Source organism: Vigna unguiculata, chromosome 7, assembly GCF_004118075.2.
Source record: "Vigna unguiculata cultivar IT97K-499-35 chromosome 7, ASM411807v1, whole genome shotgun sequence".
NCBI classification, from domain to species: domain Eukaryota; kingdom Viridiplantae; phylum Streptophyta; class Magnoliopsida; order Fabales; family Fabaceae; genus Vigna; species Vigna unguiculata.
The window spans coordinates 31,458,238-31,508,944 of record NC_040285.1 but is presented as its reverse complement, the minus strand read 5'-3'; the positions used below and the strand labels follow the sequence as shown (position 1 = coordinate 31,508,944).

The window sequence follows — 50,707 nt, the reverse complement described above, 5'->3', positions numbered from 1 at the left end:
TAATAATGTTTAATAGTATACTACAAGAAATGGATAATGATACATTTATTTTGTTTTTTATTCCTTTCTTACTTTTTATGTTTAGCTATTTACTTAATCAAAACACTAATTGATACCAACATAATCACATCTAGATACATTTTCTTACTTAATTTTGAAATTTAATTGAAAGTATTTTAAAATATAATATAAGGTTAATTGTACACACACATTTTTCAATTTTAAATAAAATTAATATAAATAAATACGTCTTTTTAGAAAACAAATTTAATAAGTTACACCAAAATATAAATTTAAAAACTTAATTTCTTTTAAAATCACTTCAATTTCATAGATTCAGTAAAAAATAAAAATATATAAAATCAAATTATAAATAATATTTTTAACTATTAATATTTTTTTCGTTAACAACTTTATTTTAATTATTTAACTTTTTAAAATATTTAAATAAAATTCACGAATAATAATAATTATATATATATATATATATATATATATATATATATATATATATATATTCATGAATATTCATTTAGTATTATTACAAATTTTATTTATAAATATATGCAATTAATTGTATATACTCGTAATATTAGTTAGGAATATTTTGTCATCTCTAGCTAAGCTTATTTTAAATATAAGACCACTTTTCAAGAGTTTATATGTGTTATACTAAATCAATAGGTTAGTGACGGATCCACATGCATATCTATGGGAGCAACTGCCTCATAATGTAATTTCATTTTACATCGATAAATTTCATTTCTATCCTGTAAAAAAAGTAATATTATTAAATGAGATATTTTTTAATGAATGTAATTTTTTTATAAGAAACCCATGAAAAAAAATATTTTAATTTGAAAAGGATAATTATTTAAAATAAAAATGAAAAACAAATATGTATATATAGATAAAGAATAAATGAGTACGTGTTAAATTTACTTTCATAATTTGTATGAATTCACAACAAAGAATTATACAAAAACTTTTATGATATAAAGATGTGTACAGCTTAATTAGAATTTGTAAAATCATAGGTATTCTAGTTATTTTTATCTTGATTTTACGTATTTGTGAAAAATTATAAATTTTGATATAAAAATATTATAAATGATTTATTTGTACACATGAAAAAGGTTTTGGTAGCAATGCAGAAAATGTGCTTATCTACTGTGTGCATGAAAAAATAAGTTCCCTTCTTTGACTGATAGATACTTACCTCTTTTGTCCAAAAATAATGAATGATTCTACAATTGTGTTTAGTAAATATAAGTCCTCTTCCCTATTATTAATTTGATTTACTTCTTTAATTCCTTTCCCTTTATCTATTTATTCATTTCTAGTTTCTTAAGATTTGTTTAACTTTCCATTCTCAATGCCGACAGATTTATGATAAATCAAAATAATAAATTGACTTAAAAGAGGAAAAAAATTTATGGGAGAAGTTTACAACAAGTTACACTGTTCACAGTGAGATATTTAAGTTTACAACATTTATTTAAGTTTTTCTTTTCACCATATTAAAACTGCTATTTTAATTACAAATCGGTTTCAAAAAACTTGTAACAATCATTTCATTTTTTTTTTTAAGAGACTAATATTTCTTATAAGTAGAAAACAATAAATTATATCACAAAATCACTTTTCTAAAAACTTATTACACATTTGATAGTGAATTATTTCTGACAAGTGAATTTTAAATTTACATTAAATCAATTTTAAAATAATAAATAATGTAATCTACAGAGAATAAATGACCCAGGACTCGAATTAATTATGATGCTATATATAATAAATAAATAAATAAAACATCCAATCATGGATATCTTTAGTAAAGAAAATAACAGTTTTTCTTGTTTTCAAGAGGTCTTCAAATAATAATTTTGATTTGTATGGATTATTATGAGTCCAATTTTTTTTTTTTACACAATAACTATTAGAATTTGATCAATTTTTTTATGCACGTTCTTATTTATTAAGGTTTGTGCTAAATCCTTAAAAAAATAAATGTTGAAATGAGTTTATTTCAGGAAAAAGAAATGTATAAGTAAAATCGTTTCGATTAAAAGAAAGATAGTGAAAAATGAAAAGAAAATTTATTAAAATTTGTAAATTATTTGACTAACTTAGTAAAATTATTGAGTAAATATATTTTTAAAATTAATGTTAATATTAATACATTATACATATTTTATTGTATTTTATTCAATTTTAATTAACTAATGATATTTATTTAATTAATTACAAGATAGTTTTAAGATATATAATATTATAAAAAAAATTAAATATGTTTTTTTCCTTATTTTTGCCTAAAGATTAAAATTATTTTTTCTTTGAAATATCCATGCAATTTAATCTGTAATTCTAGATATACCAAAATATAGTTTTTTAACTAGATTTTATTTATTAAATTTATTTGCCGTTTCTTATTTCATGATCATATTTTTTGTTTCAATTTTAACTAAAAAACCTGCTGCAAAGGTAAAAAAAATTAACATTGACTAAAAAAAATTAAATTTACACATGTAAAAGTTAAATTGTTTTCTCATTTTTAGCAATTTGATACATGATTCTCGCACTATTAACACATAATTCACTGTCAAGTTTCCTTCGTCATAACAAACACAAGTTTTGCACTAAGGAAGGATAACGTACGTTTATTGTAATTTAAAATAAATCATTTAGAAGCTTCACGTTGCATTCAACTTTTGACATCTGTCTCTCTTCAAATAATTCACTATCAGAAACTAAAGTAATTAAATTAATGTTTATTTTTCGATCAATTTATCCTCTTATATTTAAGTTATTCCTCATTTAATGAGGCGAATAGACATAAATAAGTGGAAAATGAGATCGAATTTGATTATTTGGTATATAATAAGATTGCTAGTTTAAACTTTTGTAGTCTCCAATCGAAAAACTATATAATGTAAGATTAAGGATATAATAAATATTATAAATCAGTCAACCTATTCCACTTTTATTTAATATTTTTTTAAATTTATCAAATAAATAAATATTCAATTTTATAATTACTTTTTTCTATTTTTTTTTTCTATAAACCAAATGAAAGAGATAGCATAATAGAATCCAGAGCACTTGCTTCGATTATCAGCTATGGTTGTGTTGTAAGATCCTTGTTTTGTTTTAAACATCCTCTTGGATGTTCATGATGTGTCGTACATAATTGATTTTATAAAGGATAGCAATGAAAGCACTTATTTATATTTATGAGAAAACAGAGGAAGGGAGGAAGAAACCTTTTGACACACATCCATTCCAAATTCAGATGCAGGGGAATAATAAATGATTACTTCTTACATTCGTTTTGTTATATTACAACTTTTCTTAAACATTATAAACTAGTTTGTTGTTTCTAAGCCTACAATTTGACTGACGGATAGCAACAAATATATAAGTTGGCCAAATCTGTTCTGTCTCTACCAATGCTTATGTTTCCTTCAAATCAATTTCATTGTGATTCATATCGAAATTGAGAGGGATCAAATGGAAAATTAGGGTAAATAAATTAATGAAAAGAATAAGAAAGAGATGATCACACATTATCAATAATATCAAGAAATGTTTAACATAAGAGTGAAAATCATCTTTTAAAGTGTAATTAAGAAGACTCGGGAAACAAAATTTAGAAAAACGTTACATGAAGATCAAAGGTTGTTTTACTTAACAAAAAGTTGTTTTACTCTCAAATGTAATCGATTTAATATATTATAAGTATTAAATTAATGTGAAATTTAAAGTATTTTAAATATCTATCATTATTCCTTACTATTATTTTATCATTTTAAGGAAAATTTATCCCGTCATCCGCTAACGACGTATATCATATAAAAGATCATGGTGGATGGATGTCAAAACACCATTAATGGAAAAAAAAAAGGTAAGCTGGTGAAGATTTTCAATAATTTGTCACAAACATTAGTTACATAAGTTCTGGCTACCAAAATAATTGATCTCTAAATTAGTCTTTATTTAAAAATTGGTTTCTAAATTGGTCTTTAAACATTTTTTTTATCATAAAATTAGTCACTATATACAAAAATAACATGTTGAGTTATTTCTTTCCATTATTTTAAAAAAATAATGGATCATTAAACCATATGGTACTATGTATTTTTGTACATATTTAATCGTTATTTTTGTACAAATATCTACAAAAATGATGTATAAAATCATCACTAAACATATTTAAGTTAGTTTAAAATACATAAAATTGATAGCATACATGCTATCAATCGTCTATGCTATGTACAAAAATCAAACTAACTTAAATACGAGAGTTTCAAATGATCCCACGTGTGACTTTATTTCAATAAAGAAGCCACCTTGCTCCTTAAAGATTTTGTTCATTGATACTAAAGTATTAATTGATTATACTTTTTATTTATTTGCAATCCATGATTTCGGTTTGCTTTTACATAGAAACATGAAAATTTCCAATTAGTTTATAAAAAATGAAACTTAAAACTATCTAATTTGATGTTATTTCTTTTTGTGTATAGCAGGAACTATCACTTGTACATACACATGTAAATATAATTTTTTTATCATGAACCTATTATTCTAATATTCGATAGACAAAATAATTTATATGTTGAATGATCATAAATAATTTTATATGTAAATGAAGATGAGAGCGATAATAAGTACAAAAATAGACAAAAAGTTTTCGAGTGAAATAAAATTATGCAAGAAAAATGTTATAGAGATTCCCATTTAAAACTTTTTGAATTAGAGTTATTCTTTTAATTAGTGGAAGAAACACATGTTTATAATAACTATCTGTCCAATTTTCTATAATAATAAAAACAATTATTTTCCTTTTTAAATTAATTGATAATTATCAAAATAAAAATAATTAATGTAAAAAAGTCATAGTATAATAAACTATTAACAAAAAAAATACATTTATTATTAATTATTACATTATATATATATATATATATATATATATATATATATATATATATATATATATATATATATATATATATATAAGGAAATATAATCAAAAAAGAGTGTAACATTCTAATTTAGTCGGTTTATACCATTAATTGAACTATTAGAATTTAAGCATTAAGAAATAGACCATCACATAAATATATAATATATAATATGTATTTCTAGTCTTCTATTATGATATAGTTTTCAAAATATACAAAGTTTTTTAACCAAACATAATTTTCCCAAATCAACTGATGAAATACACCAATTCAACAATTAATATACAGTAAATCAAGCAATCAATTATAATAGTAAAATCAAACATGAAAAAGTTATTATTAGCTCCTCTTACCTTAGTTATATTATTTTTTTACTCAATTGTTTCTTTGAACTGTATTTTTTATCAAATGACCTATTTAGACAAAAGAAATCCTGATTAGAAATTTAAACATATCACTCTGATCACATAACAACAAAGATTCAATTTGAGCACATTCAAACCACATGCATTGCAATAGAGTACACATGTAGTATCAAATAACTACCTCAAAAAGGATAAAAAAAATAAATTTACTATGTTTTTTAATATGATCGACTAAATGTATACAAAAATTTTCACTAAGAACAATCATATGTCATATGGCTTTTGATCTTAAAAAGAATGAAGATTAGTTTTTATAAATTTAGAAACAAAATAAAGTTAATTGTTTTTTATAAAATTAACCTCGATTAAAAGAAAATTTATTTATAATTTAACTATTTTATTATTAAAATATTACAGTATTATTTTTTTAATAACTTCTCAAAATTTTTATTTGAATATTGGTTACAAAATAATTGGTTTCATAATTATATAATTTGATTTGTAATGAATGTTAGTTCAACAAAGTAACAAAAATAAATGGAAAGAAACATCTAGTATTAGCAAGTGGGATATATTTCTGTCTGGAATCGATCTATACATATTCACATTTGATTCTTATTTTAAGTTTAAGTTGTTATCATTTGTCAATCATATACAATATAAATTGATTATCAGTAGCATAATATAAAGTATAGAAATAAATAAACTTGTATACCATTTAATTTTTATATTTATTTTTCAAATATACTTAAATTTGTGTTTGATCTAACAAACCATTTTCCGACAATTTCAATTTTATACTAATCTTTTTGACTACTTATCTCTTCCAACTTATCATTTCCATTTTTATATCAAATTTCAGTAACAACATATTTTTATAATTAAGTATATTTGACCACGTTTTGATCACTTTTATGATTTGAAATTGAGTATGTTTGATCACTTTTTGACCACTTTGGAATTTTTATACACTAATAAATAACATGTTTCAATAAAATTTGTTTATAAAACTCATGGTATCAATCTTGTATTTGAGATGTGGTTAAACAACTAACAGTCTGTTATGAACATGATTCTGTCAGAAAGGCTGAACATAATGTTTCATAGACCAGCACCAAGAATAAGAAGAAGAATGGTTGGTCTCTGCACGTCAGGGAGCGTGCATTCTGCAGTCTTCAAAATAAAAAATTGTTATTATTGAGAATCATTTTTTTGTCACGGACCACTATGAATTTTTTTTTTAAATGTTATCCGTAGCGTAACAATTAATCTTTTTAATTATTAGTTTCTATATTTATGTTAAATGTTTAACTATTTTTTAGTATATTTTATATAATTATATTCTAATTTTTAAAATTAGATAATGGTGGTCTTTCCGTTACATTAACCTTAACTTTGTGATGACCTAACAAGCTAAAACATGTGGCACATATATGGAACTTCTATACTTCTACATAGAACTATAGGTATAACTAGAATTTCTTGTAAACTATTATCAGGTATGACAAGAGAAAAGAGATTTAACTATTTTATTTTATTTTTAAAATAAAAAATATAATAACAACAATAATAGATATAATAATAATAATAACAATAATGAATATAATAGTAATAAAATAAAAATAATTAAATCTTTGTTATATCTATATGTGATGTAAAAGAAAAATAACAATTTTAGGTAGTGTTTGGATCATGGAGTAGATGTGAGGGGATGAAGAGAGTAAGAGATTTGAAGGGATGAGTACGTATAATAAAAGTTTGTGAATAATGTAATATGTGAGCTAAATTAAAAAAATTATTTTAATCGATAAAAATGTATTATTACCAATTTACTCTCGTGTAGAAATGTGAATAAATTTAAACTAAATAGTAATTAAAAGTCATATTAACATAGAATTGAATTTCTTAATTGTAATGAAAAAATATTTAAAATGGAAATAAAATTAATAAAAAAATTGGAATAAATTTCAAATTATTTTCCAAACTAATTTATTTTATGTTATTATTTAAATTAGTGTCAACATTCATTATTGTTATTATTGATACTAGTGAATAACAACTAACAATTGTGTATTTGTATTTTTTAATTTTTATAAAGATTTGAGTTAAGAATATATAAATAATTTTTAAAATAATTATTAAATGTTAATTAAAAAATAAAATATATACATAAAAGAGGTTTTTAAAATAATTATTAAAGATAAATGAGATTTTTAAAATAATAAGAATTTTTTAGAATAACGGTTAAAAAATAAACTATTTATAAAATAATTAATTTTTAAAATAATAATTAAGGATAAAAGTGAAAATATAAAATGTAGACTCAAAAGAGGATATCTCTTTTTATATATTGTTATAAATTAATTAAAAATAAAAATAAAATTATAATTTGTTATTGTTAATATTAATTCTGTAACTAAAAACCATTAGTTTAGTCCGGTAACTAAAAATCATTGGTTGATTTATTAAAGAAACATGTATACATGAATGATATTTTAGTAATTCACTGAAATGAACAGTACATTCTCTCAAATGATTACCTGCATATCCTATCAAAACCATTAAAGCAAACAACCAACCTATATGCAAATCTATCTTCACACTAATGCAGTGTTTGTGTTTGTTCCTTTGTGTGGATACCACTCATTGCGTGTATTTGCATTGCACCTACGAATTTGTGGCATCCCCAAATCCAAACAAAAGTTTAAAGAATTTTGGTTGTAGCTATACGTGTATATATCACGTGTCATTCACCATTAACTCATTACAATTTAAACTTCCTTAAGACTAAAATAAGGAAGGACCAGCATTATTCGATTTAAAAAAATATATATATAATTAAATAAAACAATTAAATATTTTATCTAAACAAAAATTAATGTAATAATTAAACTTATTATTTTTCTAGAATTATCCTATCAATATAACTAAACATAAAAGTTATTACTATGTAAAATTTTTTTTTTTAAAAGAATAACTTGATTTTTTTCTCCCATCACAAACCTCTCTTCCATGTTTTATATTCAATTGTATGCAGTGGTAAACACACGTCAAGTTGAATCGAATTAATTGAATCGAATTAGATCTAATATCCCCGATCCAGTATAATCTGAATTTAGTATTTTAAAATTTTTATTCAATCATTTAACTTATTTAATTAATTGGATTCATATACTAAATTTATGTTTTTAATAAAAATAAATTATTTTTCTTTTAAATAATAATAACATAAATGTAATGTATCTTTAACTAAAATAAAAGACATGTGTAATTTAAATATGATTTTATATGCTTATTACTAAATTTTAACAATATAATATTATATTAAAAATAAATTTAAAATTTAAAATATATTTATAAATTTATAAATATTAAAAAATATAAATTTAGATTGAATCAAATATTAATAAATTCCTAATTTTAACAATAAAAATATTATATTAAAAAATATAAATTTAGATCGAATCAAAGATCAATAAAATTCTAATTTGGAATCCGACCATGATTATCTATTTTACTTACTCTTATTTATTCGATATTATTCACTTATAAACTCCGAACCCGAGAGTGTGCTTATTCAATATTGATTCTTCTTCTTCAGGCAGTTATGATGAATGTATTAGACCAAGCTTTTTTGTGGGCAGTTTTTTCTTTCTTTGAAAAATATGTAATAAATTTTAACGGTTACCACTTTTTCAATTTTTTTTCACTTTTTCTTTAACTTCTTATCATGGTGGGTGCATCCTGAACAAGAGAGACAATAAAGTGGTTAGAAATGATGTTAATTTTTTATGTTGGAATCAATGCCCTACAATAGAAGCCTATCCACCTTCTTTCACATCTTTTCTTCTTCTCAGTGTTTGTTCAATCACGTTACATTTTTTTGACTATTCATCCACATACAGGTACTTCTGTATTTTGTTGTTATTGGGTTGCGTTGTCCTTTGTTTCTTTCAACGGAGAAGAACCCTCAATTAACCTCATTTAGTTTAGAGTTACACAAGTTAGAATTAAAGAAAAGCAAGAAATGCAATAGTGTAGTAACAATAACTGTCCACACCGCATACAAAAAACATAGATGCTGCTATGCTCATGCACCAGTCTCTTTTAATTTACTCTGTTTGCTATAAATTAATATACACATGTATGTGTTTTTGATTTTTATGTTAAATATAAAGACATTAATTATAAGCTGTAACCATGCCCATAGATTGTGGAAAAATTAGGTTTTGGATATTGAGAAATCACAGACTATAATATTGAAATCAAAGATATTTATTTGCTTCTTCCTGAATGCATTCCCATCAGTGTTCTGCTTAACCCTCACTGAATACTTCTGTTTAGTAATAAATAGTATTAACAGTTCATGAATATCTCCTACAGCTCTTTGATTCTTGAATATGGGCAACGTCATTGACTCGTTTGCTTCGGGCTTAGGACAGGCTGTTGGCAAACTATTTAGTTCTCCCATTGAATTTCTTTCTGGAAAATCTTGCAGGTAAAACCATGCAGGGTTATTCTACTCTCACTACCATTCATGTATGTATTTCTTCACTACCACTTCATGCTTCATATATCTGTCTCTGGATATGTTTCAGCTCAGTGTGTGGACCAACATGGGATTTCATGTGCTATGTCGAAAATTTTTGCATTGCCAATATCCTGAAATTAGCCATGGTATTTATGCTATCGTACATTGGTGAGTTCAACTGTTTGGTTGTAGTGCTTGACACGAACCTGGCACTATTTAATTTGACATGTCTGAAATTAGGTTTGTATGTTCTGTTTATTTGCAGTTCTGTTGTTCTTCTATCTGGTGCATAAATTGGGCATATGTGGATGTCTTTGCCGGTCTTCTTGCAAAATGATATGGGCATGTTTCTCTTCGTGTTTCCATGTTTGGGAGTATTCTTGCACTTTCTTGTGTATTAAGCTACACAATATCAGGAGAACAAGAAGAATAAGAAGAAAGGTCAGAATGGACATGAAAAAGAAATTCTACTCAGGAGAAGAAGATTACTCAGGTGAAAGTCTTTCGCACCATTTTCCAACATCTGCAAAAAGGATAAGATCAATTTCGCGTAGTAGAGATTATAAAGCCTCCCACCTAAGGAAGTGTTTGGAACCTAGGAGACATCATGCTAGAGTTGAAATTAGTAGAGATCTTAGATGTAAAAGTAAAAGGAATCATAGTCTTGGAGAGCCCAATTTCACAAGCAATGCCATTAAGCATGGCAACCACATAGGCACAATCAATGACATAAAGGTAATTCGTACATCTAAGTTTGCAAGAAAAGGTATATCTAGAAGGAACAGAGTTCTGCCGAGGCAGAGAAGGTAGAATTTCTTAGTTGAGGGAGGGTTCTTATGCGAACCACTTTGTCTCGCTGTATGTTTCTGATTTGTCAGGATGAAAAACAAAAGTTTGGAATATACGAGAATCTGGAATGTTAAGAATTTATTGTTGGGTTTGTAAGATATTGCAAATATCCAGTTTCAGCTTGCAGCATGAAGAAGTTCATTCCTAATACTGGTGTCAAGTGTAAATGAAGATGAATTTTCAACTCCACTGGAGATGTAACAGGGTCTTGTGCTGTGGAGAAGATCATTCATAATTTTGTGTTGTGCTCTGGCAGATATGATTTAATAGTCTCTTTTGTTAAATTAACAAAAATTAAAGTGATGTTGTTGTTGATTGATTACTTAAAATTAGACTGACTCATTAAAAAAAATCTGCACGTCTTCATCTTTTTAACAGCATTTTGGTAATATAATGAAACAGACTAAATTGCTACGTTTTTTTAGTGAAATCTAATTGAAAACTTTTAAAAATAGTAGAACCATATTGAAATCTAAAGGGTTTACTGTAACAAGTTTTGAAGTTTAATAAGCTTTAACTAAGGAGATGTTATAATATATCAAAATTCCAAACAAAATTTTGTCTGACTTATATGCACATAATTTAGGACAAGAATCACAATATCATTGGATTACTCGGGTGCATTTGAGCACTCTTAGCATGGATTTTACTTAGTAATATGTAATGACCAGTAAAATTATAGAAAAAACTATACGGAAAGTGGATCAAGTCACTCCCAAATCCGTGACTCGTCAACCTCCTCATATCGAAAAGCGATGCTCAAATCTTGATGTAGGACAAGAATCATTTCACGTTCCTCAGGTAAAACTTTCTTTGCAAGTCTAAATTTTTTTATCATCTGCCACAGAAGTTTTTCTACTCGTGTGTTTTGCTTTGCTTTAGGATGAGAATGTAAACTGTTCTTTTGCAATCATAATTTGTACCCCTTTTTTCTTCACTCAGAAACATTTTAAGCATTCAACCATGATTTAATCTTTGGCCTGTTATTTGCTAGATGCCAAATTCAAATGAAATATTATTCTAATATATGAAACGTCTATTTGTGGTTTTATTTCTACGGTAACAAATATCTAATTTGCTCCGGTTAATGACATGCTTTGGAGTAGATATTTATTTGATGTGATTTGTTTCCAATAGATGCATGCTTACTTGTTGGCACCACTCTGAAATAATTTCACACACTTGAAAGTCTTGTGACATTAACTAGGACAGCTGCTGCTACTACCTACAGAGTTCTTATTCTTCTGTTTTAGCTGCACAACATTGTTCCAAAGCCCTCTGATGCGATTGACTATAACGTGGTTGTTCACCTCAGATGGGAAGCAAAGATATCTGCGATTATTTTTTTGAGAAATTCTGGTTTTAGTATGAGGACTAAATTAATAGAACTTTTGCTTCTTTGACCACTTGTGTTTTGGTGGAGGACAGTGAGGTTTTGCTTCGATGCTTTGACAACCATGCTGAATCAAAAACCTTGCTTTTGTTGTGGTGAAATTGTAGTATGTCCCTTCCAGGTTCAAAGATCTTGGATGTGGACCTCACTTGCTCAAATGTAGCCAGACACATGTTTCTTACTGTGGAAGCGAAAGATTCGCATGTACGTTACTGTTCTAAGAACTTTCAAGTATAAATTCCCTACACTCAAATGCATTGTCTACCAATAAACCCTAAAAAAATGTTGTAGTGGTGCCAGATTCATGAACATCAAGAGTCTTACAGTTTATTCCAGCTTGTTTTGGCTTGCAAGAGCTGGGCACGAGCTTGCTTTCATTTTCAGGGGTACCATTAATGCCTATAGCTACTTCAGGGTGTCCCTCAAAAGTAACATATTTTTGAAGTTTTTTTTTTTTTTTTTACTTTGACCCAAAAAAAAAGGAATAATATATGGCATTTAATTAAGGCATAGTGTATAGTTCTTTCTAATGCCATGCTAATCTTGTTTCTTCTCTAGAATAGCTGTATTTTCCGATGCATAAGTATATCATGTATAATTATGAGTTGATAACCTTTTTTTTTCCCTTATCTTTGTCTTGATTTACCTCGAATGCAAACATTTGTTAACCTTTGATCCCTTCATCTTAATTAACGTCTCATTCTACAAGAGAGACAGACGCTATAAATGATTCTTTTGTGGTCTTTGTATTAGAAAATGGTGGGTCATCGAAGAAGAGACAATCCAAATCATAATGAAATTGTGTCTCTCATTCTTATTGAATTCTTCACGAGGCAACATATTTAAACCGGCAATGGTCAGTTTATAGTGTTGAAAATATTTAGCTATCGGACCAAAGACAATGCTGCCTGTGCTGTTATTCACAGACAAATTATCTGGCTTAGACAATGACCACCCGCAAAATTATAACTTGTTTTTCTTCACTTCATTGCCCAACATAAGCCAATGCAATCATATTACTTATTTTGTAGTTTATAGACCAAAATCATCTTCCTGCACATTTTCACTACAGCCCTAACGTCTTAGTTATACGCTTGTTGGATCCAAGGAACAACAAGGTGTCACTGTTTTTTTTATAATTACCATGTCAACAATTGCATCATACATGTTGTGCTATGACCTATGAAATAATATATAAATCTCAAGATTCAAATAACCTTCGTTAGGTAATCACTACTAATCATGATTAAGCGGTATTTTATTAGTTGAGGTGCAGTGCAGGGAATGTCATTACGTTAGGAGTCAGAAACCATCAACACCCAGCACAATTGTTGTTGTCTGTTTAACATCATCTAATATAATTTATGCTTACTCTGTGAACACGTATATTCTATATTTACAAGAAACGACACTTTTTGTTTTACGCTTTCTTCCTTCTCCCTGTTTTCGGGGGAAACAATGAAGCACTTTTACTTATAGGTTTTAATAGGTGATGAAATAAGAGAAAAGTTGAGTGATGATTAAGTATTTGTTGATAAGATGATAATGGCTTTTATAAGTGGATAAGAGAAGGAAGGGGTGCATACAAAATGAGGAGAGGGGGATGTATGAAAACTGGAGGGGACCAAGACAAGAGAAGAGACATGGTGTGACTGGAAAAGAATCAAAAGGACGCAGTGGGGTTTTGTGATAAGGGTGGCGCACGTGGGTGCCCTAAACCTTATTTGACCCAACCAAACACCCCACTATTCTCTCTCCTACACCCCTCTCATCCACAACATAGCACACTTCTTTCTTCATCTTAATATATATATATATATATATATATATATATATATATATATATATATATATATATATATATATAACTCATCATTCTGCATGCACTTCCAATATTCTCATCCTGCAGTAGGATATTATTTGAAGTAAATGAATTATAATAAATATTTGTGCATACACGTTGCTCTAAGAATGAGTGCAAAATAGGGATGATTATATATATATATATATATATATATATATATATATATATATATATATATAAAATTTGTGTAATATATTTTTGTAAATTCAGATTGTTATTAAAATAAGTCGAGAATAATTTATTAACACATTATAATTTATTTTTATTATGTATATGAATTTCAAAGTTGATTGGTAAAAAAAAAACACTCATCGATATTGTGTTCTTTATAGTATTTCTTTAAATTTTATCTATGAAAAATATCTCAATAAATTAAGAGAGAAAAGATTTTATAAATTTCTTTTGATTTTGGTAGTGAAATAATATAGACGTCTCTCTCATATACCGAACTAATAGTTTAAGATGTTTTGGTTAGGACTACAGAGTCCTGGATTTAGTATTAATATTATGATATCAAATATTACATCGATAAGCTCATTATATATGTTAATTATTGCGAAATTTTTCTTCAATGAGCTTTATAGTTTTGTAATTAAAATTATCCAAAACAAAATTCCGTGGTTTTTATCCTATGCAATGCAACTAAACCTAATCTAATCTAATATATGTTTTATACTGTAGTGCCTACCTGCAAAATTAGTTATGTCTACTTTTTCAGTCTAAACCCTTTGTCTTCTAGTTTTTTAAAGGTGATACCATTATATATTATAGCAGATGTGATTTGATGTATGTTAACACCGTCAATACAATACAAACAGTGATACACGGATAATCTCATTATAAAAGAAATAAGCGACAAATTTGATTTTAGCAAAACCAAAATTAAACACATATTTCAAATTAAGAATCAGAAAAAAAAAAATCACATTAAAAATTGAAAGAGTATAGAAAAAGTGACGTGTCATCCTAGATCCAAGTTAGGTTAAGATGGTAGAATTAAGTTAGTATAGTTACACATTATAAATATGATAGAAAGAGATGAAAAGGAAAGTGCTAGAAATCATATGATTATTAATTAGATCCTTTTCTATGGACTCAGAGATCAATGGATGCTTTCAATATTCTTGATATTTTGTTCTCTTCAACTTGTCTTTTTTTATTTCCATCATTGAGCTAAAATATATTCTCATCCACACCATTCAACAATGCTTTCACAGTTTTATTCTTTCAAAATTTTAAATTTTCATTTCAGTTAATGATTTGGCCCTTTGAAATTTCATACAATTCGTGAAATTTTGTTGGAAAAGACAAATATGTGGAGCATACTTAAAAAACATATTTAAGGCTAAATTTTACTAAATATTATTTTATTAATATTCATATTTGTATTAGGAACTCGTCCGTTATACGAGGATATTTACTCACAAAATATGATATAGTGTATTGTATTTGTTTATTGTAATCAGTACGTTTGATTATAAAAAATACTAATTTTAATTGTATTAAATGTTTAAACATAAGATTTCTATAATTTTAATATTTCAAATAAATAAATAAAATAATTTATAATTATTATGTTTTTGAAAAAAACTACATTGACTAATTTTGATATCAATTTATAAACTAAAAAATTATTTTTCATATTAAATAATTTCTATTATAAATATAAAAAAATTATAATCAATTTGAATTAAACTCTAAATTGATTTTAATTACAGATCAAGATAGACACTACTTACTTTAATAATTAAAATTTAAGTAACTAATATTAGAGGTCAATTTATAGTTTAATTCATTTACCAGTTATATTTCCTTTATACATAATAGATATTATTTTAGATATACAAATAATTTTTAGTTCTTAGATTAATATCTGTCGTTATAATAATTAATTTTTTTTAAAAAAAAATTGTTGTTGTTTAAAGATTTTTTTGTGGTGAATTAATTTTAATTTAATATAAAACTTGAATCCAATTAAAATAATATTGTATTAAGATTTAGATTGATTTTTACAATTTTGGTAAATATAAAATTATTGATCACTTTTCATAAAGAACTTTTGAATGTTTTATACTAAAAATTTCAGTATAAAGATACATATTGAGAATTTTTTATAGTTATTATTATATTCATATTCATAATTTCAGTATATTTATAATTAAGGGAAGTACCCGCCGTAAAACAAATATTCATATGTATATTTATTGATTACCAATTAGTATCAAATTTATACTATTATAATTAAATATAATAAATAGTTTAATTATGTTATTAATTTCTAATCTAAAATTTAAATAAAACATATTCAAAGAATCTTAAAAAAGTTGGTTTATTCAAATTATTTTATCCGTCGCCTTCGTTTTCATTTTAATTTGAGAAACAACCCATTGAGCTACCCTTATTTACAATGTTGCCCTAATTGCACACCGACAAAAGCCTGCGCCACTATAATTATGTTGTTAAGTAATAAATCTTCAGTCTTAAAATCGTTTTTCATTATTAGGTGAATCGTTAAATTTAATCATTGTTGCATAACTCCATTTTTGTCACATCTTAACTTTCAAAAAGACATAGTTGATATGAGTATTCAACAACTAATTCATACAAAATAAAATAAAAAAAACTAAACCACCTAAGAAAAACAATTTTACAGTCATTTTACTATTTTATCCTTATTCACTGTGGAGCCAATTTGCATATTCTTTTAAGACACTTATCCAAAAAAACAAAACTATACAGCGATATAAAATTTATTGTGATTTTGAGACTATTTTTTTCTGGAGTCGTATTTTCTTTTTTAGAATTACACATGATAATACGTATTTGTTTACAAATATAATTTGTGGATTGTAATACTTTCATACAACTTCAACGGGTCACCACCCCATTCATTTGTTTTGTATTTATTCATCATTTTTCATGTGGTGATGATAGTTTTTTCTTTATTTTTTTTTTTGGTGAATATTGATGAATTAGATGCATAAGTAAAAGAAGTAGGCCCATTCAAGTGGATACGTGGCACACGTGAAAGTGGGCTCAAAGCCAATAATTCAGCAAGGCCCACCTTCCATAAAGATTTGACCGTAAACTCAACCTTTTTGTTGCTTGGTTTAGCTAAAAGTGCGGTGTCTAGAGTTTTAATTTAGACACCTTTTTTTTTTCTCACCAAAAAATTGAACAGAAACACTTTTTTTTTCTCTTTTCTTTTTCCTTCTGGACAAAAAGAAGTCACTTCTTTCCCCTTGAGACTTTAAAAAGAAGGAAACACTTTATTTTAATACTTTGATTTAAAATAATATATTGTGATTAAAAAAGTTTATCTAATGTTGTTAGGTTGAAGACAAAGAGGATAATTGCTCTCTCCATTTCACTAAGATGGGAGAACAAGGTTATTCATGTGCACACCAACCAAATGTCTTTGTCCTACCTATGGAGTTTTAACTCAATTCATGTTTCCCAATACCATCGTAAGTGGTTGCTTTTTTGCTTTTACAAAATGACTAAATCGTTAAATAGCATGCATTTATTATTTTTTAAACAATTTTCAAATTATATTAAATATTTATTTTTTGTCACCATGTTCAAATTTGAGGGAACTCCATTAAATAACAAGTTATTTTCATCCAAGTATATATAACTAAAGCTTAAATCTTAAGTTGATTGAAGCACTTATTGATGACATGCATATTCATGTACTAGTTCAATTTGATTTTAAAAAAATGAGTTAGGTATACTTTAAATATCTATAGTTGATTCTCTAAAATTATAAAATATTTTTAATATCCTTGAATTAAAATCCTGTCAAAATTAGACCAAACATTTCTTAATTATGATTACGGAACCTATTTAAAAAGTTTTAAACGGTTGAAAGATCAAATCACTTGCTTGATGATTCATAAATTTCTGAATTATTTAAAACTTTTAAACAATATTCAGTTAGTTTAACCAAATTCTGATAGCCTAATCAAAAGACTTAATTACAAATAACTAACAAACTTTGGAATTTAATGACAATCTTTCAATGTGTAAAAACTAACTTCAGACTTTCTGCTAGATGTGTCGTCCAATGTATTTATCCTCATATATTAAACAAGTTTTAAATATATTTTAAAATATCAAAATGAATATATTTTAATAATACGAAAGAAAGACAGAAAAATAAAACAAAAAAAAAAAAAACTGAAACTCGTGAAAACTTGTTTTGAAAGGCCGAAATAATGGAAGAAGTAGCACATCAATTTAGGTTGAAAAACGAACAGTGTAACGCTTTGAGTTCAAGCTGCAAACACTTTATAGATGCCGCCCTTTTAGGTAAAAGATAAAAAGGTAGATTCCAAAATCCATCCATATAAAATGTTACAACTGTGTGCTAACTATTCCAATTTTTCAGTCATCAACAAAATCTTTACTTCAAATGATTAACAGGGCCTACACCATGCCAATAATTATTCAAAACCACTTCCTATTACCTTAAACTCACTTATATAACATCTTTTTCTTTCTTAAGCTCTCTTTTTTCATTAATTTTTCATTATTGCTCACCATGACATCTAAGTCTTAACCAACAACACCTATGTCTCCATGTCATGTCTACTTTTTTTTCAGCTTAGGTGAAAGTTTCATGCTAATAAAGTTAGCAAAAAGATTAAATCTTTATATTACCTTTTACACTGTATTAAACTATTTTTTCGGAAGGTAACTCGTTCTCTCTAAGTAAATTTCATAAGCCAAAAATTTCTGTATACAGTAGTTTTAACGAGTTAATTAAGAGCCTTCATACACACAACTGCTGTAAAATATGAAATTTATGTGTGTACAACTATTGCAGTTCAGTGAAATTGCGGAAATTCAAAGACTTCAAAATATAATTTGGATTCGGATTAACTCTTCTTTCTCTTGAATATTCCCAGCTATCACCATGTCAGAAGATTCTTTCCCAGTTTCCAAATCTGTGGGAAGAAATTAAGCACCATATTTACATGGCAAGGTAAAGCCTCTTCGTAAGAAAACTGTACAAAATTCTGTTGAGAAAGGGATTTTGGGGGACTCATGTTCCTTAACTAGAATCACTCTTCAAAATTGGCATGTCAGAGTGAACTCATAAAAGATGATATTAAGATACAAATTTTGTTCTATAGATTCTGAATATGCAGAAGCTGTTAACTATAATATGCTGTATTTTTTGAAATAATATTTCCTCCAAGTGGATCTAACCAACATGGAGAAAGTGAGAGAACAAGAGAGATGAAGAACACTAGAAGAAACATTAAATGAATTACCCTGGAGGGTACGAGAATGATCCCAGTGAATCAGTGCATCAAATAAAGAAGAACAGAAAAGAAAGCTAAAGAAAAAACGGAAACAGTAGGAGAATAAACAGAGAATGTATATGATAAAATTGAAATTGTTATAAATAATTCTGTGTTATTGTGATGTACATAACGCGAAGCCATACAAAAAATTGTTAACACTCTTCTTCCACAATAACCAGCTGTCAGCTATATACACACTATGAATGAAAGGAAGAGAAGAATAAAGAGGAGAGAAACAACCAATCTTGTTTTCCACAGTGATGGAATCAAGGTTGGATTTTTGAAGAGGTGAAGTAGTAATAGTAGGAGTAGTAGTAGCTGTACTAGTCATGCCAGCAGAGGAGCATGACCACACACCTTCTGATTATGTATAGCCTTGCCCTTTGCTCTCTGAGGGCACCTCCAAGCCCTCTTCCTGAGAGCCTTCTCTTAGAACCTCCCATGGAAGGACTAGCCATCTTCATTTTGCAGAGTTAATTATTGTGGGGTTACCCTTTGTTTTAAGGTTTGATGAAGTTAAAGGTTGAAGCTTTGAAGCTTTGAAGTTTTGAAGTTGAGTTGTGTTGTGAGTGAGTGAGGGATGAGGGGTTCTTATAGAAGTGGTTGAGGTTGTGGTCCTATCTCACATTGGTCTAGTAAAGAGGCAGCGATGGGGCATGAAAGGGCGTGCAGTGCCTCTAAACCCACCAGACAAACAGCAATTGGGCCCCACCTCACCCTTTGGGAATCCTTACCCCAATAACCGGGAATTGATAAAAACAACCCAAGCAATTCAGCCACCCCTCTCTTTCTTCCATTGCCATGTCACACTCTATCATCCTATGTCTACCCACCACCCACCAACATCATGGGTCTCCAATTTTTCAACCCCTTTTATTTTACTTTACTTTATAACCTTACCTTAATCTTGTGCATGATGGAGGAGTTTATGGTTGCCCATTAGGACAAAACTCAAAAAGCCTTCTCCTTTTTCTTCTTTTTCTCATTCTTTCTTTCTATCTTTCCCTGGATCCACATTATCAGGGAAGTGAGTCGTGGATCAGGAAGTTGGGTAAGTAAAGCTCTGTTCAATCCTACATATATATCAGTTCGTAACAACAACCATTACAAAGGTTTTTTTTTTTTTCACATCATAATGGACTAACTTACTACTACCTTGACTTCATCTAAAAAAGGTGCACATAATTAGGGCCCCAGCTTTCAGCATCAAACTTTGCATTCCCATGGCTTAAAATCATGCTTATCCAATGCCACAAAATCTATAAATTATTGAACCTCTCGGGTTATCTCTCAGAAACAGAATGTCATGACCCTCACCTCATCCTAACCAATAGTATACTAGATTTGGCTTCATTTTTTGTAAAATTCACTTCAGATTTTCTTACATGAAAACCAGTGGCTTTCAACAATCTGCACTAAACAGTATACCCTGTGCACTCTCATATTATATGTGCATATAATATGAGATTAATGTCTTTATGTCAATTTCACTGACTAAAAGAAAGGAAGGCTTAATAAATTATAATAATTACAGATGAAAACATGCTCCTGTACATTGGTTTAGAAGATTTAAAAATTTGGGGTTTCGGAGATTTTTGTTGAGCTTAGTTTAAAATGTGCAGCAAAAAGCTGCATGATGGATATCCAAGCCAACTGAATATCAGAATATGTTACAGGACTCTGACAGCTTTGGAGGAGACAGCAAGAATATAGAAGCAGTAATGAGATATTTGCATGAGCAATGGATTTGAATCACAAGATTCGTACACATGCCAGAAATTTCTGCCCCTTCACACTGTATTTTTGTTTCACCTTACAGGAAGAAATCCAGATAAATCCTTGTTGGTATCTCTTCCCAGAAAAGATATAAAAATAAGCTAAAGTGACTTTTGCACAGGCCTGAAAGTATTTTGCTAAGTAGATGAAACAAAAGGGAGAAACTTTTGTTTTTGTTGTGCAGCATCTCATATGCCCAATAAAAGTAGCCAAGGACGTAAGTTTCAAGTTTTTGACTAAGATTCCATAAGAAGGGGCATAAATTTTTATTGAAATGTGATAAAAAGCCAGTTCAGTGAGTTACTAAATTAGTCATAGATTGCAGAGGATGATCACCCACTTGCTCTACCTCGTGCTCTTCCCAAATGCTAACCTTTTTCCAAAGACTTGTTCTAAATAATAATCTGTGCTACTATTTTATTCCTTCTTTGCTTTGGTCTTTATGAGATTTTAAGCATTTGATATTGAATAATGCGCTTGTCAGCAATTTGTTGCTTCTACCAGCTTCTTCTTCTCACCTCAGTATTACACCTGCTACACCTCAGTAACGTTTTATGCATCTATAAACTAATCCAAAAACTTCCTCTTTTATACTTTAAAAAATTAGTTTAGAATTCATGAATAAATTGAATGATTTAATCTTTGTTTTTTCAATTTTTATAATTCATAAACGAAGCTTTATTTTCTTTTTCCATTCCCTGTTCAGAGAAATGAATGTCCTATATTCCTTGTGACAACACATTGAATAGAAATTATCTATCAAATTAAACTTTTTATGAGAGAAAAACTCTTCTTAATATATACAATCTCATGTTTCTTCCTCTCACGCGTTTTGAACAGTAACTACAGAGTTTTCTTACCACTTTCCCCCTAATAGACTACTGTTCTATTCCCGCGTTAGTATTGCTTCTTGTTTCAGTTTATTCTTTCAATTTTAGAACAATTCCTTCTTTCTTTTCTCAATCACGTTGATTTGACACAAAATTCCTCTTTACCGTGAAATTATGCACAAATCCCCAACAAAATTTTGCAAAAGCTTTATCTGATCCTGTCTCAGAAACCGGTAGATCTTCACATATTTCATTGTGTATCCCCTCGGTTTATTTGCATCAATCAATTCTTGTCAAGGTTAACATGCCAAGTTTTTCTTCTATTTTTCACAGTAACATATAGCAGACTCAGCATCATTCCCTACACAAAATTATCGAAATTCAAACAGCATCACTTTGCTAAGATTTCATCACTCATAAGAAATCCGAAACCAAACTGGGGTCGTTTAATTTGAACAATGAGGTTTTCTAGGTAACTTCATTTTCTTAGAGAAATGGTGATTTGAAAATATTTAAACGTGTGCATTGGACCCTCATAAAAATTATAACTTTATTATATTGGTTTGAGCCATGGGTGCAGAACTTTGTAATTGAGAAACAGTGGGAACTTAACAGCATTAGAGACAGAGGTGATAACATTAATGTCTGAAATGCTCTGTGATCAAAGTGGTCCAAACACAGCATATCTTGAAGCTAAAAAAAAATTGGTCGGTTGTACTGAACAAGGAGGTCAGAGTTACACGTGAAGTTCTCGTGATTCACAATACCATTGCCTGCGGTATAATCAACATATATAGTAATTTAATAGTCACGTGTACTTTCAGTCATTAAGCCACTACCCCATTTCCATTCTCTTCTTCATGCTTGTTTAGTACGGAACAAACTCACCACATGTTTCTTCACCACAACATCTGTGAAGGATTTTAATTTTCCTGCATTCTTTATTCGGAACACTGTCCTCTCTCTCCAACAGATCACAGATGGGAACGTAAATTTCTTCCACACACCTTCCTTAAGCGTAATCATAAACTCACACTGTGGTTTACTAGTTACGTAACAATTACAGTTTCACTTGTGTACGGACACAATACCAGCTAATTTACTATGTACACAAACATGGTTCATAGCTGGTTATGTAACAATGACAGATCAATTGACTCTGTTACCAAGATGTATTTGCAACTTTAGAATTGAAGCCACAGTTATTGATGAGGATTCTTACCAACATATTGAGATTGGCAGTGACAACTAATACTTCTTCTATTTGGTTATACAATAATCATGTTGATATAATTTGCTTTAGCAGAGTCATTTTTAGCCATACATAAATAACTGTTGTCTCTCACATCTAGTGATAAGTGTGTTACCTCAACTACTCCTAAAAAAAATAATGTAATCCAATTATTATCCCGTAATTTGAGGAGAAAGAGTACGAGGAAATTATTAAAGTGCTAAACTTTTGAAGATCCAAAGTTGGATCATATCTTCAGGTAAAATGGTCATCCATTGACAAGAAGTTACCATAATTCACTCCGTGAAGTAGCAACGAAACGAGAAATAGAAAGTGAGAAGTTACAAGGTCTTTTCGTGGCCTCTCTAAAGTCTAAAGGCAACATGGAGTTTTAAGTCATGATGGGATAACAGCTGGCCAGAAAAGAAGGAAAATATAAAAGGTGTCATTCTAAGATAGTGTTATGTTATTTTTATCACCATTTCCATAATTCAACACCTTCTCAACATTTCTTAGAAAAAAGCAGCTTCACACGTGCGGTCAAAAGATTCCTCTTACATCTCCATCACACTTGTTTATCTTTCTTTTCAGATCAAAAGTCGTTCTATCTCATCAAGATAAATAATTTTGATATCCAAAATACAGACAAACTTGTTGGGTCTTTCTAGAGTACCATAATTATAATCTTCATTCCTCCGTGGGGATTCATCTGCTACATCAAGACTTTTTCTGCATTCATCGAGGAACACATTTATACTATCATTCAAGGTTCTTATATAATCTCTCTCTGAAGTCTATGTGCGTGTTTCGATGACACTCGTGAGAGTTCAAAAGTATATATTTTTATTCTTGTCAGTGTGTAAATGTAAAAATAAAGTATATCAGATAGAAATAAAAAACTTGAAAAGCATACAAGTAAAAATACTGGCAAATCTAATGTGCAAAGTTTTTTATTGCATATGATGTTAAATTTACTGATGTGATTTAATTGTATTCTCAATTTTTATCCAAATATAGTCTAAGAGCCTAATAGAGCATTTCTCCCTGCAAGATACCTTTCTTGCTCTTGGCTCAATTTTCTACTGATAAAAAGAAAAGAACTTACCACCTCGATTATAAATGCTGAAATAGAATCATAAAATCAAACCCCACCTTCATCAAGCTCATAATAAACGGGATTGATAAATAATTGGCCAGAAATGCAGCAAAAATTAAAGGTATAACAAGAACTATGAATTAATTTACCAAAGAGTAAATTTTATTGCCTCAGAATGTTGGATAACACTAAGTAACTCCAGTTACTTAAAGCTAGTTTAGGTTCTGTGTTCTAGTTACACGTACTTAAGTGTCTGTAAAGAACTAATTGGAAGTTAGCAGAGAATTGATAGATTATGCAAGTGATTCCCATTTGATGTGGCCACACATCGTAAAGTTCAAAGAACAGCAAGGGAGTCCTGTAGAAGCAATTCATATTGATTGAAAATGATAAAAGATAAAATGATGATACTGAATGAGTGCTCTGTGTGTGTGTGTGATTTCTAACAAGCTAGTTACTTTAACATGCATAAAAATAACAATTTACAAATAATGAGAATGCGATCATTGCATCACTGAGAAATATATTATAATAATTTTTGTAAGGGTAAAAAAATTCTTACATGCAATATTCTTGATGGGAACCTACATTACACATCTACTTTATGCAATATTCAAACGAAATTCAATTAAGAAATTGACTGATTAGTTTCGACAAGGAGAATGACACTGTGCACTTTAAGATCATATACCAGCCCCAAAGATATTGAATGTGAGAAAAATCATCGGTTTGAAACATGAAAACCACTATCAGCAACAACGTAATTAAAGGATTAGTACGGAAAAAAGCATCCATGGTGAACGCCGTTGCTGGGAATCGAGCCCATATTACCCGGATGACAGACAAAAACATTAACCACTATACTACAACAACAACAACAAAAATGATATCTATAATTATATAATTACATAATTTTAAAAGTTAAGGTAAAAACGCCGTTGCCGGGGATCGAACCCGGGTCACCCGCGTGACAGGCGGGAATACTTACCACTATACTACAACGACTTATGTTCTGAAATAAAAATATTCTATTTATAATACAATATTAAAGGAGTAGTAAATATTTAAAATAAACAAACGCCGTTGCCGGGGATCGAACCCGGGTCACCCGCGTGACATGCGAGAATACTCACCACTATATTACAACGACTTACTTGACAGAAGTTTTAAGATACGCATAATTGTAACCTAAAATTGAATATGAAATTTATCCAATGGTGCTAACAGCTGTGTTTGAATAAAAGAAACAATAATAATAAATGTCATATTGGTAACACGGATTATAGCGTAATTTTTTATTAATTTTTGAAATTTGTGTGAATGTAATTTTTATTTAATGAATATAAAGAAATACATTAAAAAAGTGAGCAGAAAAATATATTTTAATATTTGTAGCTTTTAAAATCTAGACATATTAACGTGCGGGATTTTGAATTTATAAAGTCAACTTGTAATTCTTGGAAAGATGTTCAAACAGACAATTACTAATTACATGTACAATGGAAGAAGTCATGAGAGGAGTTACTACATCTGTGGTTTATGTCACAAATTTATACTTAAATTTTCTTAATATAAAAAGTTAATAACTTTTATATTTTTTAATGTATACTTAGTTATAGATTTATGTAAAATACTGCTTTTTATTTATTTTAAGGCAATAATTAATTGCAGAAACAACTAAAAAAATTAAGTAACTCCAAGTTTTATATCAAAGGGTTTCTAATAACTCCTAACCATTCATATTTGAGCATGAGACTTTTCTTTATGAATAACGTTTGTTTAGAGTGGATGCTTTAGGAAGCAGCTCTTGTTTGAAGAAACTCTTGGGTTGGAGTACGCTATGCTTAGACTGGTTTAAAAAAAAAAATAGTTACTTCTACAAACAATTTTTTATTAAAATAATTAAAAAAATGTTTTCTCCAATTATGTTCCAACAACAATAAATTATGACTATTTATCACCTATTCTAATTTGTTATCTATCTCCTTTCTCTCTCTTTATTTCTTCAACTGAAAACCTTCAATTTTAACTCTCTTATGTTATGAATTAATGATTGTCCATTGATTTGATACATTTACTCATATGATTCATTACTCTTTATGGTAGATATTTGTATTAACTAAGTTGATTTGTTTCCTTTATGGATTACATATTGTATCTATAAATAGGACTCTTCCTATCAATAATAAGATACAGATGAGTTGCTCCCTATTTTCTCATTCTCTATTATCTATTGTTTCTTCTCTATTCTCTCTGTTATCGCTTTATTTCATAACACGTTATCAGCACGATGCTCCAATCAATTGAGGACTAGTGGAAGCTTTTTCTCTATAACGACAGTGTTATGCGTCTCTCAATCCAGGCTCTTTCTAATCCTTTCTCAAATTATAATTTTACCTTATATTCTTCCTCTTGTGATAAGAATTATTTAACTTTATCAATTTTCATCTTCGTCTTATTATTTTTATTTTTATTATGACGGTGATTATTATTATTATTAATATTATTATGTTATATGCTAGTTCTAAACACGCGAAAAGTTGCAAATTTTGGATTTGTGACCATTGATATTACAAGGAAGAATTCCTTATATTGGATTTTAAATGTTGAAATATATTTAGATGCAATGGATATTGGGATACCATTAAATAAAGAAATAAAGCATCTAAGCAACTAATTTGCTCATAACAAAAATATTGTGAGAAGAGATTTCACAAATATTGTGAATTTATTTCATGCCTATGTATGGCTGGCTGGACAAAGCAATAAAGCTTTTGATGAAAAATCATGAGATCCGCCTAATCTGCTCCATTCCCAGAAGTGAATGCAGCAATCAATATTATGAATTTATTTCATGCCTTTGTATGGCTGAACAAAGCAATGAGCTTTTGATAAAAAATCATGAAACCTGTCCAAATTGGTTCTGCTCCATTCCCAGAAGTGAATGCAGTAACATTTGATTTATATTTTCATGATCGATCATGATCTTGATTTTGGACATGGTTATAAAGAAAATTTCGAAGACACATTTTGTCACCAGAAGTGGCACGATAATGTGAAAAAAAAGGAAAAGGAAAATGTGAAAATATTGACAAAAAGATGAAGGTATATATTATCATTACGATGGTAAAAGCCATTTGAGTTGTACTTATTGTACATCAGAGCATCTTACAAATAATGAGAAGAACATAAAACACAATTTGCTTATGAAGATGGTGATTCTGATTATGGCCATATGGATGCTACTCATCTTGATATTGTTATTTTCTTTGCTAAAGCAAATAAAAGCATTGATCACCTAATTGATTATGAGAGTGTTGAAAAAAATCTCATATTGATATTTACGTTTATATGAAAAATGAATGTTTTGCACTAGTACTAAAAGATGTGTCTTATTAATTCTGCAACAACTTATATAATTCTCAAGAGTAATAAATTTTTCTCTTGTTTGATAATGTGAGACATCAATGTTAGTATTATTTATAGTACTACAAATATATTTGAAGACTCTAGAAGAGCTATTATACTTCTACCAAGAAGTTGAATAGAAACTTATTAAGTTTCAATGATATTTGTCTAAATGGATATTATATTGAGACAAACAATGAAAAAGATATGAAATATCTTTATATCTCTATGATTGAGTTGAAAAAGAAAGTGTATTGGAGAAATTATCAACATTCTCTTATAGTTTGTACTACAAGTTTATTAGTACAATTTAAATGCATGTCATGGTAAACCAGAAGTTTACAAATCAAAATGATTGCCTTGTTTGACATGATCAGTTATTATGATGCGAAAAAAAAAGGGGTTGAAAAACTCATGTGAACACGTTTGAAGCGTGGTAGACCTATTGGTCCCAAAGATAAAAACTCTTGAATGAGAAAGGGGGCTAATATGCAAAATAACCTAATCGAAAAGGTTGAAATCCCAAAAGATTCATTTGACATAATTAATGGTTCGGTTCCAGAAGAACCTCAGGTACCTGAAATGGTTGAAAATGATGAGATCTCAATAAATTATGTCATGAAACATATAATATGAAACCAAAATGAAGTTAACATTGACGAAACTTTTACTTATAACATAGCGATGAATGCTATGAATGACAATGAGGATCAATAAGTAATGATCATTGAAGATTGTCGGCAAAGAAAAGATTGGCCAAAATGAAAATATGCAAAGAAGCATAATTATATTTGTTTGCTAAACGAAATGTTTTTGGACGTATAGTTCGCACTCCTGAAGTTGTGAAACCCATTGGGTACATATGGATTTTTGCGCAAAAATCAAATTAAAAATGATGAAATTGTTAGATACAAAGCATAATTGGTTGCTCAAGGTTGTTCACAAAACCTTGTATTGATTAGTGAAAAAAAAAAAAACATGTTCACTAGTATTGGATGCAACAACATTGCAATATTCGATTATTCTAGTTGCACAACAAGGTTTGCATTTACATCTAATGAATGATGTTACAACCTATTCATACGGTTCTTTTGAGAATCATATTTATATGAAAATCCCTGAAGGATTTTATTTGCCCAACGAGACAAATTCTAAAGAGGGTTATTCAATAAAATTGAACATGCTCTTTTATTGATTAAAGAAATCAAGACGTGTGTGGTATAACCATCTTATTGAGTTCTTATTCAAATAAGGATATGGAAATGATCCTTTTTGTCCTTGTATTTATATGAAAATATTAGAAAATCAATTTTTCATAATTATTGTTTATGTAGATGACATAAACATCGTTGAAACTACTAATGAGCTCACAAGGAAATTGAAAGAATTTGAGATGAATGATCTTTGAAGGGCAAAGTCTTGTTTGAAATTAGAAATTGAGTATTTAAATAAAAGTATTTTTATACATCAAGAGGCTTATATGATTAAGGTGCTTAAAATGTTCTAAATGGACAAGTCATGTCCATTATGCACTCCAATAGTTGTGAGGTCGTTAGATGTTGATAAAGACTCTTCTTAGACCTCAAGAAAATGATGAAAATCTTTTTGGTCTAGAAGCACCATATCTTAGTGTCATAGAAACACTAATGTATCTTGCGAATTATACTCGATCTAATATTGCATTTGCTATAAATTTGTTAAGCAAGATATAGTTCTTCAACTACAAGAAGAAAATGGTTTGGAGTAAAACATATACTTCGTTACTTTAAGGGTACTACGAATATATTCCATCCAAATGATTCAAATTCAGACCAATGGGTTATGGATATGCATGTTATTTTACATATTCTTACAATGTCACAATGGTTGATCACAAACAAGATGTTTGTTCAAATGTGGTAGCACAATGGTTTCATTAAGGTATATGAAACAAACCATAGTAGCAACATCGTCTAATCATACAAAATTACGAGGAAAGTTGTGAATATGTTTGGTTAAGGTTTATAATTTAACATGTGCAAGAAACTTGTGACTATCCCCGAGAAAGATGGAATCAACAACCATATATGAAGACAATAGTATATTGTTCAATTGAAAGGATGATATAGATATCCAAAAAATTCGTTCATCTGAAAATATGACAAGTCTATTTGTAAAGTTTTTTCCAAGAAAAACTTTTGAGCAAATGACTCACAAATTCGGACTCTGTCACCTTAATGATGTAAGTTTACATGAGGGGGAGAAATAGAATATGTGATGAACAATATTGTATTAAAGAATACAGAATGTTGTACTCTTTTTCCTTCACTAGGTTTTTTTTATCCCAAAGGGTTTTTCCTAGTAAGGTTTTAACGAGGCACATTCTTTATCAATGGACACTCAAGGGGGAGTGTTATGAATTAATGATTGTCCATTGATTTGATACATTTACTCCTCATATGATTCATTACTCTTTATGGTAGATATTTGTATTAACTAAGTTGATTTGTTTCCTTTATGGATTACATATTGTATCTATAAATAGGACTCTTCCTATCAATAATAAGATACAGATGAGTTGCTCCCTATTTTCTCATTCTCTATTATCTATTGTTTCTTCTCTATTCTCTCTGTTATCGCTTTATTTCATAACATCTTATATTTATTTTCATTTTCATGTTTTATTTTTATCGATTTTATTCCTCTTTTAATATGCAAGATTGCTTTTAATCAACAGCTTTTTTTATGACTCTACAGTGCCAGCTTCTTCAAGCATCTTCATATATTTATTATTGGAGAATATGGATCGAGACACTTTTTTATCTCGAGTACATTTATATATTTTTATTTTTTGTCGATAAAAAAATATATTTTTTCTTGGATTTTCAAATGAAAAAAGTTTCCATTTCACTACTTCCGAATTGTATGATTGGAAGTTTTTTTTCTTGTAAATTATATAATCCAAAAGTTGAAATGATTTTTATTTTTCAAATTGGAAATTCAAAAACTTAAAGAAAAAAATTACAGAATGAGCAATCTGAAAATCAATTTTTCAAGAAAAAATATTTTTTTGTGATCCAGAAATCATTTTAATTTTTTACATTGTGCATTCGATAAAGACAAAAGTGAAAAGTTTTTTTTTTTTATATGGGTGAAAGAATAAACATTTGGAGGTAAAGGAAGAAACTGCTCTCTAGGAAACATGGACACTACACAAACAAATCCAAGACTCTAAATAGAAAGAACAAATTGTATAATCCTGAGTTGTTCACCCAAAATTTGAATCTTTATAAAGCATTTCAGTAAAGATACCTTTTAGTTATTATGTTACTAAGGCATATCACACGATTATACAAAAATAGGAACGAAAAGTGGTTCATGAGCTTAGTTACCTTGGACTTGGTTTATGTGTAAACCACGATTCTAAAGATCCAGTAATTACAGATTTTTAGATGAAGCATGACAAGTGCATGGATTCAGAACAGGATAAACGCTCCTAATCATAAACATCTTGCAAACTGAACAAGAACTCTCTAATGGAAAATCATCATCAGTTGAATAAGTACTCATCAAAAGCGTTGATTTGATTGCCTGAACAGTCTAAGAATCCACATACAGCACAATATATGCCACTAAATTACTAATTCCGGAAATAAGAGCAGAAAACCCAAATTGACAGTGCGGAGATCTCAAACTCATTCTCTTAATTCCGCGGACTCCATGCAGAATCAAACAAATACAAAATAAAGTAAACAAAAAATTGCTCAATATGAACCTTGAAGCGTTTCTCCTTGCCAAATCTTGTAGGACAGAAGCTAAGTCTCGTGTGTGCGTGCAGGACAGTGTATGAAACTCAAACTTTGGAGACAAGGTTCTGTTCATTTATAAAAATATTACAGAATTTTCAAATGTTTTCAAGCATAGTTTGTTATTTCTTTTATAGCATACACACAGACACATAAGAAATAGAAAATATTTCAAAATTAATCCCCAGAATCAAGAAGAATTGCAAAAGCACAAGTGTTGAAAATAATGTCATACATGCATACAAGAGCCAAAATAAATGAACTGCTTTTGCTACCGTACTAACGTCTTTCCAATACAAAAGTTCCAGAAAACAAATGAAATCAGTCTCTCAACAGCAAGATAACCTATAAATTGTTCTAGGTGGTATTGAACAGTACAAACAATTGATCAAAGTCTTGCCCTTGCTTTGGGTGACATGTTCACAGCACCACCTAACTCCTCCAAACCTGTGGAGGTGTTCTCTTCAAACTTGTAGGCCAATAGAAAATATAGCTTCTGGAGATGTACCTAGAATAAATGGTAAAAGAAATGAGAAAGAAATCGAAAAATATCACCGAAAGAGGTTTATGGAGGAGAGTCCAGTTCACCATTGTCTTTACTGTCATCAACATTGGTTGGTTGCTCTTGGTTAAGAGCAGCAAAAGAGAACTTCTCAAATGGTCCACCCTCACGTCCTAAACCTGCTCGATACAGTAGATACTCGACAGGCTCTGTAGGCTTAGCTCCAACAGAAAGCCAATACCTATAAAACATAGGGAGAATTTATGCTATCAAACAAATGGAGATGGCTGTCCTGTTAAATTCTTAAATATAAATTTGGGTTTTCATTCGTGCAATCAGAAACAATAGCTTATCTTTCTCAAAGACAATTGACATAGGTAATTTAATCCTAATCTTTGAATTATAGAAATAAAGAAACGCAACTTCAATATATCTCATTATACTGCCAATGGCCGTCTACACAATTACACAAGCCCATTACCACCATGAAAACATCTACCAAGTAATTTAGCAGAAGTATACATGTATAAAGAAAAAAAAAATTATATATATATAGTGTAAACACAATTTTATTGTATTAAGGAAATGTCAGGAGACTAGAAAACAAAAAATTGAAAAATTCGGAGCTACAATTCTGGTCGGGGCAACAAAAACTATGAGCCTTGAATTTTAGTATTTTACAATGTTTCATATTACCCTAGAAGCCTGCACTCTACATGTTCCTGGTGAGGTTTTGCAAAGCAAATAATCAAAGCATCTTCCGGGCAGTAAAACTATTTTCCCGCATTGATACACTCACAACTAGATAACCTAGGATTAGAGAAAGTTACTTACTTCACTCTTTCCAGTTTGAGACGCATTTTTTCTTCATCATCCTTGCCTGCAGAAAAGTAATACATTGAAGAAAAATTAGCACCAACTACAACTATCCTCCATGATCTTTGTAATTCCTAATGGAAAAACATTAGACATAACGGTAACGAATACACACTACATTCGCAGCAGGTTTTCGTATTATACAAATGTACGACACTGGCTTAATTGTAATTTTAGTTTCTTTTAGGAAAGAAAATGTTTACCTTGTACTGAAGAGCAAATTGGAATTTTGAATGGTATAACCCTGTAAATGTTTCTTTTGAAAAAGGAAATTTTCAACCTCACTGGACAGAACCATTTTACAATAAGTTAAGAATAAGAGAATAACCTGAGATAGGATTGTAGAAGCCTACAACTTCAAGTTGCTTGCCATCTCTTGGTGTTTTGCTGTCAGTAACAACCACGCGATAGAATGGGTGGTTCCTGCAGCCGAGCCTTGCCAATCGAATCTTCACCACCATCTTTGAGCTTGGTTGATTCCTGCAACAGTGTTCGTGATGAGAAGCAACCAAACCAAATATGTGTATCCAACAGTGAAACAAGAATCATCGTGAAGCAATTCAAACATTGAGCAAGAAACAAGCAATACAAAGTTACCAAGAAAGACTAAAACTTTCTCCTGTCAATAAAACTGAACGAATTTTGGGTGGTAATTTGTAGCGAACACTGAGATAAGGATAAGGGAAATGGATGGGGTTCAACGCGTCCAAACAAAAAAGTGAGATAGAGTGGGTTTTGTCATCCAATAAACCCATCCAACGGATAAGAAAAGTCCAGTGCTAGTGCCACTTCCATTTCACACCCCCTCCATGCCTTTTTGGGCTCCACGACACATGCATTGGGCTTTTTTTTTCACCCCTTTTTCTTGTTACACCTCTCCGACTTTTTTTACCAAACCATTTGAACTACGTACCGTCAAAGTAGGGATGTCAAAAAAGCCTACATTTAGTTAATATTATCGTTATATGTTTTTGGGTAAAATTGTTCTTGTTTCACTATAAACCATTGAGTTTATTTATATATTGATTAAATTTTTAGACTTGTTGAAATTTAGAGCGATGACTTATAGAATGCATGTTGAATGAGTACTTATATTTGTGTCACTCAAGCCATATATTATCTTTCAAGTGAAATTGAGCCTTTTAATAAGTTTATGAACTTTGGACTTTCATATTCATAGAACTATCAAAATGGGCCATCCGGCCCGATCTGGTCCATCACAGATTGGTTGCTTAGTGAGTCAACCCAACTTGACTGACTCACTTATTAATGAGTCAAAAAAAATTGAACCCGGACCAATTCAATATGGGTTTGTGGGTTAAACAAGTTGGCTCACTTAATTAAAAAAAAAAACACAATTTTTTCTTCAGTCCCCAAAAACACTAAATTATAGTTATAATTAAAATCTAAATAAACTTCAATATAATCCAAAATAATGTTCAACTCCAAATACAAACCAAAATCACAAAAATATTAGGTTTGCATTTGTCAACCCAATATGTTGGCTAAAAACAACAATCCAAGTCAACCCAAATACAAACAAAATTTGTGGCCATTTATCTGCGGGTGGGTAGTGAGTCAACCCTGCTCACCACGGGTTCAACTTAGGTAAGTCAGAATTTTGGTGGACTGGGTCAAAAATTGACTCATACTGAGATTTATAAAAAATTTTCAATCCAACCCGAACCTGTGATCGGCCGAATTGACTTACAAGTTCTGACCCAATTTGACGACTCTACTCATTCGAGTATTATTTTATTATTTAAACAAATAAATGATTGTGAACTATCTTTATTTTATTAAAGAACATTTAAATAAAATAATTTCGCTTAAATAATATTCTTTTTCTGATGAAACTTAATTATAGTAGTTTAAACTATCCTTCAAATGTTGTGATTATTACATAGTTTTATTATAATTGTGTAACTATTTAATTGATACTTTTTTTAATGATTGGATATAATATATATATAATTGTATTAGCGGTGGTTACCTAGTAGGTAATCTAACCTAACTTGAATATATTGTGAATAGTAGGTCAATATCATCTTTTGAAAGTTTTCAAATTGTGGAGAGAGTATGATGTGATTCCTTAGTGGTATTTGTTAAAACAATGAATGTGTTGGTACACTTTAAACTTTTTTTTTTTATCTTACACATTATGGTAAACATGTCTTTACTATTATTTTATAACAACGTGTCTAGAGTTTTACTTATATAATTATTTTGATGAAAATTCATTGAAATATATAGTAATGACCAAGTGGTGGTCTTTATAGTTGTTTAAGATAATATTTTTATGTATATTATAAGTTTCTTATCTATCAATAATTGGTAACAAAAAAAAGAGTTGATGGTATAAAAATACTTTGGCATATTTGAAACATTGTGTAATTTCAAATGGTTATGAGACATTGTTTGTGTCTTTGGATCAAATTTATGCTTAGTTTATAAAAGAAGTGAGTACTTATTAGGTATACTGCGTGATTAATAAGAAACAAATCTCCATTGTGATATTGTAATCAATTTCAAAAGCAATATTAATATTGTTGATATTAATTATGTTATTTTTTATGTTGTTTACATGCAAGATATTGATATACAAAGATGGCAACAGGACGCAGCGGGTTTCACTTTTTCATACTTATCTTCATACAAAAAATTCATCCTCATCCCCATATCCAAATTCAATGAATTTTAAATTTTTTACTCATCATTATTTCCATCGGGTAACGGGTATATATTAGTACACGTACTCATACTCGTATTCGTTTTCTTATTGTTTTAATATTAATTAATTAATTAGTTTTTATAAAATAATAAAAAGTTACGACAAAGGAAACATAATATTATCAAATATTCAATATTAAGAGAATGGTTGTTTCCTCGATATCAAATATTTATAAAAAAAATACAATTGTATAATGTCAAGTTAGAGTACTAAATAAAATTTCATGAGAATTAAAACATTTATTAAATTTGCAAATATTAATGCAACTTGGTTTATACAATTTAAAAATATTTTAAAAAATATATATATAAGGAAAACAAATATTCAAATTAAAATATATTTTAAATGTCCGTTTACTTCAATTTTTTAAATTATAATGAATCTCTTTTTTATATACTAATAAAAGTTATAATATATCACCAAATCAAGATTACACAAAGCAACAAATTAAACTAATAATAAAAACAATTTAACATAGATCTTGAATCTTTTGAACTTCAATATATGTTGGAGATGGTGATAAAGAAAAATCATGGCAATTACATTAAATTTTTATGTTATAGTAAAAAAAATATTTATACAATTAAAGTGACAAAATTACAATATGATAATGAGTTAGAAAATAAAAAATAATTATATAAAATATATCAAAATAGTATTCAACATGATAAAAATAAACAACAAGTAGAAATATTAAAAATTTATCAAATGTGTATGATAGAAACAATTTGAGAGACTATTGAATGAAATTGCACAAAGGAAAAAAATGTATAATTACGGATATGATAAAATGAAAAAATACATTAGAGATCTAAGAAAACTTTTCAAATATCAAGATAGTCAATGATTGAGAAATAATGAAAATTATTTTAACGAAACAAAAGAGTTCTTCAAATGAAACAAAAATTAATAATAATAGAGTAACCAAGATAATTTTTTTTATATTACATGGTAAATGAAAGGTTTATGGTATTGAACACTTAAATTGGGAGGGTTAAACATTCTCTTGTAAAAGAAAAATATATAATAAATTAAAAAATTAAAAAAGAATGGAAATATTCAAATGTGAGACATAAAAAATATTTAATTTACATACATCATTTGAACATGATTGCATAAAGATTGTAACGTCTCATTTAATTATTAAACGAAATTAAAGGAAACGTCACACATAAGATAGTATAACAACGCAGTCCTGGGGTTCTCAACACTTCCCCTACCCCAAAACTAGGCACACCACGATGCCAACAAAAGCAGGATAACGGTTTAACTAAAAGTTTACAATCCAATACAACGAAATACCGGGGGCCATAGCCTTAAAGAAAAGTCCAAAGGAAGCTATAGTCCAATCCACGTGGACTAGGCAGCGAAATCTCCATTTCCTTGCTGGTCATGAAAATCTCGTCCATCTGCTCCCATCAATCAAATTGATGATCATCGCAAAAGAAAAGCCACACCACAGAACATACAACAAACAACAGAAGGGTAAGCTAGAGCCAATAACATATTCATCATACAGTCAATTATATTTTCATCATCCCATACTCATACAGCAACCAAGCATATCATGACTCTTCATTCAATACACTACGACTCGACTCGACTCATCCGAATATGTATAACTTAGTCGGATTCAGCGGATGCTTGCACTTGTGGATACCTCTGCTCGACCCTGAGCTGCTCACCCCGAGCTATGTGTTACAAGTGTTACGATGAATCAAATCTCCCTCACCACAAGGTTAGCCCTTAATGAATTTCAGGCCTCCTGCTACTCTCACCACAGGAGTCAGTCTGCTCTAAGTGAGACTAACTGGCTCCTTAGAGCGTCAGGATGCAACCTTAACTTGGATCCTTACCTAGTCATACAGATGGGGCACCACCATGGACACCCACTAACAGGGGTCATGGAATTACGTCCCGACCACTGAAGCGCGACCTTGGAGGTCTCACCTAGAGACCCCAAGGAATTTACACGCTGACACGGACCAACAATCATAAATTCACAATATTAGAACGTTAAATCACGTTTGAAATTTCACACCAACCCCTGAGGCCAATTCCTCATACTCATCACATTTTGAATCCATGCTACTGATCATCACCATCCCATGAGTCTAGGACCTCTTCTCATATCAATACCATGTTACTTTAATTCCAGTCCACTCATTCATTTCACATGTCAAGGTTCCACAATATCCGTCATTCACCATTCATGAATCATATCATACATACTTAGCAATCCATTGTGCACATATGCATACACACGGACATGTATCTTATCACAACAATCATACCCAAACAATTTCCAATCATCCAAGAGCAATCAAACCACCAAACAGCGCCTTGTCTCGCCCAACCCCTCGCTCAGGCCGAAGAGTCTCGCTTAGGCGAGACGTTCTCGCTCAGGCGGTACCCCTTCGCCTAGGCGAGGGCTCGAAGGAGGAACAAGGAGCCAACACGGGATCTCGCTTAGGCGAGTCCCTTCTCGCCTGGGCAAGATGTTCACTCGCTCAAAAGTTGAGCAGGTCGCCTGGGCGACTTTTCGCGCAAAAAGGGGTTTGGGCGAGTCCTTGTTTGTCTCGCCTAGGCGAGACTGGCTCGCTTGGGCGAGATTAGCAGGTCTCGCCACTGTTTTCCTGCAACAGCGATCCCAGCCAGCCCATCCCACATACATTAACACATTCACAGCTCATAACCACATCATACCAGCCCATAACTTCAACACGACAGTTCATACTTAACGAAAACGAAATATGCAAGTGAGCTAGAGCTTCCCTACCTGGAAATGGGTTCGTACAGGTCTTTCAGCACAGAAGAGCACAACCGCTCTAGAACCCGACTCGCAAGTGAGCAGAACAAAGACAAAGTCGAACGTGATTCTGAACGTTGGAACCCTAACATAGGTAGAAGACGGCTGCAGCTCTAATGCAAGGATAACGATTTTCTGAAATGCCAAGAAGTGAAGTGTTTAGGGAAGACCCTGAGACTTTATCTGTTGGGCCGGCCTTAGGCTCACTTACAAGGGCAGCCCACTAACTTTTAGGGCAGAAAATAAAAAGGGGGCCTTACAAAGATCATGATAAGATGAAAAATAAATTGGAGATGCAAATAAATTTCATAATAAACCAAACAACTAGAATAAATAAAAAATAGAAAGTGTGTAGTAATATATATATATATATATATATATATATATATATATATAAAAGGTCACTTAATTGATTATGAATATTTTAATAATTTAAACACAAACGGGACAAATATGTACATTCTCATACCCATCTCCATATTTAATTGAAAAAGTCGGAGATTTCTCATAGTCATACCCAGTCAATGCGGAACCCCTCATCAAAACAGGGACGAGTTCAGGTAATACCCACGATGACGAGTTTATTTGTCATCCCTACTAATATCATGTTATTTCTTAAATAGATTCAAGGTGTCAAAATGAATTAATTTGGTCCACATATATTCAAATTTAAACTGAAAATATTCTAGCTTAATTTGATTTATCTTTTTGGTGAGTCAAAAATTTTGTAATTTAAGTTAATCTACTACGAATCCGTGGATTAATATGTTGACCCATTTAAAATATTTTGTTATTTCAATTTTTTAATATCTATTGCAGTAAAAACTTAACTCATATAACTTGACAAACAAAAATTATACATTCAAATTATTCAAATATTATTCAACAATATTTTACTTTTAAAAAAAAAAAACTAAATTTATTTCAACTCAATCTAACTCAAACCAATAACAAGACAATCCATTTTGAAACCTTATATAAGTTGACTTTTATACAACCTTCACACGAATTATTTATTTCATATAATAAGATAAATATAATACAATAGTTCTCAAAGCCAAGTTTAAATTTCGTTAACTTAGAAACCGCCGTGGAAACACCAAATTAATTAAAAGTATAGCTTTCAAAATGTCTATGTTACCATTAGATGGACTTCAATTATATACCAACCATTTAATAAATCAAATAATCTCGTTCTTAGTTCAATAACACACAAAAAGAAGGATTAACCTCTTTCACAAATAAAAAAAAATGTATACGTAACAACATTAAACTCCAAAAAAAGTAGACAACTAAATTATTTACTTATCTATCATATCCTTATCCACATACAAACGTTTCCATTCAATATATATAATAAAACATAGATTGAAAATTAAAACAAGGCTAGTTTCTTTGCCTATGACTTTACTTGCACGCCAAATAAATCTCTTGATGGCTTCAAAGCTAAAACCCTAATCATTAACTATCATAAAATAAACTCAGTGTCGTCAAAACATTTGTTCTTATAAAATTCCATACATGCATGTGCCTTCTAAAGAAAGAAGAAGAAGAAATAAAGGAAAGAAGAAGATAACGCTCCCAAATTGTTCTCTACACTCTTCTGAAATTAGCTAATAATTAAGAAAGGAGAAAGGAAATTGAGTTTATAAGGAGACAAACAGAAAGGAGGGGGACAACGAAGTAAAGAACGAAGGAAGAAGATCTATTTTTGGTTGAATTAGAAATAAAACTTCACATTTACTAGTTGCACCCCGTTTTACTAAGCTCACCTTTTATTTTTCTTCAGTCCGAGTGATGATAAACCAAACCACAAATGAGTAAAATATTTGACACTACCTTTAACTCAAAAACTGAAATCATAAATTTTGATGAACATGTTCGTTTAAATTTGAAAAAAAAAACATTGAATTGGTTAAATTTAAATGTAGCAACAGAAATTAAGTGAATTTGTGCACGTTAAGAATTATAAAAATTATGAAAAATGAGGAATGTATATAGAATAAATGCCACACCTGCCCCTTGACTAGATTAGGCGTGCCGTGCAGGTAGTGGTGGGTTGACTCTATACTTAGTGGGTACCACGTTTTCCCACACAAATTAACGTTTCGCATATCAAACCCCACTACTCACCCACTCACATTTACTACTAACATATTTTAAACTTATTTTATATATACTATGCATCATAAAATTATTTAATATATTTACACTTATCAAATTTAATGTTCCTATTACTACCTTTTAACATCAAATTATCACTTCATGTTTACTCTCTTATTTACTCAACAAAAATAAATAAATTTCACCCATTTGCGCAGAAAGAGTTTTGTTAAGGTTAAATAAACAAACCCAATTACGAATTCAAGAAAACCAAATGCAATTCTGCAAATGCTCATGCTATTATGGATCAATTAGCGCTAAATATTTACATCAGTACCTCTATTATCTTTGACGTAAGATTTTATTGCTTAGATTATTAGAATAAAAAGTTAATATTGATTGAGAAAATTAGAATTTTTTTTCATGAGAATCGTTGAAATGGGTTGGAATCTGCGAGCTGACCTGACTCACCACGAGTTCAGATTGGATTGAGTTGAGAATTGTTTACAAATTTTAATATGGACTAATTTTTTACCCGACTCACTTGGGTTGGCTTATCAACTCGCAAATAAAGGATCACATAAGTATCTTTTATTATGTTAGGTTTTGCATTTGGGTCGGGTTAAGTTGTTTTTTTAGTCAATATATTAGTAATTCATATTTTTTTGATTTTGGTTTATATTTGGAATTTAACATCCATTTGGACTGTATTTGAAATATATTGCAATTTATTTAGATTTTTGAAACTAAAGAACAAAAATTATATTTTTTTTAATTAAGTGAATAAACTCATTTAACTTATTAAATTGTAATGGGTCGGACCAGATTCAAATTATTTTAACTCGTTAATAAATAAATCGAGTTAAATTAACTCACTAAATAATCAATTCGTGATAAATCAGATAAAATATGACCGAGTTATCCATTTTAACCAGTGAAACATCCCTACTTTTAACCTTTTTATGTCAAATAAAATAAAAGTTTTTGGCACGTTAATAGATATATTCACTGATTTGATAAAGTACAAAGCTTTATACTTATAGTTTTAAAAATGGCCACACTAATCATTGTTCCGAAGCTTCTTCTTAGATAAAGGAGTTTCTTAAACTTATCTAAGAATAAATTATATATATATATATATATATATATATATATATATATATATATATATATATAATCATAATCATACATGAAAAATTATCTCAACAACTTACAAACTTAAAAAGAAAAGACACAAGAAAATTATGTATTAGAAAATTAATTTTAACTTACATTGGTTAAGTGTTAAGCAACTTTGGAATATAAAATTACATCAGACAGATTTTGTTAATATATTTTTAAATAATAATTAGAGTATTAACGATGGAAAATAAACGTCATACCAACTAGTTATAGAATGTTATAGCAGATTTCAAAGGTGATAGACTGTTATAGGACTAAAAATTATTTATTTTTGTAAAACTTTCTTGAGAGGTCCTACCTGGTGTTCTATAGTTAGTTGTTGGTTACTTACAATTAAGTTATTTAGAAGTAGTTAATAAAGTGGTCAATTAAAATTATTTTCTTACCATGAAAAATTGCAGTTTAGTTGATAAAAATTAGTTCTTATTCAATTATTTTTGTAAATTTAAATTTCTAACGAGATAGTAGTTTACTCAATTAAAGTATCGATGTTATGAAATTTTTAATGAGTATTGGTCGAAGACAAATATCGATTAAAATTTGTTAGACTTTATTTTCGGTTGATATTACTAAATAATCCATTAAATTTATATTATATTTGTTAGGAATTCAAGTGTGAGTCTAAGTTTTATATTGACTAGAGATGAGAAAATAAAGCACTATATAAATATAAAGACCCATAAACTCATTATTTTAAGATTTTAGGTTGAGATATCAATATTTAATATATTTGTTTATAATTATTAAATAGTATTAATCAGAGTTAGCTTTACAATATTGTTGATTGAAATTGTATTATTGACTTTTCGATCCATGAAAACTAAAAGGTTCTTAAAAATAATAATTATTTTTTGGTAAAAAAATTATTAGAACTTTCACAAAATTATATCAAACTATTGAGAAAAAATAACTTTAATATTTATGATAAAGTATAATAGAACACAAAAAATGTTAATTAAAAAAGTTTTCATCGATATAAATAAATCTCTAATAAAATTAACAATTTGGTCTAAAACAAAAATTTAAATAAATAAAAAATAACTCATGTCAATATTGTTAAAAAATTCCAATAAATAACTTTTAAAAATTTGGCTTAATTATGTTTTGAGTTTCAGATAAATTTGAAAATTTTCAATTGAGTCACTGTAGTTAAATAATTCTGTAAATTTTGTAATATGAGAGTTATCTTCCACTATTACCCTTCTTAAATGTCGTGACGACGAGTCGAAATCTTTCCAAATATCTCAAATATCTAATGTATTAATGAAAAATATTTTTACCTATATATAAAATTATAAATTTCAAAAGAAAAAATATAAATTATAAAAATATTAAATATTAAATATATAAATATAAATTTATGAATTATAAAATTACAAAAAATCAAAATTAAAAAAATACAAGTTGGTAATTTTGTATTTTCATAATTTCACAATTTCATAATTTTATTGTTTTGCAATTATATAATTATATATTTATATATTTTGTAATTTTGTAATTATATATTTTTATAATTTTATAATTTTATAATTTGTTAACTTTTGCATTCTTCTATTTTTTATTTTATAATTTTGTATTTTATAATTTTATAATTACATATTTTATATTTTATATTTTTTTATTTTCCTATTTTTAATTTTATAATTTAATTAAATTTGAAAATAATTTTAGTTAAATACAATAAATAATTGGGAAAGATATCATCATGTCTCTTAGAACAAAATATGATGTGATGACATTCAAGAAAGATGACATTGTGCAAGTAAAACAGCATTTATATGTAGATAGTGATACTTCATTGAAAAGTTATATAATTTCAAAGACTAAGTAGACGACAAAAATGTATTAGACACTTAATTGAAAGTTTCCATATTTATTAAGGACTCAAAACATAATTAAACCTATAAAGTGTTAAGTTTAATTAACAGAATGAACTTGAAGAGATAATAAAAAATAAATAAAAAATTTAAAATATAACATCCTATCTTATTTTCCTCTAGAAATCAATTAAGACTAATATCCCTTAATTATTTTCTAAGTCCTTACTTACTAGAAAAGTATATTGTATATTGTGTAAAATATAAAATCGTAACTAATTAAATTACATATAAGCTTTTAAATATTATTTATCTTAAGTTTATTATGAGTAAAAGTTATTTGTACATATTGGTGTATTTGGGGAATTTTTTTACGAAAGTAATCAATTTCTATAATGGATTAGAAATGTTTAATGATAAAAAAAATTATATAATTTTATAAAAAAGGAATATTTAAAATTATAAAAATTTCAATTTCACTTATAGGAGTTAAATAAAGATATTAATTCTATTTTGTTATTTCAAGAAAACATATGATAATATATATTAAAAAAGATATTGATCTTAATCTATTGCTATGACATAATAAAAAGTAATGCGATAAGTATAGAATCTGTAAATGTTAATGACTCTAATACTTTGACAAAGTTTTTCTTAATAAATTTTGACAATTTTTTTTAATAAAAAATCAAATATTTATCTTTTCTTTTTAAGCTATGATAGATTATTTATAAAAAATTATTCATTTAATTTAGTGCTATCATGTCGACATTGTTAAAATTTTGTCACAAAAAAGTGATTAAAAAATAATTTTCGGAATGTTAATTAGAATAAATATAATAAAAAATATAAATTTTTTTGATATGAACTTATTTTGAATCAAATTTATACCGATTCAAACAATTAATGTATTTTGTTAAGTAAAACTTTTGTCAAACAAATCACGTTTTAATTTTTTTCTTTTTATGTGTCATTTTCCATATTTTGTAAACTGACATGAAAAGCTAAGTAAATTATATTTGACATTTTCACTAATATAAAATAATATTGCGGTGATTTAATGATTTTTAACTTGAACATATATCATTAAAAAAATAAAACTAATAAAAGACGTGCCGATAAAAAAATAAAAATAAAAGACGGACAGAATGAATAGTGATGTCATATAATTTATGTTGGTGTAACAGTTTATAAATTGATGGCTTGAATGTTTTAATAACGTCAAAAAAGCAGAACCCGTGAAAAGTGTAACTAATTTCATAATATTTATATATATATATATATATATATATATATATATATATATATATATTCTTATAAAAATGGTCATATTGTATTTCTATAATGATTATTTAAAGGAGTGTGATAAGTTGGAGATGACATTAACACGTAATTTTGTTTGAAAAAAATGTTGTGAAGAAGTAAGCATGAGTTTGAGAAATGAAACAAAGGTCATTGCATATTTGCGTGAAGTAAAGTGTTCACACCTACTTTCTCCTTCAACTCAACCATATTCTCCCGCTAATCTCGCCATCTCTCTGCCTTTATCACAACCCCACTCTATCCCTCACTTCCACCTTCATTCACTTTCACACACGCCATGTCTTTACCTTTCTACATCTCTTTCTTTTTCTTCATCATCACCATCACCACCTCTGCACCACCACCACCTCCACCTCCTCCTCCATACCCCTACGGTAATAAACTTCGTTCTTCCTCTTTCCTCTCACATTTCGTTCTTCGCTAACACACTTCCATTCATTCCGCAGGTTTATCCTACCACATTAACTGTGGCACTTCTGCCAACTCCACTGACTCCTTCAATACCACATGGCTCTCCGACCGTTTCTTCTCCGCCGGCTCCTCCGCCCTCGTCTCCCAGCCTCTCAACTTCCCCCTCCCCTCCGAGAAAACCCTCCGCTTCTTCCCTCCCTCCTCCTACGGCAAGAAAAACTGCTACACCTTCCCCTCCCTCCCCTCCTCCTCTCGCTACCTTATCCGCACCTTCACCGTCTACGACAACTACGACGCCAAGTCCCGCCCTCCCTCCTTCGACGTCGCCCTCTCCTCCACCGTCCTCTTCAGCTGGCGCTCCCCCTGGCCCGAGTCCACCGCCGCCAAGGGCGCCTACTCCGACCTCTTCGCCTCCCTCTCCAACACCTCCTCCTCCCTCGATCTCTGCTTCTACGGCTTCGCCACCGATGCCCCCCTCGTCTCCTCCATCGAGCTCATCCAGGTGCACCCTGCCGCCTACGACGCACCCGACAACATTATCCTCGTCAACTACGGCCGCATTTCCTGCGGCGCCTCCCAGCATTGGGGAGCCGCCTTCTCCAACGACACCGACCGCTTCGCCCGCTCCTGGCAGCCGGACTCTGCATTCCGTAAAAGCCCCCAAGATTCCAACGACGTCCGCTTCCTCTCCACGTCGAACTCGATCTCCGGCGCCGACGAGGACCCTAATTACTTCCCCATGAAGGTGTACCAGTCGGCGGTGACCACGGAGGGGACGCTGGAGTACGAATTGGAGGTGGACGCGAAGATGGACTATACCGTGTGGCTGCACTTCGCGGAAATCGATTCCAGCGTGAAAAAAGCAGGGGAGAGGGTCTTCGACGTGTTCATCAACGGCGATAATAAGACCAGGGTTGACATATACAAACAAGTTGGTGGTTTCTCTGCGTTGACTTTGCATTACACCCTCAAGAACTTGAGCTCCAACGTGTTCACACTGAAGCTCGTGCCGGCTGTGGGTGCCCCTCTCATTAGTGGCGTTGAGAATTACGCATTGGTCCCTATCGATCCCGCCACCCTCCCTCTCCAAGGTCTCACACACATTTTGTATAATTTTATTTCGTTCACTGTTTCATACCCGCATAAAGAAAGTTACAAATTGTAATGTGTTTGCAGCGAGTGCGATGAAGGCGTTGAAAGAGTCGCTTCGTGTTCCTGATAGAATGGGTTGGAATGGTGATCCCTGCGCCCCTACTACTTGGGATGCTTGGGAGGGTGTTACCTGCCGCATGACTACCGATAAAACTGCTCTCGTCATAAGTGAGATGTAATGTAACTCTTCTTTCCACCCTTTTTCAATTTATTTACTCTGCCAATTCATGTTGCAGTGAATCCTAATACCTGTTTCGGTTTCAGAGATCTTGCCACTCAGGGCTTGAAAGGGTACATAAGCGACCAGATTAGTCTTTTATCCAACTTGGTAAGCTTGTAAGTATCACCGTCTCTACTTTTAACCCATTTTTTTCTGATATGTAATGTGGTGGTGTAGGTACTACTGGTATCTGTTATGCATTCCACCTAATAAATGAATACTATGGATACTGCAAGTATTTCGATTTTCCATACCTGGCCTTTCTCTAAGTTTGTTGTTTGTCGTATTTCATATTGCCATTTTTTCCATAATTTTTTTAGTGAAGGCTTCTGTCTGGTATCCACATTCATTATTTATGATTGAGTGTTGCTCTCAGTTTCAATGTTGGCAACGATTTTGTATACCTTTGCCATATACGTATTCTGTTTCATGCAACTCGTGTTTTGCGAGTTTAGTGTTGCTCATTTCATATTATGGGCAACTTAATTTTACAGGAATTTGAGTTCTAATTCCTTAGCGGGCGAAATACCAGCTGGACTGGGTCAAAAATCTCTGATACAAGTGTAAGATCAGTTATTATCCCAGTTAGCTACTAATTCTATCAGACGAGTAATAATGCTACATCTCCTTAAAAATTCTCCTCCTACTTTACTGTAGGGATTTATCCAACAATCAGTTAACGGGATCCATACCTGACGGTTTGGCATCTTCGAATCTGAAGCTCGTGTAAGTATCAACTACATCTGCATCAATTAATGTGATCGTCTCTATAGGTTCAATATCTTTTTCTGTCACAAATGGGGATGCTGCAATGCTTCTGCTTTATAAAAAATATATCATTTTCTAATCTGTTTAATCACGTCAGGCTACTGAACGGTAACCTATTGGAAGGGCGAGTTCCAGAGCAACTTTATTCTGTTGGTGTGCGTGGTGGAGCTATTGAGTATGTCACTTTAATTTGCTACCTCTGCTCTATCTGCTTCTTCATAATGTTGTGTTCAGATTGAAATGTTGAATAAACTTGCTTGTGTATATAATAATCCTTATTTGGCTTATCTTTTACTCTTGTCTGACTGTTTTCCCTATCTCTCCATATGTGTGACCTCCTAAATTAAACTATTACACTATCCTGATAAAAAAAAAAAAGAAAAAAACTGTTACACTATGCCCATCCAAGATGAGGAATCAGCATGTCAATCAATTCAATCGTCATCAGCTTTGAATGCTAGACTCAGCTTAAATTACTAGTTATTTAGCTTCCAATGGATGCAAAAAAGAACCACATATCACACATGTGTTACCGATTGTATAATCCAATGAGAAATAATCTCTTTTCAATATTCAATGTGATTTGTTTTTTATTCAGTCTGTCTGGCAACAAGGGATTGTGCGGTGTACCATCTCTTCCGTCATGTCCTATGTTTTGGGAGCATGGCAGATTATCCAGTCGGGGTAAACTTGCAATAGGCTTGTCATGTCTTTTTGTTTTGTGTGTGGTACTGCTGCTGGCATATATCTACATCAGGAGGAAAAAGAACGATTATGATTTTGGCCTTCCTCATGAATTAATTTGTAAGTATGATTTCAATAAGATTCTGTGTTTGTCATGCATCTTTATTTATAATATTCCTAGTGATGTGTACTGGTTTTCTGGGGCTAACCTAACGTTGCTTTATTTGCTTTCTCGGAGTAGTTGTTGCTCTTTTCTGTAACTCTCGAACTCCTTTATGAATATACTTTATACACATAGAATTTCATTTTTGTGCAGTATTTACATTAGTTTTTCTTGTTCTGGCAAACTCTTACTGGTTGAACTTTCAATCAAATCTAACTGCTCCTGTCATGATCATTAAAAGCATCCTTCATAAATATTATTTTACTTCAGCTGTCATGTGTATTATTCAAGTTTCATCATGTGTCATTATTCCAAAATGTGGCAAAATGATGTACATTCTTTATCGGAATTTAAATCATTTAAGTTAATGTACCAGATCTTCATTAATCATTATTTTTTCCTATGAATAACCTCCATTTCCGGTTTAATGTGGGGTTTGATCAAAGATAAATGAAGTAGAAGTCATTTAAATCCAATCTAACCGTTTTTTAAGGGCCTTGGACGTAGCATATGCTGTAATATTTTTTTTTCTTCGATGAAATGGATCATCTAATTACATCTAGCAAGTGTTGGGTTCTCGCTGCTTAAATTCCATCAAATGATGAGATATTCGGTTTTATATAGACTTAGTTTAAAGAGTTGTATGTATCGACTCTAAATATTGAAATCCTGTGCTGATATCGACTGTTCTGTGACTTCTTTTGCAGCATTAGCTGCCAAGAGAAACCGCTATCAGAGGCAGAAATCGTTGATGCTTCTTGAGCTAGAGAGTCAACATGCCAAGGGACTACCTTCACCTTTTACTCCACTATAATTTTTTTTTTCAACTCATATTGAAGATTCATTTCACAGGTTTCGGCTAAACATACACAGTTATTGCTTAGAGAACGTAATTAAATGTAACAGGTTAGCAGCATCCCCTGAGTCATCAGGCAAGGTCACATTAGAAAGAAAGAAAGAAAAGAAAATGGTTTACAGGGGTTGGTCGGTCTGCTTTTCTTCTACAACTTTGCCATGTCGAGGATTGCTCAAGATACCTATTGCCACACACGGTGAAAATAGTTTCCCGAATCATCAAAGAAAGGAATATCTCTTGTTGTATCTCTAGCCATCTGTAGATTTTGATGAACACACATAACTGACAAATAAATAACCCATCAATGTATACAATTGGAGCAAGAACTTGGCCTCCAGTTTTTCATGCTCTGCTCGATTCATACACAACCCTGTATACTCATTTATGTAGCAAAGCATCTGTGAGTTTTGTTGTACATTGTATTATTGTCTGAAATTTTTCCACGGATTTACCAAGTAAAGGATCGCACAGAAGATTCCATGCCTTTTAGGCACATAAATATTTGTATTTTGATTTGGTCCCTTCGCGTTACCTAAAGCTACAATTTAGAATTGATGCCAACAGTTGGCAGTCCTGTAGATATCTAACAAACACTTTTAGTAGAAACGGTAAAGTATTTGAAACAAAAACATAACTTGAAAACTAATATTTCATAGGAATAAATGCAATGTGAAAACAATGCAAATATGTGATGGTAGGCACAAAAACGAGAATTTTTAAAACAATGTCCTTCCTAATAACCAAATAAACCAAATAAACCATAATTTGTGTCTAAAGGTTGTTGGACAAATTCTGAATGCCGTAATCAATTGTGTTCACCGTACTCATGCGTATCTGTGACAAGGTTAGTGATACTTAATCTTACCCTTTTTTAACCCATTAACGTGTCACTTGAAGACATTTTACTTTTAGATTTTAATTAATTTTTTGAGTTGATGTGGCAATTGAGTGAAGTGTGATGTGTGTGTGTTTGAAGTTGTACAATAAAATTGAGCTGTGGAGTGCATTTGCTTAAGGAAACTCCCATTCACATCAAAGAAAATTTTGGGAATGAAGTGGTCCGCATAAAAAAAAGTATGTGATCCCAGTGAATGTATAAATGTTTTTAATTTTATATCTATAAATTGTATATATTATTAAAATTATATCATAATATTTTCTTAATAATTTGATAATTAAATTAAAATTAAAAATATACATATTTATTTATTTAAATAAATAAGTTTTAATAATAAAATTTTCTAAACAATTCAAAATGAAAATTATTTTATGTAAGAAATCAAAAAAACATTATTTTTGTTCATTAATTAAATTATTAATAAACATCTAAAAATTAAGAATATATAAATAATATATAATTGTATAAAAATGTAATAAGAGATAAGAAATTTTTTAAAAGCCATTAGCTATATTATTAACAAATAGTATAAAATTAAAAAATATGGTTATATAAAATTTTAAAAATATAAAAACTACAAACTTCTAAACATATATAAGTAATAAATAAAAAAATAAAAAAATTGTATGCTAGAACCGCTATTTGTATAAGTTAAATATATATATATATATATATATATATATATATATATATATATATATATATATATATTACAAAATTTATAGATTAGCTCTTTGTTAAAATTAAAATATTTGTAGATAGATCCCTGATAAATTTTAAAAACTTTACATGTAGGTCACTGATAAAT

General features: G+C 29.7%; 4 protein-coding genes and 2 non-coding genes across 6 annotated transcripts; 2 read left to right on the top strand and 4 right to left on the bottom strand.

The window, feature by feature from the left end:
* Positions 1 to 9,647: 9,647 nt before the first annotated feature.
* LOC114192812 (protein HAPLESS 2-like) lies at positions 9,648 to 11,006 on the top strand. The gene is made up of 3 exons (XM_028082633.1): positions 9,648 to 9,827; positions 9,928 to 10,028; positions 10,126 to 11,006. Exons 1-3 carry the CDS (start codon positions 9,730 to 9,732, stop codon positions 10,668 to 10,670), a joined length of 744 nt encoding a protein of 247 aa, XP_027938434.1. The 5' UTR covers positions 9,648 to 9,729; the 3' UTR covers positions 10,671 to 11,006.
* Positions 11,007 to 19,354: 8,348 nt separating this feature from the next.
* LOC114192342 lies at positions 19,355 to 19,864 on the bottom strand. The gene has a single exon (XM_028082037.1). It carries the CDS (start codon positions 19,740 to 19,742, stop codon positions 19,602 to 19,604), a length of 141 nt encoding a protein of 46 aa, XP_027937838.1. The 5' UTR covers positions 19,743 to 19,864; the 3' UTR covers positions 19,355 to 19,601.
* Positions 19,865 to 25,144: 5,280 nt separating this feature from the next.
* On the bottom strand, positions 25,145 to 25,216 carry TRNAD-GUC. Its single transcript has one exon. It is a non-coding gene; the product is annotated as a tRNA-Asp (tRNA).
* A 73-nt stretch (positions 25,217 to 25,289) lies between these two features.
* On the bottom strand, positions 25,290 to 25,361 carry TRNAD-GUC. The gene has a single exon. It is a non-coding gene; the product is annotated as a tRNA-Asp (tRNA).
* Positions 25,362 to 31,559: 6,198 nt separating this feature from the next.
* On the bottom strand, positions 31,560 to 33,521 carry LOC114190069 (30S ribosomal protein S16-1, chloroplastic-like). The gene is made up of 5 exons (XM_028078834.1): positions 33,380 to 33,521; positions 33,111 to 33,262; positions 32,741 to 32,786; positions 31,993 to 32,147; positions 31,560 to 31,912 (listed from the first exon to the last, which is right to left on the bottom strand). Exons 2-5 carry the CDS (start codon positions 33,241 to 33,243, stop codon positions 31,869 to 31,871), a joined length of 378 nt encoding a protein of 125 aa, XP_027934635.1. The 5' UTR covers positions 33,244 to 33,262; positions 33,380 to 33,521; the 3' UTR covers positions 31,560 to 31,868.
* Positions 33,522 to 44,830: 11,309 nt separating this feature from the next.
* On the top strand, positions 44,831 to 49,500 carry LOC114191899 (receptor-like protein 4). Its single transcript, XM_028081346.1, has 9 exons — positions 44,831 to 45,121; positions 45,194 to 46,249; positions 46,335 to 46,485; positions 46,575 to 46,646; positions 47,025 to 47,093; positions 47,188 to 47,256; positions 47,396 to 47,473; positions 47,897 to 48,102; positions 48,853 to 49,500. Exons 1-9 carry the CDS (start codon positions 45,025 to 45,027, stop codon positions 48,957 to 48,959), a joined length of 1,905 nt encoding a protein of 634 aa, XP_027937147.1. The 5' UTR covers positions 44,831 to 45,024; the 3' UTR covers positions 48,960 to 49,500.
* Positions 49,501 to 50,707: the final 1,207 nt, after the last annotated feature.

Coding starts and splice junctions, on each gene's coding strand:
- LOC114192812 (XM_028082633.1), top strand. CDS start 9,730: ATGGGCAACGTCATTGACTCGTTTGCTTCGGGCTTAGGACAGGCTGTT. Junction 9,828..9,927: donor CTTTCTGGAAAATCTTGCAG/GTAAAACCATGC, acceptor GATATGTTTCAG/CTCAGTGTGTGGACCAACAT. Junction 10,029..10,125: donor ATTTATGCTATCGTACATTG/GTGAGTTCAACT, acceptor GTTTATTTGCAG/TTCTGTTGTTCTTCTATCTG.
- LOC114192342 (XM_028082037.1), bottom strand. CDS start 19,742: ATGAAGATGGCTAGTCCTTCCATGGGAGGTTCTAAGAGAAGGCTCTCA.
- LOC114190069 (XM_028078834.1), bottom strand. CDS start 33,243: ATGGTGGTGAAGATTCGATTGGCAAGGCTCGGCTGCAGGAACCACCCA. Junction 32,787..33,110: donor CTTCTACAATCCTATCTCAG/GTTATTCTCTTA, acceptor ACTTTTCTGCAG/GCAAGGATGATGAAGAAAAA. Junction 31,913..31,992: donor TGATGACAGTAAAGACAATG/GTGAACTGGACT, acceptor CATTTATTCTAG/GTACATCTCCAGAAGCTATA.
- LOC114191899 (XM_028081346.1), top strand. CDS start 45,025: ATGTCTTTACCTTTCTACATCTCTTTCTTTTTCTTCATCATCACCATC. Junction 46,647..47,024: donor TTATCCAACTTGGTAAGCTT/GTAAGTATCACC, acceptor TTAATTTTACAG/GAATTTGAGTTCTAATTCCT. Junction 48,103..48,852: donor CCTTCCTCATGAATTAATTT/GTAAGTATGATT, acceptor CTTCTTTTGCAG/CATTAGCTGCCAAGAGAAAC.